Source organism: Ammospiza caudacuta, chromosome 1 (genome assembly GCF_027887145.1).
Source record: "Ammospiza caudacuta isolate bAmmCau1 chromosome 1, bAmmCau1.pri, whole genome shotgun sequence".
NCBI lineage: Eukaryota > Metazoa > Chordata > Aves > Passeriformes > Passerellidae > Ammospiza > Ammospiza caudacuta.
In genome coordinates this window covers 132,916,430-132,987,261 of record NC_080593.1, presented here as the reverse complement: position 1 = coordinate 132,987,261, position 70,832 = coordinate 132,916,430, and the positions used below count along the sequence as shown (strand labels likewise).

At 41.4% G+C, this 70,832-nt stretch overlaps 3 protein-coding genes across 4 annotated transcripts; 1 reads left to right on the top strand and 2 right to left on the bottom strand.

Moving 5' to 3' along the window:
* Positions 1-20,833: 20,833 nt before the first annotated feature.
* LOC131558987 (cytochrome b-c1 complex subunit 7) lies at positions 20,834-25,898 on the bottom strand. The gene is made up of 5 exons (XM_058807197.1): positions 25,868-25,898; positions 25,388-25,546; positions 24,139-24,210; positions 22,263-22,429; positions 20,834-21,071 (listed from the first exon to the last, which is right to left on the bottom strand). Exons 1-5 carry the CDS (start codon positions 25,896-25,898, stop codon positions 20,994-20,996), a joined length of 507 nt encoding a protein of 168 aa, XP_058663180.1. The 3' UTR covers positions 20,834-20,993.
* A 1,270-nt stretch (positions 25,899-27,168) lies between these two features.
* Positions 27,169-42,099, bottom strand: MTERF3 (mitochondrial transcription termination factor 3). Its single transcript, XM_058813547.1, has 8 exons — positions 41,931-42,099; positions 41,171-41,522; positions 38,695-38,847; positions 37,545-37,734; positions 34,428-34,575; positions 33,151-33,222; positions 30,240-30,401; positions 27,169-27,985 (listed from the first exon to the last, which is right to left on the bottom strand). The coding sequence occupies exons 2-8, from the start codon at positions 41,499-41,501 to the stop codon at positions 27,791-27,793; spliced, it is 1,251 nt and encodes a 416-aa protein (XP_058669530.1). The 5' UTR covers positions 41,502-41,522; positions 41,931-42,099; the 3' UTR covers positions 27,169-27,790.
* A 129-nt stretch (positions 42,100-42,228) lies between these two features.
* Positions 42,229-70,602, top strand: PTDSS1 (phosphatidylserine synthase 1). Of its 2 annotated transcripts, none has more exons than XM_058802782.1 (13): positions 42,229-42,474; positions 47,777-47,868; positions 49,343-49,387; positions 51,492-51,616; positions 54,606-54,764; positions 57,318-57,469; positions 59,386-59,527; positions 60,435-60,547; positions 62,021-62,086; positions 64,925-65,024; positions 66,170-66,238; positions 66,751-66,820; positions 68,101-70,602. In XM_058802782.1, the coding sequence occupies exons 1-13, from the start codon at positions 42,296-42,298 to the stop codon at positions 68,208-68,210; spliced, it is 1,422 nt and encodes a 473-aa protein (XP_058658765.1). In that variant the 5' UTR covers positions 42,229-42,295; the 3' UTR covers positions 68,211-70,602. The 2 variants fall into 2 exon arrangements, with proteins under 2 accessions (XP_058658765.1, XP_058658758.1); XM_058802775.1 differs by having other exon boundaries at positions 68,098-70,602.
* Positions 70,603-70,832: the final 230 nt, after the last annotated feature.

Sequence of the window (70,832 nt, the reverse complement as noted above, 5' to 3'; positions counted from 1 at the left end):
GCTCTGAGGGGACACACAGCCGAGGGGCTCTGAGGGGACACACGGCCGAGGGGCTCTGAGGGGACACACGGCCGAGGGGCTCTGCGGGGACACACGGCCGAGGGGCTCTGCTCCCGTTCCCTGCCCTCCCCCTCGCATCCCCAGCTGACGGACGGCCCGGAGAGCCCGGCGCGCTCCGGCCCCCACCCGGGACAGCGGCCAGAGGAGGGCACGGGCGGCCCCTTCCCCCAGTTACCGGGACAGCGACCCCGCTCCGGTCCCGCTCCAGTGCCGCCCAGTGCCGCCGGTGCTGCCCGGTGCCGCCGGGTCCCGCTCCGGCGCCGTTCTGGTGCCGCCCGGTCCCTCCCAGCTCCCCGGGGCGGCCGGGCCGTGCCCGGGCCGACAGCGCCACCTGGCGGCCGAAGCGAGCGGCGCGGCCGGCCCCGGGAGCCCCTCCCCCAGGGCCTCCAGTGAGTTCTCCGGTCGGGATTCCAGCCGGGATTCCAGCCGGGACGCACAGGCGCGCTCCCCGCTCTGTGTCCCTGAGCGCCGCTGTGACCGCCACACGGGCCTTTTCGAGGACAGCTCCCTTAATTTTGTCTCCATTCCCTGGGGCGGCCCTGCCCATGGGGTTGTTCTGCTGGAGGGCCTCCACTTCCCAAAAATTTCTGACCTCCTTTTTGTGTTCATTTGTTCCACATGCTCATTCCAGTCCCCAAAGCAGGAGCCCACAGGCCGATTCTCCCATATGACACTTGCATGCTGCGAGGATCTAGCAGGAATGACAGCACAGACAGGGAGCAGCTACAGAGAGCATCCATGGTGAGGAAACCAGAAGGTAAAAGCTGAAACAGTGGGCATCCAACTAAATCACACAGCAGGATTATGAGATAAGAGGTTTTATCACAATTGTGAAGAGAAGAAATGCAGAAATATGAAAAATTAAAAGTTATTTTCCTACACAGCGTAAGTCTGGAAAGAGCAAAAAATTTGGAGAGAATCAGCTCAGTATGTGCTGCTCCATGGGTGTTGGCAACCTGATGGGTGCAGCAGCTACCCAGGGGACTCCTGTGGCCTTTGCTGCAGGTGTTCCTGGAGAGAATACAATTTTTCCAATGATTCATGCTTTTTTTCCATGTCCTCACAGGACAGCTTTGTAAACAAACCCTGTGTGAGCTCTGCCTGAGACTACAGGCTCACAAAGGTACCCTGCAGAATGATAATGCCAGCATGAGCTTCAGGAATGGTTCTGTAATTCGTGCAGACCTGAGCACATATATGAGGTTGTCCTGGAGCCAAACCCTGCCCCATGTGTCACTCAGCAGTGCCAGAAATACCAGTTTTGTTTCCAGATTACTCTTTGCTACAGGTGTAAAGTGCTAGACCACAACTGTGGCAGATGGAGTCGTGTTACATTCAGTTTTGTCACCTCTGCTAGACAGCAATGACTTCTGTCAAACCACCAAGAGGCTGGCAATGCTGACAGGCACAGTGATGTCTCACAGAGCCTGTCTGTCTGCAGGAACCACATACAGGCTTAGCACCCAAATGGTCTGTGAGATGATATACGTGGTTCTGCAGCTCTGCCTGCACAACCAGGACTCGGGTGCAGAAGTGAGGTTCTTCTGTGGCACCTGAGCCCTGCAGGTCCTTGTTTTCCACTCCTTAGAAAGTTTTCTGCTTGATGTAGAATTAACTTCTAATGATTTTTCTTTTCTAACATTCACATACATTCCATTCTTTCAACTTACTGATGAGTGTAGCAGCCTGCTTTCCATTTTCACAATGTGTTTGCCCATGAACTTAATTTTCCCATCAGATTTTGGGAGCTGCAGAGGCACTTGGAAAGTTCTTGGCTCATATGCACTGTGCCAGACCACACCTTCTCCTTGAGGAATTCCCAGGCTTTCAACTCAAGACTGTGATCTCTGTAAACCCTTGTCTGTGATGTCTGAATATTTGTAATAGTTCTCATTGTTCAGGATTTAGCTCCATCCAAGTGCATGGGGTGACTTGCCATTCACCAGCAGATATATTCCAGGCTTCCTCCAGCAAATTTTTCTCACCTCTCCACGCTCTCCTATGTACACCAGCAAGCTGTCAAGGATGGTGAGGAGAAGAAAATCGTGGTCCCCTCAGAAGTCAGCAGAAAACTTTTCACCTGCTTTTGCAGAGTCCATGCCGTGCCTTCCCTGCTGACCCTGCCAGTGCTTGGGCAGTGTCCCAGCTCAGCCCTCAGAGAGGAGTCTTCAAATTGTGCCTGGACTACTCAGTGCTTTGTAAGCTTTGGTGCAAGAAAAGGGAGAGCCTGGGATTTCCAGTAAGAGAAAAACATCTACAGAAATAAATAAAATTTGAGATTAATGGAGCTGTAAGAGCAATAATTGCAGAACTACTTGCTGGTAAATTTTTATCACACAATAGCACATATGGCACCAGCAAAGAGAGTCTGTTTTCTTTGCTTAAGCATACAAACTACCACACATTTATAAAAGCAACCATTCCTATTCTCTTACACTGTTTGGAATATGTTTGAAATGCATGGTCGAGTGTGGAGAAGTGTCCAAAAAAGTTGCATCTGTCTGGTGCATGACTGACAGGAAAGGCCAAGCAATTATCTGAACTCCTGATGGGACAATTTTGTTCAGATGTATTTTGCGGTCAGGAGGCAAGGATTTCATCAGAGAGAGTTCTTCAGCTTATGAAACATACAATGTGTCCAAAACAAGGTCTGAAGTTGATTAGACATAAGTATTCAAAAGGAAATGATTTACATGACAGCCCTGGATGTATCGTCCTCTCAGTAAGATCTGACCCAGCAAGGCTGAGATAACTCACTTATGAAATAGGGCTTGTGGACCCAATTAGGCAATTTTTTTCTTTTTCCATTGTAATGTTTTGCAGGGAATTAGTGTATAAATCTTCAGGAACCAGGTGGAAATGTAGGAACAGTTCCTCAGCTGGTGTAAATGAGTGTAACTCCACCAGCTGGAGTGCTGGAAAACCAGGGCCATGGTTTCTAGATGGGCTGGCGGGTTTTGCTGTGTTTTGATGCTGTTTGGCAGGGGCTTTGAAAGAGGCAGCGCAGTTGCCCAGGCAGTTACAAGGCTGCCCATGGGTGTGGCACGTGCTGCATCTTTTCCTCCAGTGCAGCAGATGCCACACACGTGCGCAGCTCTGTCATGGCCACCGAGTCCGGGGGTCTGCTCAGGTGAAAAAAAATGTTTCCCTTGCTACACAGGGCTTTGCCACCGTGTCTTGGGACACCTGCTGTTGGCACTGAGAGACAGCAAGAGCATGAGGATTTTGTCTGGTGCAGCGTTTTCCTCCTCTTTTTCACCCACAAACCATAGAGGCTGAGCGTCTTCATAGGAAAAGATCACACAGAAAGTATAAAAATAATAGTTGCCCTTCATGTCTCCTCTTCCTTTTTCCTGTTGCCTTTTTTGGTTTCTTGGGGAGGGCAGGGTGGGGATGGTGGGACAGCAGACAAAACAGTCTATTTGCAAATGTTTAATTCTTGGTATGTTTAAACACTGTTGTTTATTTCTATGCATTCTGCATTTTAATCTTCCAATTCTAACATGCACATAGAGTATACTGTGAAAGATTGAGAATGAATATTTTTAAATTCAAACAGGTTTACTTTTTAAAGCTTTCTTCTCACAGATGAGACCTCTTTCTCACACCTTCTTAGAGGGCTTTGCAAAGGTCCCTCATGCTTTTAGCAAGACAGGCTTGATGTCTCTGGAAGATTTATTAGGAGTCACAAGTTAATCAAGGAACCAAGAAAGATTCATTTTTCATGCAACTTGTACAGCATCATCACCTGAGAGGCTCAGCACTAGTAAATCTTGCTGGCATACTGTGGAGGGTGATCCCAAATTTTCAGACTCCTCAAATGCAAACTGAAGGGATACACTGCTTTATGTCTCCTTCCAAGCTGAAAAGAGATATGTTTGAGAAATAAGCCCTTTAGATGGCAATTTAATTTGGGGCAGATGTGCCCGACAGCCATGACATCATCCTAAGGCAGGTCTTTTCTCCTTCTCCCCTCATCCCTTCCCCAGCTTTACAGGAAAGGTATGGAACATAAAGGGATTTATCAGGTGTCTTATCATAAATGTGCTTTATATCCTGAAGTACATCTGTGAGCTGGTTCTCATAGGTAAAACCAGCTGTTAGCTTTGAATAAGGACAGATAAACAGAAAAAGATTGTGCACAAGAAAAATTTCCAGCCATCATGTATTTTGTGAGAAAGAAGAATAAAACCAAGTATCCACGTTTGGTCTCTAAGCATGTGATTTCTTTCAATGTCAGGACTGTCATTGAATTTGCTTTCATCTGAAAATGAATTCAGCTCTGCATTCAGCAGCAAGCAGTGCTGTTCACTGGGCACCTGGAAAGCCATCTTTGGCTGAGAGATGAGGCTCTGTCCATTTAATGGCTGGCACCTTTGCCGAGGCAGCCGACGCAGGTGGACAGGAATCCTGCCTGTCAAGTGGCTTTGAACTCCCCTCCTCAAAACCTCCAGCCACCAACAAATTAATGTAACGTTAATTAACAATTATGCCTGAGGAACACATGGAGTCAGAAGTTAGGTGTCAGTGGCCTGGGAAGTACCCAGTTAATTTAAGTACATCTTTGGAGAATACAACCCTGGAGACTAAATCACAGCCTAGGATCAGGTGGATTTTTGCCCAATTTAATCCCAATTTAGATGTGTTTTAGGTTACCTAGATCTTGCCCCTGTTTCATACCAGAAGAATTATACTAGAAGGACAAAATATGGAGCTTCAAGCTGTGGCAGGCATAAAGGAATCTTGTAGCATGCTTTTGTAGATGTAGCATGGAAAGATTTTGTCTCCATTTTCCATAGGTGTATTGGGAAGCATAGAAATCCCTGAGTCTTTTTTCAGAGTTTTTTTATGTTGTGGTTTTGGGGCTTTTTATGTGGAGGCCTTTCAATTTTCAAAGAGCAGTAATGTCCAGCCTTCTGGAAAAAATGCAAAGACCTCTAGGTATAGTGCAGCTTGTAAAGGGGAACACATGAGATGCCTCATCATTTAGCCAGTGCTTGTGCTCCACCATGCTGAACCCACTATGTGGCAGAAAAACCCCTGTGCTTTCACCACACAAACCCTGCTTGTTTTCTTGTGTGAGAGGGAAAAGTGCCTGCTGTGAGGAGAAAGGCTGCTAGGACAAGGAGTGTTGCTCATCACTGCACGGTGCTTGCTGGGAGAACAAGATGATCTGTGCTGATGCTAATAAACCAGGGGAAGATTGTCATAAAAGCATAAAGATCTGCCTAAATGAAAAAGGGGAAGGAAAAAATGCTAAGTGAAAAAAAAAAAAAGCTAACTTCAGTACTCGCTCTTTTTGCTCTTTAAATATCTGCAGCCAGCAATGCTCGCAGGGAGTGCCAGGAATACGAAAAGATTGAGGAACGGTGAGTTCTAGCAGTCTCAGCCTTTTCACACTTGTTGCTGCTGAATCATAAAAACTCCACATAGCTCCACACAGCCCTCTTTGGGGCTGTGTAAGCTATTGCCAAGATAGTGACATCTCTGGACCAGCACAGCTTTCCAATGTAGAGAACTGCATTGACCATTTCGAGGGAACCAGGGGGTAAGATTTATCCAAACATAATAGAAATTGCATATCTGGGGGTAAAAAAAAAAAGGAGATCAGGATAAAATTAATTTTTACTGCAACCATTTATTTCTTAGCTTTGTGAAAACTGTTTCAAGTCATTGCCTTTCTTTAGGGGGGTCAGGAGGCCAAGTCCAATGATAAACACAAAACTCTGAGATCATTATTCCCTTCTTGGACTTTAACTGACGAAAAGCTCCATTCTGTTTGGCTGGGCTGCATTCCAAAACCCAGTGACCACCCTGCTGCAGCAAAATGCTGAGTTAGGGTATTCTTGAAAACCTAAAACATCACTTATGCTTTTCCTGATAGGAAACAGATAAAAGTCCACTGTGTCTCCATCTTTAATTGTCCCTACCCTTGTGGCCCTCTTCCTCTAGGCTTGGATGACCCCTATTGCAGTTGAAGGGTGTAGCAGTTGGGGCTCTTGGTGCCCCAGTGTTAGTGCCAGAGGTGTTAGTGCCAGGATTTCACCCCTTGAAGGCAGGGGAAGACTGGCTGCTGGCCAAGCAGCATGTGGGCAAGGCTGCCTTAGGCTGACTCTGCTGAGCTTGTGTTCCTGGCTGAGCAGGGACTAAAACACCCATCTAGGTGCTTTTTAAAGGTGTCCACCAAAATCTGGGTTGAGACTATCTTCTTCTTCACTAGCAACATCCACAGGATCTTGGTTAAAGTAACATTTGCCTTGTTTTAATATGGGGCATCAACTCAGTGCATTTTCTGAACAGTCACCGACACTGATTTCCAGTTATCCTGTATGTTCAAGCTGGAATATTTTAATGTTAAATTCCACATCCTTCTAAGTAAGGTTGAGCATTTCAGGACAAAAAGAAACCCAAACCCCTTAAACCTCTCCCCTTCCACTGCAGTAGGTGAAACTCACTTTCCACAAGAATTCCCAAGGAAATTATGGCAAACTTCCCCAAGTTCTCTGCAGCTGCACTGGCAGGGGGCCAGCAGGCTAAAGGCAGTATCATATTGAATGTAAAGGTGTAATATACATAGCCCAGAGCTACCAGCAGAAAAGGCTCTGTCCTGAATCCTGTGGCTGCAGAAGCTGCTGTGACACCCAATATACACTCAGCCCTGGGCAACCAAAACGTGTTCTAAAAACCATTTGTCTCTTCCCTAACAATAAAGTTCTGTCACTCCTGCAGCATCCTCTTCAAGCTTGAGCCTGAAAAGCACAGTCTTCTCCTGTGCTCTCCCAGGAGAATGTTCCTTTTCCCTCTGACAAACCCTTCGCTGAAGGAGGGCTCCCCATGCATGTGAGGGCTGCACAGAAATGCTGATCCTTTCCTGAATCAAGGAGAATGCTTCTCACCTTGAATTGGCAGCAATCCCTTGGCCTTTCTGGGGCTGTGGGTGCTGCTGCTCTCACTGTTGGCTGCCAGAGATGCTGGGTTTTTCTTTAGAGCACCCATATGCAGGTGCAGGATGAGATGGCAGGAGCCTCAGTACGGGCTGCTCCCTGCAGAGGATGCTGCCTTGCTCTCCTCCTTCCCTTCTTAGCTGTTTCCTTGGGTGCTTGGTGCATTACAGACTCATGGTCACTGCAGACCCCAGCAGAAAAAGACAATGATTTTTACAGTTTTAAAAAAGCAGTTGCCCAACTGAGTGGGGCAAATGAATGTTCCCTCCATTACTTTCTCATACAGACAGCTAAGGAGAGATGAAATCAATAATCAGTGGGTGCACAAATGCTTGGAAAACATGCTGAACTTATCATGGTTTGTCATCAAACTGAAAATTCATTGTTAATAGGGTCACCCAGGGTCTGTTTGGGGCCTGTTTCAGTTTGATATTTTCATTAGTAACTCGGATAATGGAATAAAGTATGCTTATAAAATCGGCCCATCACACTAAGCCAGGAGGATTGTGAGCATATTGGGGCCCAGGATTAAAATTCAAAACAGCTATGAAAAATTGGAGAGCTTTTCCAGAATCAACAAATGGAACCAAAGAGAGACACATGCAAAGTGCTAGGAGGTCAAAAGGCCTTGTATTGAAACAAGAAGTGACCAACCAGGCAGCAGAAGAGACCTTGAGGTGAACACACCCCAGCTGACCACAGTGACACCCACAAGGGGAGGTGTGGGATGTGAGAGCTCAGGGCTGAGTGGTAACTTCATGGCATTGGGAACTTCTCAAGTTTTGCATCCAGCAACTGGACATCACCTTTTAGAAAAGACATAAATGAAATAAGAAAGCCCTGAGAGACCATCAAGGATATTACAAGGTTTGTAAAATCTGACCTGTGAGGAGAGATTGAAAGATCTTGGAGTTGTTTAGTCTAGTGAAGAGAAGATAGATAGGTCCAAAGGGAGTGGGATAACAGCCTTCAAATATTTTTCTGTAAAGAGGATGAAAATCTGTTATCTTTATATCCACTGAGAGTGGACATAAGGAGGAATAGATTTAACAGGATGCAAGGGAGATTTAGCTTAGATAGTAGGACAAACTACCCAGCTATAAACACATATAATCTCAGGAGCATGCTGCCTTTGTCGACTGGGGTAGTGCAGTCATTAGAGGTTTTTTAACAATTAGATGATTGGCTGTGGCAGACAGCCTGTCACAGTTCTCATCTCAGCACCAGAGAATAAGCCACAGGGCCCTTGCTGGTACTGCTTTGCCTTTCCCTGCAGTAACTTGCTGGAGTTGCTGGAGCAGAAGGAGCTGTGCCAATAGCTCTTGCTCTGCTGCTCTGTCAGGAGGAAAACCCAGCCATCTGCCTGGGATGTGTGAAAGCACCATGGCTGGTACTCACACAGGCAGTAGCCACAGATGCATGCTTTTGCTCACAGAACAAGTCATTGCAGAGCTCCAATTCAAGCAGTCCTTGGGCTTCCTTGCTCAGTTGGATCTTCCCTTAGCACATCTCCTAAGGCACCCAGAGGCAGTGATGAAGTGCTTCTCTCAAGTCTCATTTCTGATGTTTTAGCAGATTTGATCTTGGACGCAGCTCAGACAGACACGGGTCTAACAAAACTGAGTTGTAAACCGAGTCAACCTCCATGACAGTTCCTAATTAAGGGAAAAAAGTAAAACATCCAAGCTGCAAATAGCAAAGGCAACCACACTGCTTTGTACATTAAAACATCTGTGTACCAACAACTCATTGTCTTGTGACTTCCTTTCTTTTTTTTCAGAGTGATACAGACTGTAATAAAATATGTTTTAAAAATCAGATGGTTAAACAAGATGTGCAATCTGCTTATTATTTTAGTTTCTACCCCAAGCTATGAATCAATGCCCCTTCACTCTGGCAGTCTGAGATTATTTAAGCATATAGGTTTGTGTTCTAGGAAACATTAAAAATTGTCTACTCAATGACAAATAATTGCTTCTTCTTTAGAAGCACTTGTTATCACCTCCTCATACTGAATATTTTTAGTACTAGCAAAGTATCTTCTTTTCAGCTCCCTTGAGACATCTGTTCTCCATATGGTGGACTTGCCTCTGCTTACACAGCCGGTTTCTGGGAAGGAGTCTCCTGGTATGACAAATTGGAATAATTTCCAGGTCTTCAAACACTCCACTCGTTCCTGACTCGTGTAATTGAGCCTAACAAGTTCTGCAATATTGTACATGTTTTAATCCCTCTTGCCTACCTAATTTTTGTCATATTATCTCCACTGACAGCAAGCTGCCCTTAAAACATCAACACCAGGCTGTCGGCAGCAAAGAGCCCCTTGGGAGCCAGTGCTGGTGCTGAGCCCTGCTAGGGCACACACACCACCCCACCCTGCTGGGCTGCCCCTCTGCTCCTTGAAGCAAATCTGCTGGAAGCAGCACGGTTACCCCGTCCTGGCCGTGACCATGGGGCTGCCAGCACGGGAGCACAGCCGCTTTGAGCATCTCTGCCAGATCCTTAGCACTGTGACTAGTGCAAGAGAAATGGGGCTGCCCCATCTCGATGGGCCACACTATTTGCTTCCTATGGTTTCTGAACTGTGTTCTATGAAGTGAAGGCTCCTACAATCACACAGAAAGGAGACAGGATTTTTTTTTCTCCTTGGTTTGACAGCAAATGCCAGAGGATGAGAGCTAAATATAATCACTCATGTTTGTGTGTTAGGCATATATCTATAGTTACCCTCTTATTCCTCACTGTAGCCCTGATGTATGGATACTCTCCGACCTTGTGGCTATAAAACACATGCACTCTTCAGATATATTTCCTCATGCCTTATTATAGAAACTGCCAGTTTGAATCTTTCTAGAAGCTCTTGCAGTACAAAGAGACACAAAGCTCTGTCAAATGATTCATTCCACACAACAACCTGATATTGCAAGTAACAGTGGAGGGAAACCACACAGATGATACTTTAGGGGCAAGACTTTCAATAGAGGACCAGTGGAAGGCACTGAATATTGATATTTCCAACTCACAGTGTTTGTGCATTTTAGTAACACTCAAAGCACCCATTTTCCTTCCATGCTTGGAGAATCTGGGAGGTGCCACACCAGCAGAAGGGAAGAAAGCTGTGTGCATGGGGAGGAGTGGAAGCACTGTGGGTAGCACTCCAGAGCAGCAGTGCTGAGCCCCCAGCATGCTGCTGGAGGTAGGTTATACTGAATGAGCTGTGATTTTGTCTTGAAAATCTAATGCTTTCATTAATTCACAGAGTATTTTTCCCCAGATCCACAGCTAAAACTCCAAGGATACAAATATGTGGTCATGAGAAATGCATCTAGCCATACTATTTTTTCTAAGGTAAATATTAAATCCTTCTTAATTAGAAAGAAGTCAATAGTTTTGGCAGCAAAGTGCCACATACAAAGTACCTGGAGAAGAGAAGTACTCTGGATCCTTCTGAGAACAATGGGGGCAAAGTAAAAGCAGAGTAACCCAGATGAAAACTAAAACCTGAGAAAAAAATGTTTTTCTTAAATCCTTGGTTAGTGAGATATTAACCTTCCTGTCTTTTTATTCTTTAAAGAAGATATATGGAACAAAGGTTTTGTTTCTAACAAATTAATATGTGGACTTGCGTTTTTGAGAAAGCTCAGAAATCTGTATTTTATGGAGTTGCAAACAAACTTTGCTTATGAAGCAGCAGATAGGGCACATTCAGCAAGCATGTTATTGCTTAGCTTCCACGAATGAGATAATTTCTGCAGCTAAACAATATTAAATGTTTCAGTAAATCACTGCATCATTAAGGACCTAAAGGGCAAAGATGTGTCAAACTGAGTATGCTGCTTTGTCTCAACTTTTCCTACATCCAAGGTTACAGCAGGACAGTTCAGTGGCATACTCCCAAACACTGAGCCACTGCCAACATTTTCTTAATGGGATTAAATTCTGCCTTGTTACTGTACAAAGACACATTTTAAGTACACTTGGCCATTTATTTGATGTATGATGTCTTTGGCTGAATTATTAGCCTGGAACTGTGAATAGTAAATTCTTTATTTCATTTCTTGCTGTAGTTCTCCTAAAATTTATGCAATTAGCAATAGAGATTAGTAGAATGGAGAAATGAGATGGATCATTCAGAAATTTTTCCCTTCCGTTAGTATCTCTATCAATAATTGAATAAATACTGGAAGAAGTAAAGCATATTGATGTACATACAACTAAAAGCCATTGAATTGATAAATAGCTGTCCAGAAGGACTCCTCTGAGTTGACACCCAGCCTTGCAGAATTGGAAGGAAAGGAATACATTTGGCAGTAATACTACCCACAGCTGAAACAAGGCACAGGCTGGTCACAGACAGGACTCAGAGGCTGGGATGGAGATGGAGATGGGCATGGAACTTCTGTCAAATTGGGCCTCTGGTACCTTTCTGCTGCAGGCAATAGAGCAGCAGGGACCATCCCTACAAAGACATCCTTGGGCCATGACATACATGGCAGCCATAGTCATAGTAGATTAAACTTTATGAAAATATTTGTGGTTGCTGCAAACAGTGAATTAAAATGTAACTAAAAGGTAGTTTTCTCCCCCTTGAAGCTGGCCAAGAAAACGTGTACAGTGGCCCGGGTTTACCAGGCTCTTTCCTGCCAGCTCAGCAGCAGTGCAGCAGCACAGCACAGCCTGGCTTCCCCTGCCCTGGAGCCCCCAGCAGGGACTTCCACCAGGTTCAGCAGATCATGGAAGTGCTGCCTGGTGCAGAGCTGGGGAGGAAATTAGGATATTGTAATTAGATCTGTTATACGTAGGTGTCATCTCCAGACAGGTGACACCCCTGCAGGACCCCAGCCCGCAGCTGGGGGCTCTGCATCCCCAGGAGTGGGTGGCTCACCAGAGGGCAGCCGCATGCTGCAGTCTTACACCAGTCGGTATCCACTCGGACACAAACTCTTACTGCAGAGTTGTTAACATCATAAAATACATTCTACAGTAATTTCTGAGAACTCCACACTCACCATGAACATGTCACAACTGAGACTCTACTCCTGCAGCTGTCCTTTGCTTGCTAAAACATTGTTTTATTAAAGACTTGATCCTGATCTTATTTCACAGCTATATAATTCCACTGCTATGACATTATCCCAAAAGACTCTAGAATACAATGCATAAATGTGGAAAAATTAGGAGGATTGCCAAATGGTACATGGGCAGAACATCCCTGGGTTTGTTCTTGCTACTGAAGACTATAAGCCTGATCCTCCATTCTTGGAGACTGGTAGAAAACAGGGCATGTGTATGTTGTAATTGCAAAGGTAAATATGAGAGGTTAATTAAGATAATGACTTCTATCACAGATCAGTGTTGTCTTTCATTTGTTTATATTCCAAAAAACTTCCCATTTCTGTGTATAATCACCAAGGATGTGCATTGGTGACTAACTGTGCTTTGTAATGAAGCAGAGTTGTCCAGCTCCTTCCCACAAAGGAACAAGTCAGCACTACCAGGGTCTGCACTGATAACAAGGACCGCACTGCCTCCAGTGCAAAAGCCACCATTGGTAGAATTAAAACAAATTTATGGCAAAAATTAAAACATTTATATTTTAACATCTCCAGACTTTATTAGGTGTTCTTTATACAGTCATCTGGTATGTTTAAAGGGTGAGCAATCATATAAAAGGAAATATGGTCATAACTGATTGAAGTAATAAAACCCTGAAACTAAATAACATCTCATAACTCATTACACAGCATATATTAGATTTCATTACATCAGTATATGACTTAGTAGTAAATTCTCCTGTTGGTCATAAACCTCTAAAGTGTTGTCATCCTGAAAAATGAAATTAAAAAAGGGAAGAAGACAATGCCAGGACATTCTGGTGGTGCTTGTGCTGTTACAGCACAGCCCCACCTTGTGTCAGGGCGAGCTGGCCTTGATTGGTGATGCTGGAGATGGGTGATGTGGTTTTCCCCACTGTTATCATTGTGTCCAGGACTGAGCCAGCCCTCCACCTGGGGCATTGGCATTGCCAGGGGTTCATTTTTGTGTAGCTGACCTAATGCTGAGCTTGTCACCCTTGTGTGTTGATGAAGCCACCTGCATCTCTGGCACTGGGCAGCTCTTGCAAGGGTGGTGGCTGAGCACACCCTCCCTGAGTGCATCCCTGTCTGTTCTGGGGTTCAGGAACCCCACTGAGCAGGTGGTGGGGAAGCAGCAAAGCGCTGGTAACAGAGGCCAGAGCCGTGGGCTGGGAGCCTGTGTTCCCTCTGCCGTGGCACTGGGCAGCATAAGCTGCTGCTGCTGTTTGCTGCTACCACCCCAGGCAGCCCATGTGGGGTGGTTGCTGCCACCCAGCTTCCTCATTCTCCCCAAGCTTTCCCCTGCCCTTGTTCACAGCCTGAGGCACGGCTGCAAGCTGGCAAACATGGCTCTGTCACATGCCCTGGCTGCAGGGAGCTGGATAGACACCCCAGATACTCACCACTTGGACTGATGCATGGCTGGAGCCCAGTGGGACTGTGCTCTGGGGCTCTCAGGAGGGACCATGGAGAGGCAGTTCCCCAATTCATGTTACCCATGGAAACACCAGCATGGGGGATTTCCAAAATACCCTCTCTTTCTAAGGCTGAAGCATCTCCCAGCTGATTTCCAAAGGCCATTCAGGATGCTGGTCCCTTCCCAAATCCTTCAAAGGGCTGAGCAGAGGGTCACTGATGACCTGAGCATGCTCCATGAGTCCAGTGACCTGCTGGTGTGTTTAAGGGAAGTAGCAGTCACATGCAACGAGGAGAGGAGCCAGGCTTATTTCTGGCATAAACTCACCATTCCCACCTCTTTTTTTGTGCTACAAACAACAAATGCTTCAGAGAAACTGCACAAAAATGAACCTTGGAGCAGGGGACAGGCTCTGGTAAGTGTTTGAGCCACCCAGCTACAGCATCAGGGACCTGGTCCCCATCTTCTTGCAGCTCCCAGAGTCTTGAACTCTTGTTGCACTGCAGCACAGCACCAACACCTCATCTGGAGCTCTGTCCTCCAGCTGCTCAGGCCAGGTCTGAGCAGGGGACCAGCCCTGTGGCTGGGAAAGCTGATTTCCCCCAGGGCAGTTTTTACCCAGGTTGCCTCTTTCCATTTGAGTGTAAGGGCTGGTATCTACTTCCTCAGGATCAGATGGGTTTCTGCTAGTGAGGTGGGCAACAAGTCCCTCATTCTAGGCTAGGAGATTCTGCTAAAATGATTTCTGAGCAGATTGGCTAGGGTCAGTCCACAGCAAACCCCTTCCTGCAGGGCTCATCTCTATGCAGCATGCCATAGCTCAGGTCTAAAGCTCTGAGACATGTCCACTCAGGCACAAGCAGAGACTCTTGTGGCTCTTGGTGTCAGCTGTGAACAGTGGATCTTCCTCTCTACAATTCCCCAAAAAGCTTTTATGTTGTTTCATTTGAGAACCAACCTCCCCTCCTCCATCTGACAGCTTATAATTACCCAGAGCAACTGATCAGCAACTACACCATTTGCAACATCTGGGAGATCTTAAGGCAGATCCCAGTCCAAGCTGCACTGATGTAATTGTTTTGCTGGGTGAAGGATGATAACTCTCCTCACTTAAGATTATACTCCTTCAAAATAATCCAATGGTTTTTTTGAGGCTCACTTATGTCAACACGTGCTTTATTGTGTCTTATGTGTTTTTAAAGTGCGGGTGGAAGCAGCTGGAGGAGAAGTCCCCTTTCAAAGCACACTCCCTCTTGCTCTTTTTGAAGTAGCTTGTTAAATAAGGCTTTAATGGCTTTTTTGGACATGTTCAGGTGCACCACTGAGTTTGATATACTTATGAAAAGCTAAGGATGGAAATTCATGAAGGAGATCTCCCAGAGCTCCAAAGGTGAAGGTGACTGCGCCCCTCTTTTCCATGAGAAAGAGCAAGAGTCTGTGATAAAAATCAAAGCTGTACTTCTGAAAGGAAATATGGTCTGTTACTTTTACTTTTCTCTAGAATTTTTTGTGTGTTGCTGCTATATAAAATATATAAATAAGGCATGTCTAATTGCTGTCAGTGCAGCCCCATGTCCTGACTTTGCCCTGCCCTAGGTGCCCAGGTGCTCCTAGGCAGGGATGACTGCCTCCATAGAGCTCTGGAATGATGATCTCACCCCTCCTCTGGTACCTTGGCTTTTGCAGTGTGCAGAGCAGGGCTGTGCCAAGCCTCACCCGGCAGCAGGATGCATCTTGCTTTTTAGCAGAGCCACCTCTACCCTGCAATGACACTGTGGGGAGCTCCAGCAGGCTGGCTGAGTGCTGAGCATTGCTGAGGGCTTGTTTGCACATTGATGGAGTTTTCACCCACCTTCTTGAGGATGAGACACTGCACTGAGAAACATGGAGAACTTGGAGAATTCTTAGTTAATTGAAGCAAACCAAATAGATCAAGCTGCTTTTATGACTATTTCATAATAGTATCTTTTTAAACTAATACTCCACTGGGGAACACAACTTGCAGACAGAAAACCTTCTGAAGTGCCTTGAAGAGATCTGAGCTTTGGACTCTGAACTTTGCTGCTTATAAACAATCATTTCAATCTGCTAGGCTGCAGTGGGAGTATGAGGCTTCATAAAAGGGCTTAGGTGTTGGAATACTGAGTGCAGCAGTGCTTAACTCCATGTCTCACTATGCAGCCGCCCCTTGCAATCCAGAAGATTTAGACACAAAGAGCCAGATCCATGCAGGCCAGTGGGGAACCACTTTAGGAAGGGCTGAGGAGAGCACAGCCCAGCTGTGCTGAGTTACCTCCTTCTGATCAGGTTTCAGGCTCCAGGTCCTTTCCCAGCACAGGAACCAAAGCAGCACGCTCTCATAAAGCAGCAACAATTCCAGCGCTTATTTAGGCTTTGGAAGAGAAAGATCCAGTGCTCCTCTTTTGCAGCAGAGATGTGAGCACCCAAAACTCAGACCTACCCTGTAACTGTGGGGGCATCTTCTTGAAGATGTTCTGGTTTTCATGAAAGAAACAGATGAGGTTGGGCCATGGGAGATGGATGCTGAGGTCATGTCTGGGCACCCTGGAGGCAGGGCAAGGACAGCTTGGGTTCCACTCATAGTAAGGTTCAGTGGATGATCTTTGAATATTCTTTAGGGAAAACTTAAGCCTCAAAGAGTGCCATGAACTTGGCATTCCCAAAGTTAGAACACACAGGTGTCACTCTCTGCAGTGGCCTGAAAAGCACTTTGCCTTTGTCAAACTACCTCATACCTCTCTCCACATGCCCATACTCAGTGGTCCCATTCTCAAAATTTATTAAACCACATGTTTGCACACAAATGCATCAACTCCACCTCATCCTCAGCATGCACCTCCAAAGCAGGCAAAGGGGATTGAGGACAACTTATACCCCTTATACTTCCTTCAGATCCCTGCACATAATTCCCTAATCCTGGGTCTACCTCAACCCCTCACCCACCCTGCATTCCTCACTCAAGCCCTTGGCCTATCTCCAGTGCCAAGGCTCAGGTACTACAGGAGAGAGCAGGGCAGAAGTTGGTGGGCAGTAATTGCCCAGACAGGCAAGTGCCTCTAGGCAGGTGGAGTCAGGCATTGCCCTAGTTTTGAAGCACATCATTACCCAGCCTAGAGAAAAGCTCTAAGCAACTGATTTGAGTCCTCGTGTCTCCTGGTACAGTTTATCAGATTTTCATAGCAGAAGAGAGATAGCCAAAAGGATTAATAGCCCGAAAAGATGTAAATATTATGTAAAATATGTAAGCATTCACCAAGAAGGGAACTGTGAATCCACACCTTTTGTGAAGGAAAAGTAATTGAGCTGACAGGCTGCCAGCATAACCTAGCATTAAATCACCAGTGAGCAGAAGGCATTGAGGGCTCCTTCTCCAGACGTGTCTTAACACATACCTTGCCAGGAAGGCAGAGGTGCAGATGCTTTCTGCACCTTGGGACACCATACTTGCCTGTCACCTCATCCCAGTAACACCAGCAGAGGTTCTGGCTGAGTCAGGGACTTCTTGACACTGAAGGGAGCTTACAGCTCCACATGGCCTGCAGGGCAGTTTGAGGCAACAGTTTTGGGATCAGGCCCCATGGTATTTAGATGCTAACACACTGTTTACAATGAAGTTTGCGGCCTACAATCTTTCAAGATGTTGGCCCTTTGGGCCCTAGATAGCCAAGAGAGGTTATGAGAAGTGAAGTCACTCTGGTGTTACCCTGGAGGGGCTGCCTCTCCCTGTTCTGCTGCCCAGGAACAGCCTTTGCCCTGCCCACAGTTTCAGTTCATCAAACCCGACCGCCAACACTGGAGAAATCCTGAAGGTCATCTTTGACCTTTGCTATCTAGAGAGAAAATGCCTCAAGTCAGAATGTGTTTACCATACTAATGCTAAAATGCTTCCACTAAAATGACAAGCACGATGTTTCATCAAAATTCTTATGGGATTTGTATCTGCTGTAGCTCTCTTTCAGATGGAAGTTGGATGTAAAACAAGCATATGTTTCTTGTTACAGTGCTGAAAAAAATCCATTGTTTTGGGGTTGACCAATTCAAAATTTAAGGAAATCAGTCTGACATAGCAAACATGACCTTCAGCAATCAAAAAGTATTCTTATATTTCATTATGTATTTAATAAAGAGAATTTCAAGTGAAGCACAGGTTTGCTCAAAAGTGATGAAGAATAATTTAAGCTAAAACTATCATCAAACTGCAGACTAGCAATGTCAGCTCAGACTCTTAAATTTTATACACATAATTTGGATGTGGTGAACTACAAAAACACCTCAGTAATTTATGGAATCCCTACAAAATTTATATTCAAAAAACTACATTAACAAAGGTGAAGGTTTTGAAATCGGGAACAAGGAGATGCAAGATTTGCTGCTGCACTGTTCATGATGATATGACCTTAAATTGCAGGTTCACATTTTAGGCACTCTTTTCATTCAGAAATTGTTTACAATCCTCTTCAGTGCACAACTCATCCTTCGTTTCTGAAAGTACCAGGTACAGGCCACCAATACACCATCTTTTATGCAAGTATTTTTGCACTTACCACCAGAGAAACGAGGATAGTGAGAATCCCTGTGAAATTTGCTCCTGCTACCACCACCTGTAGTAACCATTGTGTGTATGGATAAATACCAACACTTACCCCTAATATTTTCAGAACCAATTAACTGAACCCAGACATAGATGTGATTACTCTGCACTTCTGCAGATGTAGCCCCAAGCACAGATATATTAGCAAAATTTTCATGGAGCTTCTGTGAACCAAGTGTCTTGCTTAGTATTACAGAAGAACCTTGTGATAGCAGAATAAAGAAATCACAGTTCTCCAATGCAGAATGTCCTTTCCTTCTGCATCAGACTCTTTTCTCTTTCCTTTCTCCTTTCCTTTTTCCTTTCCTTTCCTCTCTAGCTATCTGACCCCCTTTACTGTTACTAAGCTTTTCCTTAAAATGAGGCAGCTTTGCAGATAGCAAGCTGATGGCTGCACAGGCCGGGATGATTCAGAGGGCAGGATCCCACAGAGAGATTCACAGGTGGGGTAGAATCAATACAGTGAAATTGTAGCTCTGAAACTCCATTTTTGCAAATGCATTCCTTCCCATCCCAGACATTTTTAAGCATTCAAAATTGGGAATCAGGCTGACCTTCCAACTTGTCACCAGCAGGATTCAAATCTTACATACAAGAAAACTCCCATTTCTTCTGGCCAAGATTAATGCTTGTCAACTCAGTGTGCACAGAGGGGAACACGAGAAGGTGAAACATGAAATGTCTCCCAAGCTACTCACTCATTAGCCAGTAGCAGAAGCATACACATCTCACACCACATATCCTAAAGAAGAGTTTGATCTCTAACACAAAGCTGCTATAGCTCCTGGTTCCCAGGCAATAGATGCCACTCTTACACCAACTCCTCCCTATTCCTCATCATTTTTAGATACTCCTAAATGTTCCAAATACACATCCATCTCTGCCAAAAAATGGCAAATAACATTTTCCTTACTAATAGCCTTCCAAAATACAACTAAACAATAGTAAATTTTTCAAAATGCTTCAACAGACTACTTTGGACATTATGGAAATTTAAAGTTAAAAATTATCAATCCAAATCAGAAGCATCTGAAAACTCATCTAAATGAAGCCTCAGTGAATAGGAAAGCTCTTAACAGGATAGCTTCCTTTTTCCTCTTTTCCTTGAGCTGCCCAAAAGATCACTTGGAAAGACGTTTTTATTAACTTCTACTACTCACCTCTGACTCTTTAAGATGTTACACTTGAGAGTAAAGGGGGTCAGTGATTTCAGATGGTTTAGGCCAACTGTGGTGTGGCTGCTTTGCACTTCCCTCAAAGGTCAGTCTATTTTTAAGCACCTTATGCCAACAAAGCCCTTTTGTATAAAGCAAGTAATTTTTGAGAGGCTTTTTTCTTAAGCAAAACCTGTGGTCAAATGAGCAGATAAGAGATAAGAGTAATTCCACAGAATTCTATCTTTAGTAGAAATTTGACCAGCTATGCTTTTATAGTACTACTTTCACTATGTAATTAAGTCTTCTAATATAATTCTAAGAGATAATGAAATAGTTCTAATTTCATTAGAAAGCTATACTCTAATAATTCCATAAAGAGAAGTGTGAAACTTCGTGCCCTATTTTTCTCTTGGAAGAAAATCATAAAGTTCCTAAAAACACATCAAATTATGTATGGTTCAATCATTAGATTTTACTACAGGAGAAAAATGAAACCTCAAATTCTTAATATATTTTCCATGCAGACTTTAGAGGAATATTGGCAATGAAAGTATTTTTGCAGAATTTTGTTTTGCCACATCAGGCTGTCAAGTTCTGAGGGATCACTGTATCCATCCTACAGATGTAAGGGACTTAAGCAAGCAAGGGAATGCTAGCAACAGAGTGATGAGCAAAGCTAAAAGCTTCTAATCCAGTATTTTATTATTTGGTGATACCAATTCAAAACTGCAGATGTGGTTTGCTCCTTTTTCTGTTGGTAAATTGGGTGTTGTAGCTGGCAGACAAGCATGCACAACAAAAGGAAAAAAGCAAGCCTTGAGGCCATCATGCAAGATTCTGTACTTTATGCAGAAGGTTACACAACAGGCTCAGAATTGCATGCTTTATACCAGTATCTGTCTCAAATTCACACCATCATTGAACTACAGAAGACTAAACTCCAGGTTTTCAGCCAGTAAGGGCCAGTATTTTCTGGATATAAATCACTAAAAACTAGAGCATGCTTTAGGTGATGACAAAACCCACGAGAAGTTAACTATGTTAAGTGCTATGTTGTTTAAAGTACATCAGAATACCACTTTTACTCTTTAAAAGAATAAAAAGTCTCAAAAAGCTGAAGTGAGAGTCATCATGGTTTACATGAAAATAGCTTTTAAGGCTTAACAATGTATATGGTATAAAAAGTTAGTGAAACATTTCCTATTTTGTGATGAAGGAATCATCTATATTTTCCACTTTTACAATATATACCTGCTTGGGTACACAGAATATTACATTCTGTCTCACAATACCATTGTAACATCAATTCCGGTTCAGTATGGTTGTCCACAGTGACAACTGATGAATGAATACTAAATCCTCTTTAACTTAAGAGAGCAACTAGCACCAACAGCCTTGAACATTTCTTACCTCATTCTACTACTGCAGAAAACAGCTGTATGATGAAAAGAGCAAGAATCAAAAGCTGGAATGAAGACTGCATACCACTAAGCTAATGTGTAATGTATATGCTCACAGGAAAGATCCGAACATTAGCTTGTTAACATTTAGAAAGAACTCTTCCAAGATTTTTATAGTTTGACATGTTTATTTTAGTTGGATGATCAGACTCAATGAACAAGCTGAAACAGTATTCCTCAGCCCCACAACTGCCTCCCTAGGGACTTCTACAACCTAATGTTTAAAATATCAGAAATATCTGGATATTTGCATGAAGTGGTTCAATAGTTACTTCTTGTTCCATGCTTCCCTTTCTTGTCTTTCACGGATTACTTCTTTTAGGTATGGTTCAAGATAACGGTGATCCTGAAAAAGAAGAGATATATAGAAGAAATATATTTAAACTTAAAGCAAGGTGCAGAAACACCTCAAGTCATTCCTACAGATTATTTCTCTCTCATTCATTCCCAGGTTTGCCTGAACACCAACCTATCAAGGAAAACAAACAAACAACCTGTCTTACTTGCTCTGAAAAGGTAAACTTTGTATCTGCCAAGACTGTGATGACAAGTTCTCAACTGCAGCAACCACTAATTCCTAATGCCTCATCAACATTAGCAGGCAAAGTGAAAAGTGATGCTTCCAGCTGTGCCTTTAGAATCAGTGTTCCTTTTGGCAGATACTCAAATGTACTAGATCCACTTTAATTAGTTCAAAGTCCAACAATAATACTCCAGATAATCTCTTTTTGAGCTTAACTTCTAAATAGCACTGTAAACTTGTATTTGATAGAAAACACCCTGAGCATATTTATCATTTACAAACCAAACTGCTGCTTGAGGAAATATGTCACCAATTATTCAAAGCAGCAGCTACCTAAATATGACCTGTAAGACCAAAAGAAACAGCCTCTGTTTATTCAGAGATGCATTAATGCCTTTATACTCTCCTATAGTCAAAAGTTTGATAATAAAATTCCTCTCTGCCAGGTAATCTGGAGAAAGCTGAGGTGGACAGTGATGCAAAGTCTGTCAACCAATTCATTACCAAAAAATAAAATTTAGTTACATCTGATAAGGAAAGTGCAGTTTGTTTTTTTAAAGTACAAGGTGACACTTATTTTAATGCATGATTTCCCTTCAAATTATTCTTCTTTGGCACCTTCAGGAACAAAAGCTTTGGCCCAAGATTTTCTGCAAGATTAAGAAATTAATCAGAAAAGCAGGAGACCTTCTTTAAGAATTCCAAAGCTATTTACATTGTATCTGTTTATCCGACAGCTTAGAAGAAATATTTTGTCTGAACACAAACAATGTGCTGTGATTCTGAGGTGCAGCTTAAGCTTCTGTCTTCTTGAGAAAAATTTAGTAATTCAAACAGAAAACCAGATTTTTAAACTGCAATCAAAAGTGTTTTCCAGAGGTATTCCATGAGCTACTGACTCATTCACTACAGAGAACACGTAAACATGTGTCTCCCCAGAGAATGAAAATCCCCATCACCAGTCCCAGCAGCGCCATTCAAGAGCTGCACCTTGGGAACACCGCATGCACATACCTCTTCATACTTCACCCACTGGTCTTTGGGAAGGATCTGATGTTTCAAGCTCAGGTCCAGCGCTCGCTTTATGCGGAACACTCTCTCGTTGTACAGGTGCTCTGGAAGTCTCTTCAGTGCTTCCTTCACATCATCATCTTCATACAATGTATCATCCCGCATTAACCCTGCGCCAAGGGGAATGTACAGTGCCACTGAATAAACGCTCTTCAGTAAGATTTAGGAGTGACACATGTACCCTGGGCAAAACACTTCCAGCACAAAATTATTAAGAAAAGTCAAACTAATCCAGGAGAGGCACTGATTACTCAGAAAGAACATGCAATCCTAACACAGACTCCATTTACTTTTTTCACTCCTTTTCTTAAAGAGGAATAAGGAAAATGGGTATTTGATTCAATGTGTTTCATGAGAATATACATAGACAGAAAAAACTTCTCTGGATCTAAGGAGAGAATGTCTGTGCATCTAATTTTGTATCTCTGTTAAAGATGACTGTCCAGGTAAAGGGTTTTTGAGAGCTCTGAATCCATTAGAGTCAGTCAGCCACAGATGGGACTCCTTCAGTGCTGAAGAATTTTACTCTGAACTTGTTCATGATGACCAGATCTCTGCTGACTATACGAAGCTATGGAAACCCAAAGCTCTATCTTGGTGTGTGAGCTCCAAATCAGAAGTTAAATCAGAGAGAAACACCCAGACTTCTCAAAACTGAGCACACTCGCACACCTTCTGTGAAACAAAGGATTCTTGAAACTCAACCAACCTTTCTGTAAGGTTCAGTATTAAGAAAATAGGACAAAACATTACTTCTGTGGCATTCCAAGGTGATTACTACAACATACCTACTGACTTGCGGTTAAATGTTTTCATCTGATGTGACTGATTTGGCGGTAGTGTCTCAATAAAACAAAAATTTCTTTTGAGTCACATATTTTTAAATTCCATTTTGTAATTTAGTTCACAGGCACGGGGAGTACTGCTGCTAGTTTAATCACTATATTAAATTTGGTGCGTCTCTAGTTTTTTACTCGCATTTCCAGAGAAGCAGCAGAAGTAAGAATTTCAGCAGACAGGCACTATAAAAGAGGAATTAAAGAGGAATTAAGCACTGCATCTCTGGAGGAGGGATCTAAGCTACTTGTTTACAGTTTTCTTGTAATTCTTCTCTAACTTCTCCAGGGCAGATATGTTAACTTCCTTTAAGAGATTTGTTTGTATTGTGGTGAGCAATAAATTGCAGCATCTGAATATTCAGATTCTTGTCATACAGGAACTGTTCTGCCATCTAAATGGTTGAAATAAACTTGGTAAGAACTCTGAATAAACCGAAGGCAATATCATTTAGGGACCCTCTTCTCCTTAAGGAAGCCCTGTTTTGACACCTATTCCACCCTGTGCAGGCCAGAGTGATGCCAGCTGAAGTTATGGTGACACAAAGGGCAGAACAACTACAACAATCCTTTCTGCACTTTGGATACTCTGCATAAGCACTGCAGATAGGCTGACTACTATCAGTGGGAACCTCTCCAGCTCCAAGGGCAGTCTGTGGGTTAGAAGACACTGGCCAGTGAAAGTGACTCAGTGGGGAAATGTAAATAATTGAGTTTTCAGGACTGCTTTGTGACAACTTTTTCAACTGCCCCAGCTTGGCCTTAGCTGTTATAAGTTAATTCATGAAACATGAGCAAACACAGAAATAATGGAAATAACAGAAATAACTGAAGTTATTGCCAACTTTTTTCGCCACAGAAGTAGTAGCTAGTTTTGATCAAAAGGACTTATGCCAACCTGCATGTACATATGCCAGCTATGAACCATAACTAGTTTGAGAACTGTTACATTTGCAATTTTAAAAGCTCAATGAAACACTTACCATATTTGTTGAACCCAGCTGCATTATAGTACCACTTGCAAAGCCTCTCAAACAGGCGACCACCTCCTGCAACTGAACATGCAAATGAACATGAACATCAGTTGCACAGCAAGGTAAAATTCAACATTTACACAGTACTGTGCAGTACACAAATATCTGCTGGCCTCCACCACATGCAGCAATGTAACAATGCATCAAGTTTGATTTTGACCATACATGACTTGGCCTCCACTTCTCAGTATCCCATAACTGACACTGAACTCATTACATACAAGAGTTTAACCCATTTCACTTAATCTGAACGTTAGGCTGCTTTAAGACTTGGAAAAATGCTACCAATTCCTCAGCAAAGACAGCAACAAAACTCTTAGACTCTGTAACACTTACATGAGCCAAACCCATAGTGTCTGCATAAAGCAAAACCATCAGGCTTTTCCAATAATTTATCTAGGTTCCTTGGCTGTCGCTATGTGACTTCAAGCTCAGCTATTATTATATTGTTAACCTTCTGCTCTCCTCTCCAGATACTTGAATGCTACTTCTTTTTCTAGGAGCTGCCAAAGTCAATCATGAAATCCACACTAAAACCTCAAAAAAATCCCAACCAAACAAAAAAACCCCCAGACCTCCATACCACATATAGCACGTTCCTGTAGTTTGGGACGGCAGAGGTGCTTTTACACATAATCAAATACCTCAAAAAGGGGTCTAGAAGGCCACGAACGGCACGACACGGGCAACGCAGTGCGGGCGAGCTGTTTCACGTGACTTTTAAGTCATCTGTCTTACCAGGCCATCCCCAAAACACCCCAAAAGAGCTCATTAGAGCACTGCCTCAGCAGGTTGCTTAGTTATCCCTTCGTCCTTCAGGGCCAGACAAGAAATAACCTTAGCCCGACTGCGCGCCGAGTGGGTACCCGCGCAGGACAGCAAAGCCCGAGGCCCCGCAGGAGCAGCCCAAGGCTTCCCCCAGTGCTCCCGAGCGCTCTCTGCGCCCACACAGCTCAGCTGTGGGGGCCAGGCTCCCCCCCTGCCGCGGGAAGGCCGCCGAGGAGACTCGCCCGGCACTCCCCGTCCCTGTCAAGGGCACACGGTGCACACCGGCTCCCCCTCTTCCGGTCACGGCCCGCCTCGCTGCCCAGCGCGGGCCGAGGTGAGCCCAGCACCGCAGGCGGGAGGGAGCAGGGACAGACCCAGCCCCGCCACCCCCTCAGTGCCCCTGCTGCCCCTCAGCGCCCCGCCGCCTCACCAGGCGCCCTCGCCGCCATCTTGACCTCGGCGCCGCGCGGCCTCCTGGGTACGGCGCGGGGGGGCGGGCCCGCCAATGCCGGCCCGGCGGCGGCGCCTGCGCTCTGGCCGCAGGGCAGGAATAAGTGACAGAGGAAAACAATATAAAAATAAAAATTCGCTTTGTAAAGCGCGATAAGCAAAGCAACAATGGGTCACTCCAAGGAGCTGAAAGCTAGCTCTGCTCAGGTATCGCAGCCGCCAGGTGAGCGGGTGGCACAGAGCGCTGCATCTGCCCAGGCCTTCCTGCAGGAAGGGACCAGTGCCGTCTGAAAGAGACAAAATGCAGACGTGGGGGGAAGAAATAGGTAATAGGTAACGTAGTGGGTAATTTCAGCCATAAGAGTTTCTGATTTGTTTCATTTTTAATCGTAAAGCCACAAAGTTTTTGTCGCGATCCTCAAAAAATTCTTCGATCCCCTCTCCCCTTCCATTTTAGTACTCTCTTTAAAAGTTTTGTGTACATTCTTCATCGTGGCTCGGGGAAGCTGTTTCGGCGGAGGCTTGTGAATTCAACAATTCAAAGAACCTGGTTTCGCTCTGGCAGCAATCATTCCTACATTTAAAATTATTAAAGGAATTTAAAGCTCAACGTTTGAGACATTCTAAATATACAGACTCTGTAACACAAATTCTGTTCAATGGTTTGTCTCATAGTAATAAGGCTAGTGGAGAAAATCTGCAAAAGTTAACTCCAACACTATGAACCCACATATTTTCTATTAACATTTTTACTGTAAACATTATTTTTTACAATATTATTTGAAAATTACAGTTTATTATTAGCATTTAATACAGTCAAAAATCCAAGTAAGCATATTGGACTTTGGATACTTTTACTTAACAGGAGGAAATGGAGGGACTTGCTTAGTCAGCACATTTCAGCCACCATGAAATGTGTTATGCATCTCCACCAAGAACGGTCTATTCAATAGAGTATTTCAAGCAATCTTTCCAGGCCAATGGAACAGAAAACATGAGAAAAAAGACAAAAGAGATCATCTCAGATATATATTGCAGACAATGAATGTGGTTTTTCAATGTGTTTCAAGCATTTATTTTTCTAATTCTTAATTTGGATGCATAAGAATTTATCCAAAGTCATAATCTAGAGATCATTACTATTCTCATTCTTTAAATCTCTTTAATCTTACTTTATTTGCTACCTACTAGCAGAATTTAGCCTTTTGGGTTTTATTCTGCTGTGTGCATAAAAATTGCTATTTTTAGCTTCAACAGTGAGGTTTTAAAACGTTGGGGCATTTTCATTAAATAAGTTTAAATCCCAATTAAAACATCTGGATTTCAGATTTCCTGAGCTATTTTTAATGAAGGAATTCAAACTTCTAAACAACATCAAACAGTTCTGCATGGGGATTTAGGCAGCTTTTTTGTTTTGTTTGGAAATTTGTTTCACAAATACACTGTAAAGCATTTGATACTTCCATATTAACATGCTTTGTTTAATAAGTATTTTCAATATTCCCATGATGCCCAATGTCAGAATTTACTCTAGCTTTTACAACTGACCAACTCTTATCACCTTAATATATACTATAGCCTCTTTTCATATGGTTACTTGTGTATTAAAGCCACATGAATCTCCTTGGTGTGGGGGGGGGGAGAAAAACTGAACACGGGGAAAAGAAAAGTAACTAAAATAAAGTTCTTCTAGATTTCAGGGATAGTAACATCTTTATTTTTTTCTTTTTATAATTTTTCTAAATTCCATTTGCTGCGGTTTTTTTGACATTTCTAACCAGCTTCTAGGATACCAATTTCAGCAGCCAGCTTTGGCAAGAAACACCTTTGTAACCTATTGATAAAATGCCTTTCTGTATGAGGAGCTTCACATATTAATGGTGTGATTCTTTCTACCATACAAGGAAAAGAATAACATTATTATTATTAGCTCAAGCAAGTAAACACATTACTTCACTATCACACTATCTTGCTATTCTAACTTTTGGGGAAAAGAGTGAAAGGAGAAGATAACAGAGGGTAAGACTGGAAAACTGACTCGTGACTTATTCCCTATCTCCCCAAATTCTGCCATTATCAAAAGAAAAAAAGAGGAATTTGAATTTACCTTTCTGTTAATGTGCTGCATCATCCACTCTGAATTAAGTTAGTGATTAATTACATGGCTTGCATTAGTAGCAATCAACATATTGGCTCAATCCTTCTGAAATACATTTTTAGGCTACTATAAGTATTACTGTAATCCTTTAAATCCTACACGCTTCATAAACAATGAATTCTTAAAACCAGTAATTAAAAAGTTAAGAGACCTTAAAGGGAAGTAGTTTTATAAAGTATGTTTATTTTGCAACTTAATTCTATAATTTTTTACATGTGTTACTAATCAAAGTGTTTTTAAGAAATTTTCGAAGTCCTGCATAGAGGCTTTGGCAATCTCTGTACAAAACACCTCATCGGGCAGGGATACCAGCTGATCCAGGGAGATGTAGCTGGGCTGGGCTGGGTCATACTGGGCTCTTCCCAAGAAGGCAAGAAACATATGCCTCTCTCTGATTCGTAATAGCTTTGAGTTGAAAACCTAAGAAAGAAAAAAGGGAACCATTTTTTAGGTTGTCTAAATTTCAGACCCCGAGGCATAAAAAATTAGAGCTTTTTTTATAGCCAAACTGAAGCTCTAGGAAGCAAACAAATAATATGCTTATTTTCCTTTAGTTTACGTCAAACATCAGGTAGGTTAAATTTATATATAAATTATCTAAACTCTAAATAAATACTCCAATACAATATGCTGACATACACAACAAAAACCAGGGAGTGATACAAAAACCCTAATGTGCTTGAGAGTTGTTTCTATATAACAACTCTATTACTTTGTAATTACTGTGTAATCACAGCCAAGACAGTGGAGGCATTCAGTAACAGGGAGCACTCTCCCTCTAGCATCAGACAGATTCAAATAACCACTGTTACAAGGAAAAAAATGAAGAGGTGACCACAGGGCATAATGCAAATAACAAACTGGCACCGTGGCAAGGGCAGAGGTGAGTGGATGTGACTCCTGTCATGATAATGTGGCCAAAAGGCACAGTGTGGTGGTTCAAAGCAACCATTTGTCTTCTGCTGCACAGCAATGCCTACCTGTGAAGATACCTGCCACAAAAAATAATCTAGACAGACAAAGATGAGAACAATGGTAGGGGAAACACAAAAGAAATCAGCAGAACATTTGAAAAGAGAAGGAAGTGGGGAAGATGAGATGCACAGTTAAGTCGTAAAAGCAAAGATCGAAGTCCATTCCTGAGCAGTACAACTGAACAGAGAGAAATGCTATAGAGGCAATATTGATGAACATATGAATGCCACAGGAAGAAGAGATTTTACTAAAAAAGAGACTCCATTGATGGAAGAAGAGTTCCATGGGGATGCAAACTAATTTGAACAAGGAGGGAAAAACAAAACTACTGTTCCTCCTCTGCCTTCTTGAATTTTAAGAGGCAGTCAAAATAGAGAAGAAATTTTAAAAAAAAGACTTAATCACCATTTGTAGCTGACAGAATGGTTACCACAGCAACTGTAACATCAGATAGAATTTGAAAAAAAAAATCCTCTATACTTCCTATTTTTAACGTTACTGTCAATCAGGATAAAAGTGAGTATCAATGGAGATAAATATGTATTTGTGAAGGCACAAGTTAAGGCCCAACCATATGCAGACTGATGTGCACTACCTGTATCCTGGAATTCAGTTTTCAAGGGTGAAAGGGAAGAACAGGAAAGAGAGGGAGAGACTGTGCCAAGAATAAGGAATAGAGGAAACACTCACCTTACCAAACAAAAGGAAGAAAAATAATGAGGTGAACCACCATAAAGCCAACAATAAGACAACTGAGAAGTGAGCAAAACTTGTGGTCATTTACAGATCAAGGAGGGCAAAGTGACAAAGTTGAGCATAAAAGCAAGCATCCTTGTTAAGTAAAGATAGATTAAATAGCAAGATAATAAAAATCCTGAGGAATAGTTTTATTCCCCCATCCAATTTTGGCTTTCTAGCCACTTAGGTTCTCTACTAGACTTGCTTTAGAAAGAAAATTACTGCAGTTCAGAAGCTGAAATTTCTGCTTTCATTTTTACCTTGTAAGAAGATAGTGCAACAGCATGTAGGCATTGAATGAAGTGACTAACACTTTTAGCTTTCAATTTGTGAGGAAATAGCAGTAATGAGGAGGTAGGAAAAAACCCAAAATAGTAATCAAGAAACAAATCTATTTTCAATCCTGTGGTATTTTAGCAATTGCCGCAGCAATAAGACGGCCAAGGATAATCTAATTGTCTATTGGACAGAACTTCTCTTACCTTTACACTGTATTTTCAGATCCTACAATTTCTAAAGGTTATTTTTTAAGTAGACAAACCTGAAAGAAATGTTTCTATTTATATATATAATGTTACCTAATGAACAGATCTTCTTCATAATCTGTCTTCTCTTGTGTCTCTTAGGTAAGATTTCAGGAGAAGCAAATCCCTAAGCAGGCAGTAATCTCTCTTGCATGAACACAGAAAAGTGAGCATGACTACCTCTGTTAAAAACCTTAAATATCACAAGATTTTGGGTAGTGATGTCACACGTGCTAATGGAAAATAAGCAGCAGTTCCATCGGAAATCTTCAATAGTTTCTGGATTGCTAATAAAAGTTATCCCAATTAGAGTAAAAGCCACAGGCTAGCTGGAGAATTCACTTATGTTCTGCACAGAGCAAGGCTCCACCTTCAGCACATCAGTGAAGTGTCTGTGACAGAAGCACCTACAATTTATTCCCAGATCAACAGCTCACCTGAGGAAAGCGAGTAAGCATGTGGTGGGGAATGCCCATTATGTTGTGTAAGTAGTCAAATGTCTGTTTGAGTCTCTTTTTACTTGCAGTTAAAATCTTGGGAGTTTTACACACTATCTGTTGAATTTCATCACGTTGAAAACCAAGTTCAATTTGACAAACCTGAAAAAGAGCACAATTTTATCTTTGCAAGTCAGTTTATTTTACAAACAGCAAACTCAGCTTATTTTAATGTGCCACTGAAATAGAGTAATGCAAAATTCTTCTATTCTTTCTTACACAGGAACAAGAATGAAAACCACAAAAATATCTGCCACTTCAGTTCTTCTCAAGTCAGACAATACAAATTATTTATTGTTCTAGATTAAAGTGTCATTTGTTTATAAAATATCCCCAAAATAAGGATAGCCTCTGTGAATATGATGTATTTTTCAGTTTGTCTGAGACACGAACAAAAAAGCCACATCTCTATATGTATGGCAGTTAAAAGCATAAAGATTTTCCCCAAAGAGTCCTGTATCATTTTCAATACCAAGCTGTCAAGAGACTTTCTTTCTGTGGAGCTGTTGAGCTTTGTAAAACACAGCAATCGAATAGGTAGTGCCTACTTTTGCTAATGTATCCAAGGTACATTTTTTAAAATAGAGAGTATAATTTCTATAGTTTTCAACTTAAGTCTGCTGAACTTAAAAGAGATTACAAAATACGTAGGGTATTTGATTTATTCTACAGTTCAATAAAGTCTAAAGTAAGATGTCTTTTTCAGAAACTGACTTGACTTCAATTATGATTTCCCAAAAGGAAAACAAAACACATTTTTTCAATAAAATCATGAGCACTCCTCCCAAAGTGCAGAATGGCAAGCAATTCATTGAGTTGTTGAGAAAGAATTCAGCATACAAGAGTGTCTGTTAACTCAGTCATTTCTTCTATCCTCCAGTGACACTTACAAGCAGCTTGTTTTCAGTCATGAAGTGGGTGTGCTTGCCAGCTAACATAACCAGACTTTCATATCAAACTAAGGTACTTCAATTGGCAAGAAGGTGGTGTTTTTGTTTGCCCAGTTTGATGTGCCAAGAGTGCGGCTTTTTTCCAGAACTGCTTGTCAAATATGAATGGAAGGGCTTAGAATCCAGGTTTTGAATTTACCTTAGGACTTCCAAATCCTTACAGGGAACTGTTTCTAGAGGCAACTATAATCAGGTCTTTCAACTCCTCATTTCAGCTTTTCTGCTTTATAAATATTTGTGCACCACACAAAATACCAATCAACTGAGACAGCGTTCAAGTATGGAAATAGGTGTTTGCACATGAGTGGTACCTTCCACGGAGCTGAGCTGGCAGGGGTAACTTCCTGCATCAAGATACACAACCAGAGTTAAGACCCTGTGTTAAATCAGTGCAGAGATAAAGCTGGGCCCACTATAGAGGTAACTGTGGCAAGAATCTTGAGCTTTTATTTTCTACTCTGTGACATGGAACAGCTCCCTCGACATGATCAGTGAGCTCAAGTGTAAGTTGCTTTGACTGCACTCAGTCTGACAGCAAACATGTTTAATATTCAATAACTCTCTAGGCCACACACGCTAATATCCTTATTGTGTAAGCCTCAGCAATAGTCAACAAAGTATGTATTATTCCCACAATAGGAGTGGTAATGAAAGCTTTGACAGGTTTTACCCTGTCAATGAATCTCTAATTGTGCTTGATTAAACCCTCAGAGGATGGACTAAGCAATCCTTCAGCACATTTAGTCCATGACTGGTATCTTACGACAACCAAGATCAGCTACTGTACTTGTTTCTAAATAACAGTCCATGCAGAATGAGGGATGCAACCTGATCACTTCTGAACTGTTGGTACGAGATTTCACTTTCCAAGTACTGTCCTCCCACCACCAGTTTAGGACATACAGGTTTGAACATAGATTCTGAATCCAACCTCCTGAAAAGCTTGAGCTTTTAAGAATTAGTAGATTCCAACAGTGGGGACCTAAAAATCACTTCCTTTCTTTCCCTTTCTCACACATTTTAAAAATAGAGGTGCTATGCTGTATTTCTTGGTGGATAAACAAGATAGTCACATAGAAATAAAGACCTCAAAAACACATTCATTATAATAATGGCTCCCCAGCCTGTGGAAACAATGTGTGTTTAAAAGAAAGCACTATTAATTAGAACAGTCTGCTACTTTCCAGTCTCCTCCCTTACCACACACACATTTCAGATTGCAAGACTTCTAGTGTTTAATAGTTTCAGAACAGTGAGTCTGTCTGAAAATTATACATTTTGATTTATAGTTATTTGTTATAGAATAATGGAATTTCACAAATTGTTACACTACATCATGCTGTTTGGCCTCGATGGCTTTACAGCACAGTAATTGAAGCAATACACTTACATTTTCAAAAGGGAAAGGAATCCCCATGGGATTGAAGTTATTTACCCAACAGTTGTTAATAATGACCATCTGCTATCAGCCAATAGGTGTCAAATGCACATTTTGGCAGGCTAGTTACCTGCCAGGAGAAAAATAATCAACTGCACATTTCTTGCTCCTAAATACTCACGGACAATCCAAGTTAGCAAAAACCATAATAATTAAGGGGAGGGAAAAAAAGACTTGAGTATTTTTCTACTCATTAAAAGTGGGTAACCATTTATGTCATCATATAGCAACTTTTGGCAGGAAGGCAATGCATCAGAGTAGAAAAGAGAATAAGGTAATGCTCTGTGCATTGAATGAGCTTGCATGCTATAAAGGAAAATACATGGTTTAACAGTTACTTTATATCACCACCAAAATTATTTCATTAAATTCTTTCTGTACACAATCCCCTACAAGAATTTTAATCTCCTCACAACTCTTCAACTATATACAATACACTTTTAATATCTATTCATAAGCTCACCTGAAGATTTTCTTTTACAGGCTCTATTTTGCCAGTCAGTAGCCTTGGAAGACGAATTACCAGATCCTTTGTCTACAATCAGAAAAACACATAAATTAATGAGTTTTATGGAAGGCTTTGAAAGAAAGATCCTATATAAACTTTTTTTTTCATTTCATTTTGTATTTCATTTTATCTCTACACCAAAGATGAATTTGCATGAAACAGCAGTATGTTAAGATGCAAAACATTACTCAAATATGTTCTTTAAGAAAACAAAAAATAAAAAATAATACAATGTAAAGCTGATAGGAAGAGGGAGTAAAAGCATGCATCAAAAGGAGAAAGTAAGCTCAAGTACTCAATTTCTTTCAGCCCTCAAGTTGTTTCTTCCTATCTTTTTAAAAAAAGTAAACAACACACCACCCAATGGAAGCTATAAAAGGGTTTTTAGTGGCAGTGGAGCTAACTTCTGAATCTGGTTAGACCACAGTGTAACAGCACTACAAGAAATACTCCACATTCCCTGAAGTGTCTGATTACTTGCAGTCCACCCTGAGTACAAGGTGGTGGCTAAACCTTTTTCCGAGGAGATGTCTCACCTCAAATATGGAAAGGCCAGCAACAGAGCACTGTAGCAGCTATGACTGTTCAGCTAACAGACGAACCCAAGATTCCACTTGGAATTTGGTATTCATTGCAATCCCCACCTACTGCAGGACACAATTAACACTGCCCACTTACTCCAGGCAAGTCCAGCTACCACCTGCCCTGAAGATCCAAAGCAAGGTGCTGAATACCTGCTAAGCGCATAATGTGGTGTGCACCCATGAGCAAACACAGAGGTCACTCTTGGTGAGCTGAGCGTATGATTTAGCATTTATCTTGATAAGATACTCACAAATTAGACTAGTTTTATAATTTTTAAGTATGTTGAAGTATCTTGAAGAGATGAAGAGCATCAAATAATTTTCCAGAAATTAAAAGAGCTGCTTGCTGTTTCAGTAATTAATTCAGTCCTCTGACCCACCTCAAATAACAGAACTGGACATACACATGCTTATTTGATAATAAACTGTAGCAGGTCATCTTCAGAAGCTGTACTTCAGGTCCTCTGAATGTCAGGTGTCCATATCACTTCCACAGACAGTTAAAACCATGTTATCCTCCTATAACCCTCTAGTGACATTGCTGGTGTTAACACAATGTTTGTTGATAATCTCCAAACACTTCGGAGTATTCATATTGCAAGACCTTACAACTGTCAATAAAAAATACCTGAACACTTCAGTCTTTACCTTTTTTACACTGAGACCAAGTTCATTTTTGAAGAAACCCAGTCTGTTATCCAATCTTTCCACTGAAAACAACAGCAAATATGGAGCTCTTGAGACCATCTGAGCAATTTCTGACTTACCAAATTTTTTTGATTTTAGGTAAGCCACTCTAGAAAGAGAACAAAAACAAAATAAAATCCAGTGATGAAGATTATATTGCCTCCATTTATTCAGTGATCACTTAAATTCCTCAATGATATCTTATAAATGGACAGATGTTCTAGGATTAACATGCAACCTTGCCAAAAATAATTAAGGTGAAATCTGGAGTTATCGTAAAAGCAAAATACCCTCCCTTCCAATTAATTAGAAGTAAAATAAACCTCAGAGCAGAATGTCAATACTGAAGACAGATTTTAATTCCTTCCAGCTGTACTTAAGCAGATAACAATGTTAACCTACAGTTAACTACTAGTCTGTCTCCTAGACTGCAAACACATTAATACGATATGGACAAGAAGACATATACAGCCTTTTGCTATTTTAATGAATTCCATTTCTACTGCTGAAGGAATGGAGTCTATACCTCATACACTCCTGTTTTGCCAATAGCATTGGAGTAGAAATATCATACAAGGATGCTGTGTGTAGAGATATTGTCGAAAAAGATATTTCTACATCAGCTGAAGTTGTGTTTGCCCTATTTTCAGTCACTGGTCTAACAAGTGAGCAACAAACATCTGGTTGTCAGAAAGCAAGAGGAGTTGACTAAGGTTTTGATATTTAACAGAGCTTGCTTTCCTTCCTTCTTTCCAAGTCAAAACTTTTTCCAAACTTTGATTTCAGTGAAAGTGAAATCCTATTTCAAGTCCCACTTGCAGTAGATGATTACCACAGCTCCCAGAAGAAAATGCTTGAAGAGGACAAATACAGCACACCAAGTAAAGAGACACAATTAATCCACATACGACCATGTACTAAACAACTAAATTACAATTTGGAGAGGCTTCTTCTGGTTATAGATGAAAGTAGTTGCAATATGAGAAGTATTTGCAGTCAGATCAACTTAGAGCATACAAGAATTGCCTTATCTGGTAGTAATTAAGATAATAAATGGGTTGCAGAATATTCTGCAGAAGTAGATATTCAGTAAAAAATGGGCTTTTTGTTAAACTATGTCTTGTGGAGAGGAAAAAAAAATAAAATTACCTTCCAGTCACTCAACTTCCCTCTTTCCACAAATCCTCAGAAATTATCACAAGCCAAAAACTCCCAGATGGAAGATAAAAACAAGCTCTAGAGGACCAATTCCTAACTGAGCAGGCACCCCAACACAGAAGGTAGCACCCTAGGCTCCAGACAATGACAATGGAATTGGCACAGCTTCCAAGCATCCCAGAAACAGCTAAATGAGCAGAATAAAAATCAAATCTTTTGGCTGTCCCGACTCCACTTCTTTTCTGTTAACAAGTCATTAAGATTCACACTTGGAGTGTTTCTTCCTGGAAAGGCAAGAAACTTAAAAGAGGAATGGCAAGATTGTAGTAACTTGACTGTAGAAACTAAAATATTAAAGGAACACAACTATCCAACCTGGCCAAAGCCTGAGATACATCTGTGAGTGTTGGCACCAAGGTCAGCCCTCGTTCCACTACAGGGCTCAGCAGTTCTCTGTAGCATGTTAACAGTTTTAAGTCATCATTAACACCAGCATAAAACAAAGCATCTGGTGCAGCTGCAGTACAGACACTGATTTGCAACTGTCAAAATTGCTAGGAATTATGGAATGTTTTGACTTTTACAGTGTTTATCTGAAGTCAAATGCCAAACCTATTGAAATTTTGTTTTGTTTCCTGGCAACATGGGATCCATAGCAATAAAACATTCCAGAGTGATGTAACCAATACCACGTCCATCTGCACCGAACTGTTTATGCAAAGGTGATACTCAGCTTTCAAAAGACAGCTATTTGAGACACACTCACTTCACAGCCTTTACAGCACACACACTTACTTTAAAGCTTGCAGGACAGCATTCACCAGTGTCAAACTTACAGAAGAATCATACTGCAGAAAATTAAGAAGAAATTGGATTGCTCTGTTTAGCCCCTTCTTTACTAATCAGCCAGTGCCACAGGAGTGTCACTGAAAAGAAAATCTGACTTAATGGAAGAGTTAGGATATTTATCACAAAAAAAACCCCAAGCCTCTCTTCAGAAGAGCAGTCTGGTCTGATACCTAAACTCAAAACTACTTCTGGAAAAATGACATAGGGTATTTTTTTTGGATATTGTTTCTGAAAGGCCACTTATTAAACACAAGATTAGAAGAACAGAGGAGAAAGAAGTTAGGTCTATGTTATACAAGAGTCTACTCTTGTGCCTGTTTCTAAATACTGGTACTTTCAGATAGAAATGCTACTACATGCAAGAGCCAAGATGACAGACTTTTTCTCTGGAGTAGTGGGAAGTTTTGAGTTCATTAAACATGCACATACATACATGAGTTGTTCTGGGAAAAAAACTATTGAATTAAGAATAATATTACAAATTAAAGTCCATTTTAAGGACTGAAGAACAGTTTAGGGCCATAGAAGTGTGAACAAACACACACACACAAATTAGTTCACTGTAGTGTAGTGTTGAGTTTCAGCTGGACAACAGGAAAAAAAGTCACCAAAACCTCCTGTTGCTATTAGATGTCAACACAGAAGAAATCTGATCTGCTTCTTTGATTGCAGAATTCATGAGGCTTCAAATTGTGGCTGAAGAGTTTAATATTGTTCAACAAATTTATGTAAAGCCTCAGGGATGTCATTTTGGAAAGGAAGCTGACACAAGTAAAGAAAGTGGCCTACGATGGCAAGCTGCTTCCTCTGTGGCAGAGAGACAGAGATGGGCATTAAAATTTGTTAATAGGCAGTTTTCAGGTGGGTGACGGTGTTGACTTATGATACCATCACACATTAGTGCCAACAGATGGGGAGGCACAAGAATATACAGCCAGGGTAAGAAAGGAGTAAGAGTAAGAAAGGAGGCAGCAGGCAGCACAGGTTCCTTCAGACAAGGTTAAACCACCTTGGGAAACCAGATCTTCAAGCCAAGGGGCTTAACACCCTGCTACTACTTGAAAGGCTTACCTGGTTTCTAAAGCTTCCAGATCTTCACCAAGAATGTATGGATTTTTGGTCAGGAATGGTCCTAGTTGATTGTCTTCTACACCCACATCCTTAAGAAACAGAAGTATTTTTTTTACATCTTTTTCAAAGTCCAAGGTCAGTAAGAGCTGACCTGCCTTTTGACGTTTCTCCACTTGGGATAAGTCAACTCCTACAATAAACAAAATTAGAAGTTGTTTTAATTAAACACAGACCCTGCTTTCTCTAAGTGTTTCCCAAAGGCATGCTGGAATTTATAGGACTACTCAATTTTTTGCACTGATTTTGCATACTTTAATTACTCAACACAAGAAAGCTATACCTTGTATATTGTGGAAAGACTCCAGATAAAATAAGCAGTCATTTTAGAAGCTTTTGCTAAGTTTATTTTTTGAAGAAAGACCTTTGCAGTGAAACCTGCATGTGCCACATTTAGAGACCTGCTCTTGTTGCACAGAAGTATGTGCACATGAAATTTCCAAATCTGTTATAAAAGGGGAGATGACAATTTTGCAATGAAGGGCCTTTGTACACTGACTCACACATGACAATTTCTTACTATATGGGGACAGATTCCTCCTCTCAAGTATTAATTTCTCCAACCTCTTCCCAGTCTTCCTTGCACGTTTGGGGAACAAGGTGGTGAGAAAGCTTGAACTTGGGCATCTCTGTAGTCCAAGTTTTTTTGACACTTCCCTCTTGCCTCTCCAGTGTACTGTGCCTCACTCCTAATGTTATGCATAGCAACCATTCTTTTTCTTTCCTCCCAAGGATGAAGAGCTGCAGCTTGTTTTGCAGCAAATCAAAGCATTTTTAACCAGCCCAGAAGAAGAAAGACCAATTAAATTAAATTACACAGTGATTCCCACCTCCTGAAGCTGTGGGAGATGCCTCCTTCTAACAGAGCACTAAGGGACTAACACCAGCCAGCTTTGTTTCCCAGCAGTATGGCACTGCTAGTGACACAGTCCCCTCCTTTTGTCTGTTTACCCTGGATAACATTCTGCAGCTTTTCACCATTGGTCACTGTTCCCATTTTCAAGTTTGCAAGGTAATCAGAAAGAGCAAAGCACAAATGACAGGATTTGCAAAGCTCTGCATAGGCAGAGCACACAAACAAAATCACACATACCTAGGTGGACAAGTTTTGTAAGAGTTTCTGAGTGATCAACGTAATCACGAAGCGTGGAAGACTGAATGGGGAGAAGGGGTTCTGCAATGATCTGTACAGCTTCTTCCTCAGAAATCACTTCCAGAGCAGATGAAGGTGGGATGTCATCCCAGTCTGAGAAACAAATATAGAAAACCCAAATGCATTTTGTGAAAGACAAAGCTGCTCCCACCAAATGCTATACAGATCTCTTAAAATCCTTTCCAAAATGCAGGAACACTGTGCCATGTGATAAACAGCCAGCCTATTATTTGAAAACATGTGAACATAAACTCTGCTCCCCGTTTTTGCCTCTGTTCCATCTCCTGGTCACTGCCCATCAACTTTTACTCATATGGCCAAATCTGAGAGTAGCACCCAGCAAGCCTGCCAGTCTGCTGCCTAGACACTGCAGACAAGAGATCAAATCACCCTCTGGAAAAGGATCCTCTTTCATGTCTTCACAAATGCATTCTAGCCTGATCACAGCCAGATAAAAGGCCACTGCCAAGACTATTTTTCATAACCTGACCAGCCCACTGCTTTGTGGCTGTCCTGAAAATGCAGCCTGGAATGCAGCTGTTTTAACTTTCAATGTATTTCACAGTCAACTCCAGCCAGGCTATTATGTCTTATCCATTACAGAAAGGCAGCTGACTGCCACTATCTCTAACAGCAAAAGGAATAACTTCCTACTCACTAAGGTTTCAAAGGGAACATTATTATGCTTGTTTTCCCCCAAGTGTTCCAAGTCACAGAACTCAAGGTCTTTAAAAAACAAATTCTCTAAACAGATCTATTTTTCCATAGATAGGACTTCACAGCAGCAAGATTAAGATTGCTGTTTGCAGGCTAGCTGCTAGCATCCACATCAATCATCAGTTTGATTACTGATCAGATGCCCTGATTATAAACTCTTTGGGAAGGGGATTTTCAGTGCTCTACACCTTTGTATAATGGCTTCTGAGAGACCAGGGTAACACTCTTCGAAGTCAAGAAACAAAGGCACACTAGAACTCTACAAGTAACTCCAAAGTAATTAGGATGTGCCTAATGCTCCAGGAAGAGTTGCACACACTAGCTTGATAGCTATTGAAGGTCTTGTCTTTTTCTCATAGCCTCAGAAACAAAAGCACAGTACAATGCTTTCAGCAACATTTACACATTGAACAGGAACCCTCTAGGAATATATAGGAATATCAGGTGGTGTTTTTTTTCAACTTGTTGAGGACCAAACCAATATACAATTAAGTCCATTCCACACACATACATGTCTTTTATTGCCACTTTAAGGTCCTTACACTTCCTATTGGGAATCATACTTCAAGTTACCAAAACCCCCAAAAATTATCAATTATGTTTACTCCATTATACAGACTGACAACTGGGCAAAATGCTACACACACATTCTCCAGTCAGTCTGCTGGCAGATAATCTGGCCAGTGGATAAACTACATCACAGGTGCAGCCACATACCAACTGGCTGATCCATCACTTTGGTGCAGCACTGTTTCAGAACCAGCTACACACACAGATCTCTGCTGCAGGTCTGAGCCACCCCAAATGATAAGCTCTGTATAATCCAGGCTGGCTGGGCTCAAAGCAGAATCTGAACATACAAAGCTGCTCAGTAATTCAGAGCAGATTTCCTCAGCATACCTAAAGTAATTTGAAAGGATGGAAATATTATATTTTTTGTTTAGATATAAAAGTAGGGGTAAAAAGTGAGTAAATTTCCTCAGGGCAACAACACCAAGGCACCGCTGCATTTATCTCCTTTCGTGTCCTTTCCTCAGAAGACAGTTGGGTGAGCATTTCTCATCAGAGCAGCGCTTGAGGAGGCTTCACACCACTGCCTCCTGTTGTTCCTTCCTGATCCCTCAAACCGTGGAGTGTGAGCTGCTTCAGGGGTGCGGTCTCCCAGCCTCACTCAAAATAAAAAAAAAACCCAACAAAACAAAAACCCCCACAAAAACAAAACAACCGACCAAACAAAAAAAACCACCAAAACAAAAAAACCTAAGCCAAATAACAAAAAAAAAAAAAAAAAGGCAAAAAACCCCCAAACCAAAAAAAAAAAAAAAATTAAAAAAACACCAAAACCAAACGCCCAAAACCCCCAAACCAAAACCTTTTAGTTTGTACCACCACATCTGTGAGGGAAAGGCAAACAGATGCAGGTAGGGTTATGAAAACTCCTTCAAAGAGCAGCTCCAGACCTACATTTCTACCCAAAACATTATACCTTTATCTCACTTTAAAGATATTCTTTGCATGCCACATCGACCATAACTATCTGAATTAACTACGAGCTAATCAGAAGTGAAAGTCAGGAAATCCAGATACATATTTTAGGCGAACGGGGCAAAAAAGGAGAACCCAGTTGGGGTTGAACCACAGCATACTGCAGACATAATTTGAGGATTCGGGAGAAATTGTATCCCTTAAAGCCTCTTACCTTCGTCCAGTATTTTTGCATTCAGATCAGGTAATATTTCTGGTTTTGCTTGTTCCTGTTGCACTGAAGGCAGGTTACTTTCGGGAGCAGAGAAGGCTGCATCCTTGGCGCTGTCGGGCGGGGAGCAGCTCCCTGCGGACAGCCGCCTGTGCCCCCGCAGTCTGCACAGAGCCGCCTCCTTTCCAGCGGGCAGCACAGCCCGACCGGCCAGCTCAGGGCAGGCCCGTGCGGGGCAGGCGGCAACCCCGAGCCGCCGAGGAAGCTCAGCAGCAGCACGGGCCGTGCTCAGCAGGCAGCCCCAGCGGGCGGCGTGCCGAGCCCACACGGCCATCACCCACGGCAACACGGCATCCTACGGGCAGGAAAAAGCCGCGGGGTGATACGGGCGCTGCCCGCCTCGCCGTATAGCCGAGAGCGTGAATCCCCCGGCGTTACAGCAACCCCTCGCTGCAAAGCGCCACCTACGGCCTTCAGGCTTTAAACGCGCCACAAACAGAGGAGCCGGGTCTGAGGCCGCCGCCCGCCGCCCTCTAGAACAGCCGTTCCCTCGGGAGCACGGGGAAGCCCAGCCAGGACCTAAACCCTCCCGGGGGCACGGGGCCCTCCGCGTAAAACCGCACAGGGCGGGGAGGCTGAGTCGGGCCGCGCCCGCCGTCCTCACCCCGCAGGGCTCCCCACGCCGGTAGCCGCTGCGTGCAGCCTGCGGGAGAAGGGACAGTGCCGCCCGGCCCGGGAACAGCGGGACCCACCGGGGCCTCACCTGCGCTGCGCGGCACGGCGCGGCCCACGTGTGCGCCCCGCTCCCCGGCCCGGCCTGGGCGACACCACTAGGAAGGAAACACGGGGGAGTAGGCAGCAGCGTCCTTCTCTCCGCGTGTTATAAAAGGGCGGTATGGCGCAGCCAACTCCCCTCCTGCGCTCCGTTTCTCTCTCCCTCCCTCGCCTCGTGGGCGCGGCCGGGCGAGCTCCGCCCCTCGGCGCGGCGGGCGCGGCGCTGCCCCGCTCGGCCCGCTCGGCTGCGCTCGGCGGGACGCGGCACGGGCGGGCGGCCGGGCTGGTTCGGGCCGCGCCGCGCCGCCCCGCGCATCCACAGCCGCGCTGAGACGAGGGGAGAGAGGGGGCGAGATGGCGTCGTGCGTGGGGAGCCGGACCCTGAGCAAGGACGACGTAAACTACCGCCTGCACTTCCGCATGATCAATGAGCAGCAGGTGGAGGACATCACGCTAGAGTTCTTCTACCGCCCGCACACCATCACCCTACTCAGCTTCACCATCCTCAGCCTCATGGCCTTCGCCTTCACCAGGTGCGCGGCCGCCGCGGGGAGCCGCAGCCCCGCCCCTGGGTGCCGGCAGCCCCGGCGTTCCCGGGCAGGGAATGGGGAGGGTCGGTGCCCGGCCCGGGGCGAGCAGGGGCAGCGCGGCTCCGGCCGGGCCGTGCCTGCGGCGCGCTCCCCGGGCGGCTCCTGCAGCGCCCCGCGACCCCCGCTCGGCAGGCCCGTGCCGAATGGAGAGTGGGCATCCTGCCCTCCTTTCCAGAGCGGGCATCATCCCCACTGGGTTTCCTGGGAACTTGGTCATCGTTCTGGGGATATCTGCTAAAGTCTCTACTAAAATGTGTGTTTCAAGGAGTTGCCAGAAATGGCCTTTATTAGGCTATCGAGCAGCCCCGCGGTGACATCACTCGTGTAGATGGTTTCCCAAGCGTGCGGTGCACGGCAGTGGCTGTTCTGTGGCACCGCTTCTGTACCCCACGCTGTCTGTGGCCAGTATCGGGTGGGCTGAGGCCCTGGCACGGGTGTGCTCAGCACGGGTGGGTTTGGCAGGGCTCAGGCCCTGGTACGGGTGTGCTCAGCACGGGTGGGTTTGGCAGGGCTCAGGCCCTGGCACGGGTGGGCTCAGCATGGGTGGGTTTAGCAGGGCTCAGGCCCTGGCATGGGTGGGTTTAGCCACATCCTTGGCGCACCACAGGGAGGGAGGGGTCTGTGGGCATCACCCCTGCAGTCATCTGTGGCCATACTGCCAGGAACGGACAGGTTTTTCAGGAACGTTGCTTTGAAATCAAGGGGTATAGCAGTGCAGTCTCAGGGGTATCCTGCATGTTTTTTGAAGTTGTGTATACTCTTTGTTGCTTCCCACTGGATGTGAAGATGATTGTATAATCCTCCTGCAGACTAAGTTGTGTTGTACGTAGGCAGTGATTCCTGTGAGGTTTTGGCTAGGTAGTGCAGTGCGTTTTAGACTCATTTAAATTTTTGTGGCACTGTGTGTATGCAGTCATGGATTTCAGTGGTCTTGTGGCTTAAACTCTGATTGTGGCGAATCCCCCCTTGAAAGCGACCTTAAAACACTAATTTATGACAACTCTCCATTTGATGTAAGAAGATTATTATTTGTCACTAAGCCTGATACACAGTTCAGTGTGTAATTTTGTCTTATTCTAAGAATCAAATGTTTAGTTTTCATCAGCTGTGAAATAATGGCCAAGCCTGGCTTGAGCTGAGACAGGGCCATAAGGAAAAGTAACATAGTGCAGATAGTCTGAGGTGTGCCTTTTCTTGTTTCAACATGTGTATGGCCCCAAGGGAGATACTTTTGGTGAGCACATCCCTTGTTCTACTTGGATCCCTTCTTAACTCCAAAATCAGAGATGTATTTCTGTGCTCTGTTACAATGTTTAATTACAGACCTTTGGTACAAGTGCTCCTCGTCCCTTTGCCTCATCACTTTTCCCCTGAAGGGCTAATTTAGGTCAAAGTTCTGACTCACTAAGAAATTTTCATCACAGTGTCATTCTGGAGGATTAATGGATTGCTCACCTTTGGGGAAGGAATTTTGCCATTAATTCTTTCAAGCAGAGGGTGAGCTAAGAAGCAATTTCAGCGCTTTGGAGTCTTCCAGGCCCAAATAAAATTGCTTCACTTCTGGGATGTTTGTTTGCATTTTTCCAAGAGGATTGCTGGTGTGTCTTTCTAACTGACTTCTTCAGTTTCATTTTCTTCCCTCTGTCTATCTCTGCCTCACTTCCTGTGTTTAAATACCAGTTGACTTCTGTTTAACTCTTCTCTATTTCTCCTCTTCTCAGGTTGTAGAAGGTACTCTGATTTTACTTTCTCCCCTCTCGTCCTGCTATTTTCAACTGTTGTAGGAGTTTCATAGATCTGATTGATATCAGAGTGCTGCCTCTGGGCCTCATTTGGGACACTATGCAAACCATATACACTCTTTGAGAGACTGGGGAAGAGGAGATACTTTCTCACATGCTTTTACAGTCTGTGCTCCTTTCCATTAGCTTATTGCATTGAGTCTACACTGACTCATGCAATTAAGGTGATGTTTAAGTTCTTTTTCCCACTTGCTGGGCACAAGGCCCTGTAGACTTCCCTGTAAGGTGTCACAAGTGATTCTTTGCTTCCCGTGCTGTCAGTTGTTCCGTAGCTCTCCTGGGCACTTTGTTGAGTGGGGGATTTTCTATGATAGATTCATGCTGATGTTGTGAAGTAAAATTTATTCTTTCAGGAACTTCACCATAGACAGAGGAAATTCTGTGTTCCTTAAATTCTTGTCTCTTCTATAATTGCTTTGTGTCAAAATTATGTGGAGAGTTCTGAGGAACTTAGAAAATGCTTTTCCCTTGTGTGTAGCAAGCCATACATAACATGAAGTCCTCCTTAGGATCACTGAGAGCAGCTGCTACTGTCTTTGAGCTGACAGATAAGGGTGAAACTGAACTTCAGATAGCAGGAATCTTCAGGTATGATGATAATAATAATAATAATCCAAAAGAAATGTGTTTTTTAATTTTTCTGTGTTAAAGTGGGTAATAGAGAGTATTCTGTTCTTTAAAGCACATCCTTCTAGTGCTTCTGACAATGGCTGCAGCTTCCTTGGTTGTTTCCTGCTGAATGAGCCAGACAGAGGCTCCACTGCTTCTGTCCTGTGCCTCAGGGCAGAGGTGGGGAGTGGCTCTAGCTTTCCCTGTCCTCTTCCACCCTAGATAGAGGAGTGTGGCCCTCCCTGAGCCCAGAGGCAGCCTGCAGGAGTGAGTCCTGGAGGGGATATTTTGTGGGACACAACAGGACTGAGGAGGGTGACAGACTAGTGGCTTCTGGGATGAAGCTGCCTGGGTTTGTGGAAGCAGGAGTAGGACCTGTAGGATGTAGGGCTTTTGTCTTGCATGTCCCTTGATTAATGGGCTTGATTAAACTGGATTCTTTAGTTGTATTTAGGGTTGGCTGAGTTTATGGAAGATGTTTTTCCTCTTTCTTCCACGTTCCAAATTTAGTGTCCTAGCTATTTTTTCCTCAATTGAGTTCCCCCCTCAGCTTCTTTTTGGTGACGTAACAACTCATTCGTTGACATTTTTGTAATCTACTGCTCTGGAGAAGAACAGAAGAGGGATAAAGATTATGCAGTTTTTATGCTCTTTGTTTTTTCAAATTTCTTCTCTAAAAAGCCACAGAATTGATAAATGCCCTTATAAAGTGGGTTAAAATTGAGAATTTTCATCTGTCCTCCCATGTAAGCATTAGAGACCTTGCTTCTGCTGCATGAATGCTGTATTTCAAAATCAGAGTCAACAATTCTTGGGCTATGTAAGGAGATGATTTAGTACATTTTCCCAATTGCAGCTTGTTATGATTGCATCTTTCCCTTTGGCATTCCCCAGAATAGTTCTTCCAGGTAAACACTATAATTCTTATACCAGCTAGTGTGCAGCAGTAAGTTTCTGCTCACACCAGTTCTTACCTGCTTCTGGCAAGAAGATTGGGTGTCTATCCCTTGTGAAATGTACCTGCAAGCCAAAGTAAAATGCTTTGCCACTCACTTGGAATGAATTGCAGTTTAACCCTGCATACATCTTTGTTGATTTTGGCGGGAAGTGGTGCCAACATGACTAGGAGAGCTTTTCTGAAGCTGAGTAGTACTCAGAATCCTGATGTGCAAAGGGAGGACCTTTAGTCTCACCTGGTGCAGCAGTTAAGTGATGTGATCACAATGTCTTTCACTTCTTTGCTGGCTGTGATGAATTGATGTGATGCAACTGTACTTATTTGTTCTATCTAAAAGGAAAACACCAGTTCATCCTCTTGGTGGCAGCCATGACAGAGTGTTTCAGTGTGTTATTTACATGTGTTAAAAGAGGGATATGGTTCTGCTGCATCAGAGCTGGAGGCTCTGGCCAGAAGTGCACTGGATGGCATGAGTCTTGGGATTGCCAAGGGAGCCTGAGTTAAGCTCTGGGACCTGGAGTTTATGGCTGGTATAAAGTGTCAGCCTGTGCAGCATGGCTGCTGGAAAATGACTGGTAAGGCTGAACTCAGCTGGTTAAAAAAAAATGCTGTGGGAAGTCCCTAAGGCCTGCAGAGAAACCATTTGTGTTTAATGCACTTTTTCCTTCCATACATTTAAACTAACACAGTGCTTAAATGCCTCACAGTGATGAAAGCCTGCTGTGAAGCTGTTAAGGTTCAGTTTTGAGGAAAAGAAAAATAATTTGGCTAAGTGAGAAATATTTTCTAACTGCAGCAAGTATCTAATGTGGAGAGCATTTATGCTGTCATGGATTCTTTACTGAACCACCCAGAAATGTGACAGATGCTCTTCCAGGAAGAGCTTTATACCTTCAAAGTTTGCTAGGAATTATTTTGTTATTGTGTTGTGGATAAATAAACAAGTATACTCAAATGAATAAACTGATCCTAAGTGCATGCTAACTACCCAGATAGTAAAACTTTGACTTTAGTTGTAGTGGGTATTATGAAATATTCACTGTTTATACTATGATAGACTGAAGTTTGGTTTTTTGTATTACTGAAGTATCCCAGAAACTGTCTGCTGGTTAGTAAAGTTAGGGGAGAGTTATTTTGTTAATCTTCTACCTGCCTGAAAAGAAAGGGCTCTGTCAAGTTTGCCTCAGCATTCCAATCTGAATTCTTAGGTCTGTCTTCTGGCTATAATGTAACAGCAGCCCAACGGATGCATGATGCTATAATCAGAGCTTTGGCTTAATCGATCTTAAGTAATTGATACTTTTCTTTGGGTCTTTCAAGTTGTGCTGTGTCTCTGTTACAGATTCTAAGCTGTACATTCATTATTTCTAAAGACTGATTATAATAATTATTTCTGCCCTCATCTCAGGCATTTGATGTTGAGGATAGGCAAAAGGAAGTGAAAGATATTGTAAGTAGCACCAAAACAGCAGAAGGAAACCTAGGAATTGCATCCAGGCTTCCAGAAGTTTTAGTTTAGGTGTAAAAGTAAAAGTTGCTGTGTAAAAGTAATTCAATGATGTTTCTGTAAGTATTAAAGCAGGAAGATTTTTTTTCACCTTATGTTAAATTTGATCATTATTTCTACACTCACTTCTAACAATGCTAATGGCTTGCATGTGTTTACTAAATATTTAACCCTCCTGTGAGAAGGAGACACCCAGAAGTGTAGTGTGAAAATCATTCAGTGCAATTACTGTCTTAACTTGTAACATAATGGGCATGCATATTTCTTATATTTAATTTCCTTTTATTCTTTATTTAAATAATGTATCTTGAGAGCCTTTTGACTTCATCCTTATAATGTACTTTAATACTGTGTTGTCTGTTTCTTTAGGGATGATTCTGTACCAGAGGATAATATTTGGAGGGGTATCCTCTCTGTGATTTTCTTCTTTCTAATCATCAGTGTTCTAGCTTTTCCTAATGGTGAGTAAGGTTTATACAGCTTGTTCTTTGTGTTTTTTAAATGTTTCTCTTTATTGCCACTATATTTACTTGGACTTTTATTTAAATATCAATTTTCAGTGTATTTTTCTTTACTCATTGGAATTCTTTTATGTTAAGGAACAGTCTAAAAATGGGTTGCAGTCATACTGAGCAGAGATAAGTGTTATTTATAGCTTGTTATTTATAGTCTGTGTTTAACAAGGAAGTTAAGTTCTCAAAATCAGTGTCCTATTTGCAGATGTGCAGTTGCAGCTCAGATTGTAAGTAATGATGCTAACAGACCCTTAAATAATGTTTAGGAGAACTTTGCCTCAGTGTGTTTCAACAGAAGTATAATTCTAAAAGTTCTCAGACACAGCACCTTACCAGAAGATAGTAATACAAATGGTTTAAGTTGCATTTACAATGTAAAACCTCAGTTGCTCAGTAGAAATTAAAGTTGGACAAAAGTTTTGGTAGTTGCGTGAGGAGCAGAAAGTAAATAAAAGTGTAAGAACGTTTCTGTGTCGCTTAATTCTGTGGAAGAAATGCTTATACGTGGTTTGTCTGGTTTGGTTTTTTTAATTTTTGCTTATTCCTGTCAGCAAAATAGTGATTCTTGGGTTAAGTCTAAACTGTATGACAGTTGGCAATGTTCAGGAAAAAATAGTGATCATGTGCAGGGCAGCTTTGTACTGCAGAGTTGGGATATGTTTTCCCCAGATGTTAAAGTTCTATATGCATGCTTTTCACAAAGTGCTGCACAAAAAACTGAATGCCAGAGAAAAAGCAGCTTGATGCATACAGTGGTGGAAGAGTGGTCTGCAATGTGTGCTGAAAATATTTGTTGAGCCACTTCTTGCTACCTAAATGTCTGATTCATCTTTAGATGTTTTCCAGTTTCACCAGATTTACCTTCTCTGCTGTTCACATTAGCTGAGAGGTTTTTAGTCTAACAAATCAGTTTCATCTTTCACACCAGTAAAGACCATAGGTGTCTTCCTTCTTGTCAGCTATATATGATGCTCAGTTTGGAAATTCCAGGAGGCCTGTTTGGTAACATTTCTTGTGGGTCTGAAGACTAAGGACCATGTTTTTTTGTTAACACAGACAAATTTGTATGGGATATCTTAACTGGGAGCAAGCTGCATTCTGGAAACCAGGTCAGGACATCCTCAGGTGACACCTGAGATGTGGTGTCTGCTGAACAAACAGCATGCTACTGTTCTGGACATGACTCCATAAAAACAGTGAAAAATTGTCTTCATGTTACCAACTGGCAGTCTCCTTTTTCCACTCTGAAATCTGCTGGAATTTTTTTAACAGCATAGAGCTCCAGCTTTCAGGTGTATTACATAGTTTGATGAAGAACTGATCCATGCTCATGCCAAGTAGTCATATGCAATGACTCAAAAATAAATTTTGTGGTTTTTACTGACTGTCTCCTAATAAGCTTTTTGTTTGCTGTCTATAGGACCCTTTACACGTCCTCACCCTGCTCTGTGGAGGATGGTTTTTGGTAAGTTTGTGTTTCCAACTTTTGCATTGATTTTGCAGGACCTGCCTTTTTAGCTTTCTGATGAATGGAATTGTCATGAAACATAATTGTGTGTCAAACTTGTGTGAATGTTACTTTCCTCCTGCTCCTGAGCAGTTGCTTATAATCTATTCTTAGTTATGTCTGGGAATTTCATTGTAGTCACCCTGTGTTGGGATGGTGTAAATGAAATCACGAAAAAGGGATCATTAATTCTGTTACAAATCCTGTTTTGTGCTTCCCAATCTCCTTCCCCCACACCTTTCCTACTTTCAGCTCTTCCAACCCCAGCTACTGCATATGCTGTCTGATTTTTAAACACAGTTGAGTAGTTGGTTTCTTTTCCTTATTGGCAAAATATGCTGTTACTTTATTTGTTTGCTAAATTGCATAGGTTAACATTTATGAATATTCTTGACATGTATGTATTCATATTCTTAACTTATTTCATTAAAAGTACCTGTAAAAATCAGTTGCATTTACAGTTCCAAAAATAATTCTGTTAGCTACAAAACTCACAAGTGAAATCCTGCTCCTTAAGCATCTGAATTACACAGCAAAATCATGAGGAATTTTATTTTTAAATAATTCAGGGTTCACAGAGCATATACTAGACTGCACATTTGCTTATTTTTTAGGCAGACTGAATGTTCCTCTCTCCTGCCACCTTATATCTAAAAATAAGTAGGTTCCCAAAGTAGCTGATTACTCATCTGTTGACATTGAGAGGATACTGCTGATTAGACAGTTCTCATTAAACAAACCTACTTCTTGGAAAGTTTAGGAAACATTACTCCTACTGCAAACACTAGATCCTACTGCTCACTTCAAGTTTCACCACATGTAGAGTGAAAGGTCATTCTCAATGTTGATGCTGTCAGAGCTTGACCCCTGTACTTTTGGGAAAAGGCTGCATGCAAAATCAGGAGCAGCATTTTTCCCTGTGTAATTCTCCTTCTGGTGTGGTTCATTTAGCTGTGTTTCAGTTCTCAGACCCCTTCAGTAGATGAAGGGCAGGACTGGTACATCCTCAACATTTCCAGATGCACCCTGGCCTGCAGGCTGTGCTTCATTTAGCAGGGTGACATCTGTTGCCCTTGTGTTTCTGGGAGGGACTGCACAGGACCATGCACGTACTTCCTGTGCATGTATGTGTCTCTGAACAAAAGTTGCTTTCTGGTGTACACTGTGGGCTATCAGCATGTGAGTCCTGGTTATGGTTTAAAAGGCCTTTTTAAAATTGCTGCAGTTTATTTTGAATGGCAGATCCTAAGTTTATTCACATTAATCTTTCTGCCTTCCATGACGTTGCTGCAGGATACATTTGAAGCTCTGGAAATGGTGTTTGTATACCTCCTCCAAATGTGGTCTTGGATATCTGGGATCTTGTGAGTAATGTAAAGATATGGTCCCAACAAAAGCTTCATCTGCCCACAGTGCTACACCTAGGGCAATAAGTTTTTCTTTTTAAGAAAAAAAACCTTATTCAGACTGGAAGAGTGAAATGGTACTCCTAAATGCAGTTGTGTTCCATAATTTATAATGATGTGAAAAGAAATAATAATCATATTTATCTTTAAAAGGTTCAAGCAGCAAATTTTCCAGCTCACAAAAGTAACTCAGACATGCATTAGTTTATACTTACTCTTTATTACCAGCACAGCTCAGAATTGCCAGGTGGCATTATTAAGTTGATCTTTATGTTGAAATCTGTGTAAAGGCTTAGGGACTTACATTAGTGAGACCAAGAATACTTAAAGCAAAGGGACAGAGCTGATGCAATCCTGGATGCTAATGTATCTCTTACTAAGGAGCATCCTGATCACAGCCTTGTACTGCACATGTCTAAATTGATTAGGCTGATTTTGTTCCTGCAGTTGAGCATGTGTTGTATCACTAGTCACAGGAGGGGATACGAAGGGCAGAGTGCTCAGACATTGCCATCTGACTGGGGTCTCTTCAGCTTTTCTGTATGTTGCTGCTGCATATAGAAATTCATTTGTAGAACAGCTGTTTGAAAAGAGCTTTTTGAACTCTATGTTCCAAGCAGTTTTGAGCATGATTTTAAAACTGAGTCTTTTTGCAGGTCTCAGTGTGCTCTATTTTCTGTTCCTGGTGTTCGTGCTCTTCCTCAACTTTGAGCAGGTAAAAGCAGTGATGTACTGGCTGGACCCTAATCTTCGATATGCCACAAGGGAAGCAGATATTATGGTATGTATCCATGGCACTTTACTGTACGTACTTTAGGCATGTTTTATATGAGTGGGAATGGATAAATCTAAATTTGTTTCCATGACCAGTGCAAGTTTGTGCCTATACTTGACAGAACCAACAAGTCCTTTGTGTCAACAATTTATTTACATTGACATCAGCTGGTGTGAAAAAGAGTCTTCTCAGTATTTTTTTTTTTTTTTTGCTAATGTAGATGTTTGGATGAGTGTGCAATTTGGAATAGGATATATGTTTGCAGTGGGGTAGTTTTAGATGCTTTTTGGTAATAGATATGAGGATGGATACTGAAAATAGACTTAGCAAGGTAGTATCTAAATGAAGCTGAAGCCTGTATGGTATGTGTCCCAGATCAGGGTTTTTGATGCCACAGTGCTGCACTCAAAGAGCTTTGGTCTCATCTTGTTGCTCTGAGCTTAGTACATTGCTGTTGTGCTATGGAGCCTGTGGAGTATGTGTTTGTATGGCAACTGCAGGACTCTGCTCCCTTCCAGTCAGTCAGCAACTGAGCACTGATGCTGTTACCATTGGGAAATTATTTCCATAGACCATAATCTGCAGTGGCATAGAGAGCCAGGCTTGTTCTTCTGCTCACTGAGCAGCTTGCAAAGAGTTTCCTTATGGAGAACATTCCCCTTCAGGTGGGGACACGAACAGAGAGCTGAGCTTGTAAAAGGAGGCCTGAGAGAAGGGTGTGAGTTATGCAGGGAGGCAGGCAGAACTGTGTGAGCAGTTGGGCACCAAGCAGAAGAGGAGGCTGTGTGGGGAGGCAAGAATCACTGATCTTGCCCTCCTCACTATCACATCAAATTACTCCTCACCATCTGACCAACATGCTCCCTTGACCTCGTGTTTGTGCATCTGTCCACCATGGTCATCTGTTGACTGCTAGGTGCTTCTATAGGGCTCATGCCTCATGAGTAGGGAAATTGACTGGCTGTCTTTCACACATGGCAATTTATTGCTTATGCAGACCAAGGCACAGCACCTCATCAGCTGCAAACTCGTGCCCTGTAGCACGTGGGGGAATGGAAATCTTCACAGGGCAGTAAGCTCATGCTGGCTGATTGATAGTGAGGGCTGCATGCATGCTCCTTGCCTGGAAAACTGCATGCTTCAGGTACTGCACCTCAGCCTGTCAGCAGTACATGCTGTGCAGCTCTGGGCTGTGACTTTGGGTTCTGCAAGGAGCCTCCTGTGCTGCTGGAGAGGTGAGGGCAGCCTGCCCTTAGGATGGGGGTAGGGCACATGGCTAAATGGAGCCCCAGCACCAGTGTCAGTGGTGTTGCTGAGACAAGGAGTCTGTTGGTTTGTCAGATTCACCTGGCTCTCCTGTCATTTAAATTAGAAATTTATTCTAGCTAGGGGAGGACTAGTATTACTACTGGCACAGAAGCACAGTACAGCAGATTCCCTGACTGTAGCAGTCAGTGGAAACTTGCCCTGGTCTGCTTTGCAATCCAGGTATTGTCATTTGAAGTTGGAGTAAATTTTTAAAATGCAGCTGTAATGAAGGCTGCAGCTTGGTCGCTTGCTCAGGACTAGCAAAGTTGCTTGGGTATAAAAAAAGTTCAACACATTTCACTGTATGACTGGCAGCACTGCAGCTGGAAAAATGAGATAGGAAAAAGTAAAAATAAAATAAAAAAGCAAGAGCCATGGAAAAAATCTTACTTTCGAAATAGCCTCATTGTGCACTCATCATAGGTATCATAGTGTAGCAAGGAGCCAGCACCTTCTGTGGTGTGTTCCATGCTTCTCATGCTGGCAAAGGAGCCAGTTTCAGTTCTCTTGGTGCACTAAAGCTGCAGGTTTACCATCCTTAGAACAGGTGGTGCACCTTTCTCTGGCCAGCAGCACAGGCACAAGAAAGCACCAGCAGTAAGGGTGAGTTACAGTAACCTACACAACTCCTATCATCCCACAGCGGGACTTAGCTGCCTGCTGCTAGACAGATTTATATGAAATTGTGCTTTCTTCTCTTTGTGGTGGCCAGGATTTAAATCTTTCTCTGCTATCTCATCTTCAACGTGATTAGTGTTCATTTGTGCAGGATTAGCAATAGTTCTGGCCTGAAAGAGAATTCTTGATTTAACAGCACTGAGCAGTGCTGAGTTGTCACCTGCAGGTGGCAATGTGTATTTTAGGAGGATTAAAGAGCAAAGATTTTTTAAAATATGTGTTTCCTGTTAGGAATAGTTCAGTTTGTGCCCAGTGATGAGACAGAACCCCACATTTGCAGCCTCCTGATGGCATGCATTTTTTCTTTCTGGGCAGTGATTTCTAGCACTTGCTGTACAACATGTTTTGAGAACCTGGTTCCTTTGTCATTGGTGACTAGAATATTAATTGGTCTTCTTAAGGAATCTGCTGCTCATCTGTGAAAAAACGTTTGCAAGTTCCCTTTGATCTTCCCCTAATTTTTTTTCAGTCCAAGCCTGTGGCTGAATGTCCTCAATATGAATGGGTTCTAGGAAATTGCTTTCATGAGGAAAATAAGACACAAAAGATACTCAAGTGAACATTGACATGAGTAACATTATATCAGAAACTGAGGAGGATTAGCCACTAATGAGCCCAATTTGAATACCAGGCAACATGAATGTGGAGAAATCAATTTCAAATCAAGACTCCAAAGAAGGGCAAATAAGTATTTTCTGGAGTATTGTTTGCTGGTTTTATTGTTATGGATTTTATTGGTTTCATTGTTTCTCTGTCACTTAGGAAATATATGCTTCTTCAGGCACCAAGGTCCATTCTGTTTCCCTCTAAATTAGAGCTGTGATGGCAGTACTGAGTCTTAATACTGGAAGTTTTTTGCCACAGTTTAGAAGGATAAGAAAATGAAATAATGCTGATTTTAATACCTTATAATTCCAGGCTTAATGCACTGGATGGAAAGATGTTTCTTCTTTCTGAAGTTGTGTGTTGATGGAGTAATTTTGTTCTGGGTTTTTTCTTTTCCTAACAGGAGTATGCAGTGAACTGTCATGTAATCACCTGGGAGAGAATCCTCAGCCATTTTGACATATTTGCTTTTGGACATTTCTGGGGCTGGGCCATGAAGGCTCTGCTGATCCGCAGCTATGGGCTCTGCTGGACTATCAGCATCACCTGGGAGCTCACTGAGGTAGGGCACTTCATCTTAATTATCTGCAAAGGGAAGAGATGTGCATTGGTCTTGGGGGAAGAGTGAATGTTACTAGAAGGATGGCTCTCTACTTCTCAGTAGAGGTTTACAGTTTAAGTCTTATAAGCCAGATGAATAATTTATGCAGCTGAATGAACAGACAACAGCAAGCTGGGTTTTTTGTAAGTGATTTATTACTGCTTGAGTAGAAAAGAAGTCTCAGTCAGCCTATTTGTGCCATTCATAATTTGTTTTCTGCTGTTATAAGGATCATGCTACTTTTTCTATTTCACATATTTCCTGATTCAGAGCAACTGTTCTCCTTTTTCACTTTGCAATATCTGTGATCTACTCTCTTGGTCCCTCACATATAACAATATCGCACATTGTGTATAGTGATGCAAATGTACAAGTGAAGTGGAGTTGAGGAATCTTCTTGATGTAAACACCTGAACTTAGTCTTTAAAATCAGTTTTCTTTAAAGCTTGCTGTCTTGAGAATGGATGGCTTATCTGATAAAGCATTTGTAATTTAGAAGCATAGATGAGGATTTATTAGTCTAAAATTAAATTTTGGGTTTCAAAATCCTGGTGCTGTGAGTTCCTCTTCAAAATGTGTTTTTGTTCTGTGGCATTGAAGGATACTATGTTTTCTAAGTGATTTTGAAATTGATGAAGATTGGGATTTCACAAGTACCCATTCACAGAAAATACCTCAGCTAGTTCTTGTACTAATTTTTTCCCTCTGGAAAATAATGTATTTGGACTTGTTTCACTCATACTCTTGCTGTTCATCATACAACCCTTGTCTTCAATTTGATACAGCATCAGGTGTCTAGTATTCCCCTTGTTGGAAGGCACATTATTGGAACAGATAATGTGTTGGACAAGGTTCAAAACACAGATATGTTATCACCACTCAAATGGATTTTTGATAAATCAGTTAATTCAGGAGAGTAATTAGAAACTTCCAGAAGTTATCATGGCAGTTACTTAGGGATTTAGCTGAGTATTTCCTATTAGCATTCATGGATTGCAGCCAACTCCTTGGCTCATGCTCCATACTTTTGGATTAAAGTTGGAGAGCAGGCAGACCTTGGTCTCATTGTGAGAAAGCAGCTAGAGAACCTTAGAGGCTGTCAGGCTAACACCTGTGCTCTGGGTCTTGCTGCCTCATTGTCTGTGACTTCTGGTGTCCTTGCCTGGATGTTACTGACATTTGTGGGCTATTGCCCCTCTCAGGCTAAATTAATCAAAAATATGAAAGGGAAACTTTACCAGGACAATGAACAACACTGTATCACTTGGTTCCTGAAGAGAAAGTCAAGTTTTCTTTTTTGTAAAGGTTGAAATCCACATAGCTTGGTCAAAAAAAAAAAAAAAAACAACTGCATTTGATACATTTTTGCAAGAGTTTTCACAGGAATTGTCATTGCCAGTATTAGTCACTGTAATGTACTGTAAATGAGTCAGCATTCATTCGTGTTGTATACAGAAAACATCCTTGTTCCTTTTCTCAAATCTGATATTTTTCAGTGCTTTATGCTCACATCTCTGAACAAAAGATACTTTATTACAAAATCACACCAAAAATCTTCCACAGCCACAGTGTACGTACATTAACTGACAAGAATTGCAGTGTGTTTGTGGAGGTACATTTAGTTTGCTGTGTATTTTTTTAATTATCTCCTTGAGTATTGCTGAGGGACTGCTTAACACATGGCTGTCTTGATTTCCTGTCCATAGGTAACTTCTCCAGTCTATTTTTTTTAATTGCAGTGATTTTTTTCATAGAATAAGAAAGTAAAATTATTCTTCTTAAAGGAGAAAGAGAGGCAGTGAACCTTTTTTGTAGCTCTTGGTAAAATATATCTTGCCTTAACTCTGGCCAGTTGTTCCCCTCACTGCATCAGTGGAGTGAAATGTCCTCTTAACTTCTTGAGCCATTCTGTATTAAGTATAGCAGCAAAAATTGTTGAAATGCTGTTGAACTCTTAATTTTTTTACAGTCACTAAATTTCCTGAAAATAGAGTTGAAATAAATAAGTCCTAGGTCCTGAACACCACCATGCTTTAGTACTGGCAGTTTTTACAAATGCATCCATTTTACTTGCTGCATCTTGTTGCTGGTTTACAAAACATACTAGTTAAAACTATTTAGCAAAAATGAAACAAAGATTGTCTTAATTTTATTTTTTAAAGCACAAACCACCTTATTTCCTCCAGGAAATGCAGTTGTTTGTGTTTGTTTCATACATTTCTGTTAATGTATTGTGTATCATCTTTGAGAAGCAAGGGCTGCATGATATCCTTATATACAGCATAGCCTCAACAGGGAACAGGGAGAAGGAAACCTCTGATGCCTTGTGTGATTCTGTTCAAGGCCTTCTGAAGTTCATGGGAGGATGTCCATCAAATTTCAGTGGCTGTGGCTCATGTCCTTTTGAAGTATGCTGTGTACTGAAAAGCTGATTTTTGAATGTGTACTTTAAAAGTGAATTTATATTAATTCTGTGCTGTTCCTCACCCAGAGTCTTTTTGCTGTATTCTGTAGCTCTTCTTCATGCACCTTCTGCCTAATTTTGCTGAATGCTGGTGGGATCAAGTCATTCTGGACATCCTGCTTTGTAACGGGGGTGGCATCTGGTTGGGCATGGTAGTTTGTCGTTTCTTGGAGATGAGGACCTATCACTGGGCAAGCTTCAAGTAGGTCTAAATTAAAGCTTGATAAGCATTGTTTTGCATGTAAAAAAATAGCATGGAATCTGCCTGTGCTAACAGTGCTGTAATTTTATTTTAAATGTTGAATATCAGTGTCATAGTAATGTTCCTGTATGTACATGTTTGTAAATGTGACTCTGTATATGATTTTCCTTTGCAGTTTCAAGTTACAAGCATTGATGCCAATGGACAATACAAATAGTAAACTTATTTGCATTTTCAGTTTATTTTGTGTGCATAAAACTTTGAGGAAGTCAGGGAGCAAAACAAATTGTGATTGTTTTTTCATCATATATTTTTTAACTAGATTTGGGCTCACCTTGGTGCACCATTAGTGTGGCAATCTGTCAGCACTAGAAATTGCAGTGAGGGCATGGGCCTGATGGTACCTGTGCTGTGAATTGCTTTACCTCATTGCTGACCTTCTAAAATAAATGGAGTAATTGTAAAATAAAGAGGCATTTGCTGTGTAAAAGGGCAGCAGCTTATGGCCTAATATGTCAGTTCCTAGCTGTCCAGGTGTGGCTTCTTCCATAGCTTTTTGGCCCTGTCCTGCCTTCTGCCCTGCTAGCTGGTAACAAGCATGGATGTCTGCACATTACCAATGATATGCATGAAACAGGGTCAAGTAGAGTGAATTCCCTTGAGAGAGGGAAAAGGAACTCAGATCTTGATTTCCAAATTTGTATCTTGTGTGAATTTCTGTACTGCTTTCTTTTTTTGCTCACAGATTTGTTAATTACTCTAAGAACCATCCAGCCTTTAGTCTGAATTCAGTTCTCCTGCATTTCTATTAGAGTTGATGGTCCTTCTGTCTTTAGAGGGGTTCACTGAAAGTTTAAACAGCAGACTATCTATGGCACAACTAGTCTTTACTGTCTTTGTGAAATAATCTTTCCTCATATTCTTTTTAATGCATGAGTAGATTTTTCTGACCTTTAACATGAAGATGCTGTTTCATGAGAATGAGAAGCTTTTACTTGTGCCCTTTTAGTTTTTCTTTTTTTTTTCATTTAATAAATACAGATCTTAAAGTTTAGAAGATTCTCCCTAATCTAAGCTCTCTCTATCCTAGAAGAACACAAATATTGGAATTATCAATAATTTTTTGGTTTTTTTTTTTATCTAGAAGGGCCAGAGAAATAACAGGGTGAAAAATGGCTTCTAGTCCTGCTAGTCTTCCTTCAGAAGAGGAAGCTCTGAGTTTTTCTTAGATTCTGTGTCCTTTGGATGCTGTTGCTCATCTGAATTAATATTATCAAAAGCAAGAATCAGTAACACGTCAGATGAGCCTACATTATAATTCCCTTTTGAAATGGAATTTAAATGCTTTCTTGCTTTTAACAGTGTTATCACTCCTCTCCAGGAGATCCACATGCATCTGCTATCAGAACAGCAGGACTTGTGTGTGCTGGAGGTGTAGTATTATCAAACCTGTGGAGCCCAGTCCCTGATACAAATAATGAATAATGAATCTTACAGATTCTTGAAGGATTGATGTCAGTGAGCTCTAGAACAAGGAGTGTTTGGGGCAAGAGCAGTAGCAACATAAACTAGGAAGAAATAACCTCTAGATTTTCATTAAGGAAGTTGCAGAATTGCTGTCCTTGTTTCTTTGCGAAGAGAATGATAAATGTGTTTTGTAGTTAGTTACTGAGTTATTGACTGAGGCTAGAGAAGGGCAGAATTTTCTAGCAGAATACACACCTTGACTGAAATGCTTAATAGATTATTTTTCTGAATCCCCCCCCTTGCCTGGTGCATAGTTGTGTCTGAGAAGATCTCTGCTGACCAAAAAAATGTGGTTGTTCCTCAGAAGCATCAGTAACAGAGCTGTTGCTTTTTTGGTTTTTTCCTTCTGGCATATTCCTTGTATTTACTGCAGGCATTATTTTTCCCAGGGACATTCACACAACCACAGGGAAGATCAAAAGAGCTGTGTTACAGTTCACCCCAGCCAGCTGGACCTACGTCCGCTGGTTTGACCCAAAGTCTTCATTTCAGAGGGTGGCTGGAGTCTACCTTTTCATGATTATTTGGCAGGTAAGAAATCAATTCTGTGAAATCAGAGCTGCCATCAGCTCAGTTACTTGCTGCCTGTGTTGGACTAAAAAAATATTCTGATGGACTGTGTGTCTGTTACTGAAGTACACAGTTAAATGAAGTGATGATGAGGAATTGGACAGGGCACTTTCATGGGAGTTATGTGGTAGTTCAAGAGTGTAATTACAGAATCTGTGGAAAAAGCCAAATGTTACAGATTGCTGTATTGGCTTTTTGCATTGACACAGATTTAAAAACTGCTAGTTAGTAGAGTTTAGGTGGTGGAATTTTAATTTATTTTTATTTTGTTGTGTTGATGTGACGGGATTAAGTGTGGTTTGTGTGGGGAGTGTGTGTTTGTTTGTTTTGCTTTGCTTTTCTTGGATTTTTTTCCTTTCCCATTGACTGTTGAACGGATCAGTGATACTCAGAATACTGTCATTGGTCCAGCAAGACTCTATAGTGTGTCACAAATGCTTTAAGATTCTAAAACTAAAACTTTTGTGATTTTAAAAAACAATCCTTATTTAGTGTTTAAAGGAGAACTATAAATATTTGATATAGTTGTTTGAGGTTTTTTTCAAATGTATGATCTCTTCTGCTTCTCTCCTAAAATTGCCTTGGTTATTTGCACTTGATTTAGGATGTGCAAGTTATCAGAAGATCTCTACAGGATGAATTAGTGTCTGGTCCCTTAAAGAGTTTTGGGAAAGAGAGCAAATACTTTGATAGAGGTTTCTAGGGGAGAATTCTTTGTTTTACTAGTATATTACTTGTTTGTCCTAGCAAAAGACACAGCAGGAATTCCTTGTTTTAGTTTCCATATTAATCTTTGCACATTTTCTGTACTAATTCATTAGGAATTATGTAAGTTGAACATTATTAACTAGCTTTTTTTTTGATCTAGCTAACTGAGTTGAACACATTCTTTTTGAAACATATCTTTGTGTTCCAAGCAAGCCACCCTTTAAGCTGGGGGAGAATTCTCTTCATAGGAATCATTACAGCACCCACTGTAAGGTAAATTTTTTGCTTCAGTGTTTTTTTTCAGTTTAAAGTAGCTTAACTTCTAGGCTCCAAGAACTGCATAAAGTTTGTGAATATGTATGTACATTTCACAAATGTATGCTTTTGCCACCATAAAATGCAAAACAATACTCTCTTGTCAATAAAATGTAATTCCTCACAAATAAAATAATGAGGTAAAATGTACTTAACAACTGTGTTGCCATAGGGATGCAGAGCCAGTCTGTTCCTTCTCCTGTTTGTGTAGGATCTCCCTGTTTTGTGAGGTAGCTGCATATGTTATCCTTGAGGACTGCATGTGAAAGTATTCAAGTTAGTGAGTCAGGTGCTCCCAAAAGTGTAGATGAGGAAAACCAGAGCTGTTGATTTTTCTAACAGCTCCTGATTGTGATTGAGCAGTAGCTTATTGTGAGAACAGAGCAATATTTATGCAGCGTTGACAGCTGTATAGGAACATGAATCTGCTTTTGGTCATGCATGCTGTTTTACCTTGTTAGCAAAGTTCCTTAATTTTCTTTTTTTCCCCATTCCGTAGTTGGAGGTAGACAGAATGCACACAGATCTGAATTTAGAAGCAGAGAATTCCCTGTTCATGTCCAAAGTGATGTTACCTTGGACAGTTAAATGACAGCTATGAATTGGTTTATTCCTCAAATAGTGTCTTAAGTTATGTGCAGTGATTTCACACTATTAATTAAATCACCCAAAATACACTGTGACCTCTTGTATAGGTGAATTTGCATGTTTGTTTTTTTTTTCCTTTGTAGCACTTGCACTCCTGTAGAAGTCTTTATTCTTTAGCAGTCCTTGTATTGTTGGAGTAATAACACTTGTCTTCTCCATCTGTCAGTGGAAATCAGAAACTGAGAACAGAAACTTTGATTCCACTTCTTTGGAATTCCCCTCTCAAAACTCCTAAATTTCTGGAGCATAGAGAGCAGAGCAGAATGGCCTCCATACTGTTTTCAGAATAGTGAAAAATTTTACTGTTCTTGAGAGGAAAATATGCCAGTGGTTAGACCATTCAAACATAATATGGAATAGCCATATTCTTTAAAGCTTCAAGCCCACATTTCTCAAGAAAATGTGGTTGTTAATAAATAAAAGACAAACTGTGGAAAAAAATGAGGGATTCTCTAATTCTTTTGAAACTGTTGCAGTTTTTTTATAAGAATTGGAGACTCTGGAGAGGCAGGAGACAAATGTTGCTAGCCTACTAGTTTGGGTACTTTCCCAGTCCTTGCTCTCAGGATTGTTTTCTGTGTTGTCTCAAGCTATTTGATATATGTGATAATATGTCCTGCTAGAATTGAAGCCATCTGGTAGACATCCAGAAGGATTACATGTGAATTTAACCATCACCACTTCATTTTCACTGTAGATACATCTGTATCAATTTTTTTTCTAAATGTAAATATTCTGGGGACTTTCAACTTCACTGAAGAATTTTCTTTCTTTCCTTCTCAGGCAATACTATGCTTACCTCACAGACACACAGTGCAAGAGGGTGGGAACTCAGTGCTGGGTGTTTGGGTAAGTATTCTTGCTGCATTCCTGAAGCACTTGGACAATTGTCAAGGATGGGTCCAGCACAGGAACTGGCAGTTCCCATGAAGCCTTGTCTTGTTTTGGTTTTGCAAGCTCAGAGGAAAGGGAAATTCTGAATTTGGAGGAAGAACATGGGAAGTAATGGAATGAGTAAGGACAACAGAAGGAATAACTAGGAACTGGTGAATAAAGCTAGGCTCTTTCAAAGCACCATTGGCCTTTCTGCCCATTCTTAGTCAGGTGAGAAGGAAAAAGCTCTTACCTCTACAGCTTGATGGCTGTAAGGGTGAAGTTTCCCTGGCTGCCAAGGTGGGCATTGCTGCTGTTAGCAGCATCACAGCAGAGGACAGTGAAATGAGGCATGGTTATCCACTCTTTCTGTGAGTGTGCTATGAACCATGGTGACCCTGACTGCAATCTCTTTTTCTCTTTGAGAATACCTTTAAATGAAGAGTTTGCATGCTTGCTTCTGAAGAATTGTTAAGGATACAGAACCCGTCATCCTTGGTCCAAAGCTCTCACTGAACACATTAATGTAACATGTCAATAAATAGATACCCAAATATGTCTGCAGGATTGCTTCTGTGTCTACTGCAATAGAACATTGACCCACAGTCTGATCTGTACTTATTCCATACACACTTCCCACTTCCATAGTGAGAAGTGTGTATGGAATAAGTATTCTCCTTCCTACTGCTTACTTCTGTAATCTGCTAGAAACAACAGAGCATCACTAGGAGTTGCTGTTGATTGCAGAAAAAGATGAAATCTTCCAGTAATGTAACTATCTAGAATATAATTTTTGAAGCAATTAAAAGAAGTATATGGAACATTCATCTCTGTGGTAAACAAGACACTTCTAAAGGCACAAATGGAATTTTAAGCAGCCTAACTATGGGTATAATTAAAATTAGTGCCTTTCATTAGTACAAAACTGTTTCCTTTCAACTTGACATAACTATTGCATCACTCTTGATAGATATAAAGTGATGTAAAGCATGAACAAGGTCAGTGCAACAGTCTTGCTGAAATTGCACTATTTTCATTAATATGACGCCTTTCAAAAAGGAAAATTTGTTAGAATGTTACAAGACCATTTTGCTTGAAAGAAAACTTACCACATTTAGTTCTATGGAGTGCTCTCATCACCCTTCAGTGGGACACTAACACCCTTCACTGTTAGCATCCTTCTTTCTCTTTTCATCAGCTGTAATAGCTTTCCTATTGTAAAATGTGCTTAACCCAAGTATTCTTGACAGGAATAACAGAAAGAATGTATAAGTTCAGGGCAAACAGCTGTATTTTTGGAGTCCTTATTAAAAATAGCCTATTGTTTTGTTTATGCCTTTGAGTATATCATAACCCTGTGCTTGTTTTCTGATGGCGGTCTTTCTCTTCCCCTTCTGGTTTCATGATTTCTTACTCTGCAGCTGGATCAGTACAAATAATATAAAACAAGAAGGAAAAATAGTTACTAAAGAGAATAATACTGCTCTCAGTTTTTTGCTAATGTGCATCTCATTGATTTGTGTATTGGTCAGTTGGGTGTTACTGCCACATTTTTAAGTTTTGGCCCCATTTATCATACTGGAAGTCACATTGAATAGTACAGGGAAAGCTGTGATTTATTACTTATACCAGGACCATCTCTGCAATACCAGTGATTTAGTCAAGCACACATTTTCCTTCCTCTTTTGTGGGGGAAACTGGGTCTTCCCTGAAAGGCAGTAGTGCCATTTTTTGGTGAAATGGTCATTGAGAGTGCTGGTAGGGAATGGGTACTGCAGTGTCAAGCTTGGGAGACTAGAACACTTGATGTGATGTGAAGTGTGTCTGCACATAGGTGAGGAGGAGTTTTCATGCATTGCTCAGATGTACAACCGGAAAGCCTCTATTGAGCAAGCTAACTATCACACTTGAAATTTAATAGTGTTTTTCATTATTTGCTTCAGATTGAGATGAGTCAATTTCCTGCACTTTTAATGCAGGTTTTTAGTGTCACTTTTCTACACTTACATTGTTAAACCTACCTAATTTTCTCTTCAGGACCTATACAAACTAGATTTATTTTCATGGCAAACAATAGAAACTTTGGATTCATAAACAAGTAGTGGAAAAGCCTTCATAGCTTTTGATCCTGAAAAGATGTAAACGCCTGGTAGCAGAGAGAGAGATTGAGATACTTTTTTTGATCCTTTTAATGTCAGAGAGGAAAGTAAAAACTGCATTTTTTCCTCTCACATTTCTCCCCAAATCCTCTGAGGCTGTTGTGTGGACCTGAGTTACAGACAAACCCGAGCAAATGCATGGGTTCTCAGAGAATTTGAAATGTTGTTTCATAGGAATGTTCTCATATGTGAAAATATGGGAAATACATGTGAAGCAAACAAACTAGACAATTTAGAATTATAGTAAATTTACATCTAGTAGAGAAATAAACAAAGCTCAGTTCTAGTTCATCCATCAAGGGAGTCTGTTGGGTGTTCAGCATGGAAAAGAAATTCATATGTGGTGAGAACTGAAGCACAGGGGTAGGCACAATTGAAGATTCTCTGCTATTGACACACAGTCCTTGTTCCCTTGAGCCCCATGGAACAGTGAACTCTCAGTCAATCACTTTTTGTGTGCTGTTTATGCTGAGAAAAGTGTACATAGAAAATGACATTTGTCAGAGCTTCAGTTAATGGTGGTGTCAGGGAGGTGAGTGCTCACTAGAGGGTAGTGCTTGTTTAGAGCTGACAGTCTGGGGTCTGAGTTGTGAACATGTGAGTTAAATCCTTAGTGTTTTTAATCACTCTCCTCCCTGCTTTCATTTACCCATAGGGTAATTGCCTTCCTTGAAGCTATTGTGTGCATCAAGTTTGGACAAGATCTTTTTTCCAAAACACAAATACTGTATGTTGTGTTTTGGCTTCTCTGTGTGGTAAGTGAAATTTCTCATGTGAAACATAAAGCATGACAAAAGCATTGAAAGCATCTAAATAGCTTCCTCTCTGAAACGTTGGCAGCAGGGGATCATTGTGGGGCAATGCTGATTAAGAGCCTTATGCATGTCCTAGTAAAAACAAATGCTAGATGGCTTAGAACTCTCATTGAAGGGACTAGAATAACTTCTCATTTCTTGACATAGCAGATTACTGGTGCTTAACAATGAAACAAACAGTAGTTATAGGAGGCTTTATCTTTATGAGAGATGATGTCAGTTTGATTGAGCCTAGCTTTGGTGGAGTTTGCTGTAGTGCCTGCTGGAAATGGATAGTGTTAATAAGCAATGTGTGTTGTGCCACACTGAAGTCTTACAACTACATAAACAGCCCTCATTTATCAAGCAAATCATTCTCACTAAGCCTGTAACTTTCTGTACTTCAGTGTGATTACTGCAAATGCAGCATGAAATGCCCATTTTATAACAGTAAATGGACATTTGTCTTGCCAGACTTGTAACTCTGATGCCAAGCACATTTTTCACAGTCAATGAAAAAGAAGGCATTTATAATGGGCTGACAGATAAATACTTCTCCCTTCTAATTGGGAACACAGTTTGAACAGGTGATGGGGAGTCAGAATTTATTGTTCTCTTATTTAGCCTGGTGATTTTATTCCTGCTACTTCAGAGGAGAGAAGTACTGAATTGCTTCTCAGGTCAGAGTACCACAAAACCAAGTATGTAACCTAGCCTGAAGCATGGGGCAGAGAAGGAGAATTTGGTTTTCTCCCAGTCTGGTGCTTCTTGATAATATACCTACAAGTGTCTACCAGCCCTTGTGTGATGACTGTACGCAGTGTGGACCGAAATCCTGCTGGGAGTGTTACCTGTGGGTGATCTGGATGTATTTTCCTGCTCCCATTGAGAATTGTTCTGCATACCCCATGGTGGCAAGCTCTGTGTAGCTTGAAGTTGACACATGAGTCTTACTCATCCTGACAAAAGATGCAGGGAGAAACAGAGCATGAAAGTCTAAATGTGGCATCTCCAGGGACTCTGAGACCTTGAATCAGCAAGGAATTTGGAAAAAGTTTTACAGATTGTTTTTCTTGTTGTTCTTTTTCTTCTCCCCCCTTGTTTAGGCCTTTACAACTTTCCTGTGTTTATATGGAATGGTTTGGTATGCAGAGTACTACGGCCACCGAGAAAAGGTACTTATATAAAAGAAGCCTGTCTTTTTTTCATTCCAGAGTTAAAACTCCAAAGCTCCTAGATTTTGGAATTCTTGACCAGAGTTAGCATAAATAGGGATAAGGGGGGATGGTCTAGAGTGTAACTGAAGTCAAGAGAAAGAGCTCCGAATTCAGCAGGCCTTGGACAGATCCCAAATTACACTGTGGTTTCTAAAGAATGCTGTCCTCTTAGTTACTCAAAATGAGGCCGTAATTTTAGCACAGCATTCAAGGATGAATGGTTAGCTAATGTTCCCATTGCACAGGTGGAATGCTAGGGGAATATTAAGAATACTTGGTTACACAACAGATCACGTGGCAAGTGGTGAGTTCTTACTGTATCATCTATGTGGTGCCTTCTAACTAGGAAGGGAAAAGTCCAAAGTACTGTCTGAATGTTTTATGAGGACTTCTGCTACGGTTTCTAAGTCCATTTCCAAGTGATAACATGAATCACCAGCATCTCAGTGACATGTGTCCTTGTTTTGCAGACCTTATCAGAAAGTGAAGACAGTCCATACAGTCCAGATGCTTCCTGGCTTCATTCTAAATTCAGCAGAGGTATTGGTACTTCTGTAGCTGTATTCCTGAAATGGTATAATTAAGGCTCAGCACTAGAAAATGAGGCTTAAGAAATTTCCCTAGTTTCAGCTGGACTTGTTTTAACATCTCTGCAGGACCAATGCAGATAAATCATCTACAGAGCTATTTTTCTTTGCTCACTTTTAAATTCTGATTCTTGGAAATGTATTTTTTTTTTAATGTATCAACTGATTTTTTTCTGTTGTTACTCCAGGCCACTATTGTAGGTGCTGGGAATTATGCATTTCATAACTGTTGTGAGCAGGTTTTCTCTCTGAACATTGCATGTTTGATTTACTGTACTTTTATTTCTTCTTGCTAAGAAATAGTCAGCAATGGGCCCTGGAGCTTGTGTTCTTACTGACTTTTGCCTTGTCTGTGCAGTCCTGATGGTCATAAGCAGCTTTCTCTGCACTAAGCAAAGGCAGCTTCTTTCTGACTTCTTTTCCCTACACTAGAGGTCAATTATCTGTCTCCTCCATAGGCTTTTTGGTGTGGTCTTGCTTATTGAACATATATCAAAAATTCACACCTGGAAGTTATCTGTCAGAGTTTATGTTCCAGGTGTTTGTAAAATTAAAAATATTTCTTATTTATCATAAGTTTGAAAAGCATCTAAACCAGATCTTCTTTATATTTCATACATGATTTTTCTGGATGTTTATTCTCAGTTTAGTAAATTTGTGAACTTTTATATTTTGGAGAAAAATTATTTACACTCAGAATGTTTTTTCCATTTATGCATGCTGGAGAAATTTGACTAAAAAACCCCTTCTCTGTAACTTCCTGTTACTTCATTAATTACAGGCTTCAAGCTTCTTTCACATTTTGTTCTTGATTTTGCCTAAAGTCTTATTTAAGACTTTGCTTAAATAATTCTTTCCTCTTATTTAGGACTTTGCTTAAATAATTCTTAACTTCTGCCACTAAGAAAAATGAGGAGGCTTAATTATTGATATGATTTAAATTTGAAGATGTTTCACCACTGTACTCTTCTATAGCAAACTTCAAATTTTTTTTTTTGGGTGGGGGAGGGAGGAGAGGGAAGAATTTTACAGGAGTCTTAAGAATTGCTTTAAAAAAACTGGGCCACTAGATGGAGTACAAGTATCAACCAATTTGTATTAGCCTGAAATAATCCATATTGTTAACACTCTAGCTCTAAAAAGCCTTACTGCCTTTCAGATAGGAGCTTGACAATGTCAACTAAATAAATAAATAAATAAATATTAATTAAATTTATATTTATTTCTCAGCAGGTGCTGACAATAGTCCGCCAAAACATTCAGTCAATAGTGAAAGCCATTCATCTAGAAGGAGGAATCGACACTCCAAATCAAAAGTATCAAATGGAATTGGCAAGAAATAAGAGTGGTATCTAAAGACATTCTACAGTGTGACCAGAAGTGACAAAGAAGATCAGACCTGGCTCTGAATTACGAAATGGAAGACCATTTTTAAATTAAAGTTTAAAAAAGGAGGTGTTGAAGAGAAGGATGATGAAGATGGAGCCACCAGTGTAGCGCAGATTGTTGCCTGATGACACTTGCCATTCACTGATCTAAATTGTTGCCTGATGACACTTGCCATTCGCTGATATAAATTGTTGCCTGATGACACTTGCCATTCACTGATATAAATCTAGTTTCTTCAGTAGGTGGCATCAAAAGTTCATGAGGGGTATACTGGAAAAAAAAGTTGTTATATCATAGCAGGTACTCCCTGGTTTGTGTTCAGGTGTTGCAAGGTCATTTTTAATAGATTAGTTGAGGACTTCAACCCAAAGGTTAGTAAACTGATAGTGAGTTGGTGTGGTTGACTGAATTTTTTGGTTTGCTTTATTGTGTTGTTTTCTAGAAGAGTATGCAACCCTTTGACTAAAAGCAGCTCTGCCTTTCCTTTTCAGTTTCACAACAAAACTTTCCCATGCAACTGTTAGTAAGTATTTAAAAATTTCATATTGCTTGCTTTTATTTAAAGGCTCTTTAGGCCTTATGTCAGGGTTTAACCAGGAAGCAAATGGGTCCAGGTTTCTTGTAAAGGATGTGAAATTGATTTTCAAACACAGGGATTTTTTTTTTCTACATTGTCCTCCTGCTTGAGTCATACATATTCAATTTTTAAAAGTTTTTAAAATACATATATAAAAATTGCTTCATAGTAGAGGGCCATGCCTCCTGTCCTCAGTGACAAAGGTCATGTTATTTCATTGTTTTTCCTCCTCTACTGTAGTGTGTTTTGCATTTTCAAGTGTAAATATGTCTTTTTTTCACGTGTGCCACATTGTGTGCAGTGTTTCTTCCTACTTCCTTCTATTTGCTTCCATCCTAGCTGGACCCAGAAATCAGTTTTCAGACTGATATCAGGAACTGCTTTGAAGGCTCAGATGCCCTGCTTGAGCTTGGTGATAAGGCAGTTTTTTGCTGAAGCTGCATTGCTTACTATCTCCATAAACAATTATTTGTGAAGACTTGCAGTAGTGTTTGGTGTCTGAGAGGCAGCATGATGTGATAGAGCCCATTGCTTTGGTGTTTCCTGTCATGCATCAGATACTCAAAAGCAAAGTCTCTCTTTTCTGTCTTGCAGTTTGGTTTTTTTTTTTTGAGAAGGGTGATTTACTTTTTGTCTGAGTGTTCTTTTGGGTTTTTTAAATACATTAATTGTGACATCTAGCAAAGTGGATGATTCTCCAGCAGTGAATGTAATGATTAAGTCAAGAGGTAAGCAATCATGAGCAATGAGTTTCTGTATTAAGTTATCAAAATGTTTTAGTGCCAATTAAATTTTGAGATTCAAGGCATTCAGAGGGGTAGGTAGCTTAAGCAAGGATAAGTGATACCCATTAGTTACTTAGTCTTTATGAGAAAATAGGATTTGCTTTTTCTTTGACTAATGTTACTGTGATTTGCCACAGGCTAGGTACTAAAGAAAAAATGCAGCAGAGATTTTATGCAAATGTATGATACTGTAAATAGAAGAAAGTATCCTGTGTAATCCATCAGTTCCTATGTGCCACAGATTATCAATGTTTTCAATGCACTTAAGTGTTGCTGCTGAGCTCTTCAGAGGCCTTTAATTTCCTACCCTGCTTTTCAATCAAACATGGAGCTTGGAAAGTGATGTAGTAGGAGCTGCTGTATCATCATTGCCACAGTGACATTTAATGTTACATGAAAAAATATGTTAGGAAGATTTTCAGGCTCTCCTACAGCTACTTGGTTTTTATTCACACTATAGCAATTCCATATATTGCCTTTGTATTTGTAATGTACTACATATTGATGAATGTATTTGTAGATTTCTTTGTATACTGAGACATGTTATTTCTTTTATTTCCTTGGTTAAAAACTCAGTCTGTGTAAGACTGAAGAGTGGCATTGTAAATTTTCTATTGATTCAATACCAAAGCAAGAGATTTGAAATCTAATGGTTTGGGTATTTTAAGTACTGTGGATTTCCAGTGTGAGAGCCTGTTTTGTACTTGCAAGGGGTATACACACCAACTATGTGTACAAAGCTTACATGTGTAAACAGATGCTGAAGTACATCATCTACCTGCCTTGGGGACAAGCACATGTTGTGCAAATGTAGGTCTGGTGCTCACATTGCCGAACTGCACCCTAAAAATACTCGAACAGAAATATTGAAGTGTCATCTTGATGGAAGCTGACTTCTGTACACTATTACAACAGCTTTGTTCTGAAAAAATGTTGTTTGACAACACATTTAAGTTATTTCCAATTAAGTTTTTTTACTTTAAATGTTTGTGTTTGGTTGGGTTTTTTTGGTTGTTGTGTGGTGTTTCATTTGGGGAGGGGTTGGGAGGGTGTTGGTTGTTTGGGTTTTTTTGTTATTTGTTTTCAGGGTGTTTTGGTGGTTTTTTTGGTTTGGTGGTTTGGTTTTTTTTCTTGTGTTTTTGGGGTGTTTTCTTTCTTTACTTTAAAAGAGAGATTGCTAGGGAAAAGGGAAACTTAGGTAAACTATTCAAGTG

Excerpts from the sequence above, each read along its gene's own strand:
- LOC131558987 (XM_058807197.1), bottom strand. The coding sequence starts at position 25,898 with ATGAAGAATGTACACAAAACTTTTAAAGAGA. Across the intron at positions 25,547-25,867 it reads ACACAAAACTTTTAAAGAGA|CGAATTTTTATTTTTATATT; the intron begins GTACTAAAATGG and ends CGCTTTACAAAG. Across the intron at positions 22,430-24,138 it reads AGCTGGGTTCAACAAATATG|GGTTAATGCGGGATGATACA; the intron begins GTAAGTGTTTCA and ends CCCTTGGCGCAG.
- MTERF3 (XM_058813547.1), bottom strand. The coding sequence starts at position 41,501 with ATGGCCGTGTGGGCTCGGCACGCCGCCCGCTGGGGCTGCCTGCTGAGC. Across the intron at positions 33,223-34,427 it reads TTGGTCTCAGTGTAAAAAAG|ACAAAGGATCTGGTAATTCG; the intron begins GTAAAGACTGAA and ends TTCTGATTGTAG. Across the intron at positions 27,986-30,239 it reads TGCTTACTCGCTTTCCTCAG|GTTTTCAACTCAAAGCTATT; the intron begins GTGAGCTGTTGA and ends TTTCTTTCTTAG.
- PTDSS1 (XM_058802775.1), top strand. The coding sequence starts at position 42,296 with ATGGCGTCGTGCGTGGGGAGCCGGACCCTGAGCAAGGACGACGTAAAC. Across the intron at positions 49,388-51,491 it reads TCTGTGGAGGATGGTTTTTG|GTCTCAGTGTGCTCTATTTT; the intron begins GTAAGTTTGTGT and ends GTCTTTTTGCAG. Across the intron at positions 59,528-60,434 it reads TTTTCATGATTATTTGGCAG|CTAACTGAGTTGAACACATT; the intron begins GTAAGAAATCAA and ends TTTTTGATCTAG.